We start from the raw sequence: 72089 nt of genomic DNA on the forward strand, positions 1-72089 counted from the left end.
CGTTCCTCAAACTCCTCTCGTGTCAATGAATCATAGACGACATTTTGTAAACTAAACTTAATATTTTCACATTCACAATAACCTTTCAACTTCTCAGGCAATTTCTTCATTATATGCCATAAACACCATCTGTGTCGTGTATCGGGGAACACAATCTTGATTGCATTTTGCATTGCTCTATCTTGATCGGTGATTATTGTCTTAAGAGCACAATTCCACATTCATGTAAGCCAAGACCGAAAAAGCCATACAAATGTATATGTGTCCTCATGAGAGATTAACCCACAACCTAGCAATGTTGAATGGCCATGATGATCAACATCAACAAAAGTAGTAAACGGCATAACATACTTGTTGGTCAAATATGTAGTGTCAAATGTCACAACATCACCAAATTCTTTAAATGCAGCCCTACTCCTTGCATCCACCCATAGAACATTCTACAATCGTCACTCTTCATCTAAATCCATTATGTAGAAGAAATTCGAATTCTCCTTTTGCATCTTCAAAAAATAATCTTGAATTGCAGAAGCATCTTCAACACCAAGTCGTAGCCTCCTAACTTTATCAATGTAGTTCCTACAATGTTTCTGTAGGAAAGACAAATTCTCAGCTCCGCCAACTTCAACTGCTAAGGAATTGAAATTTTTTCTTGCTCTAATCCCGGCTCTATCGTTCACTTCAAGCTTCCTTTTCACGAACGGTTGTATTATTTGATTCTTCTTGAAATATCTACTTTTGTCAGGAGTAGTGAGTTCATGGTTATGATCTACGATAGTTGAACATATTTGCCATTTTCCATCATAACGTAGAGATGTAGTAATACGAGCCTTACAATCAGTTTTTGTCATTGGATGCATGTTAAATGCATTTCTAGATTCATTACTCGACTTCCCACTACAACTACAAGCCATTTTCACGTATTTCAACTCTCCATCATCTCCTTTCTTTGAAGATCTTATCATAAATTTAAAACCCATTTTATTTCCATAGTTTTTGTAGTATTGGAAAACCTCATCAAAAGAATCAAAAACCATTCCAGGCTTAGGCTCCCATTCCGCTTCTGCAGTTCTTGTATCTTCTATTTCTTGATAATCATTATCCTGATTTGTTGATATTATAATAGACAGAATTAAAATATAATAACACTTATAAGAGGTAGACATGATATCATACAAAGATTAAAAATCATATTAATGAACGAAGAAGAGATTATGAAGAAAAATTTACCTCAATAACATTGGCTTCAAAAATAGAGTTCCCTGGTTTTTTTTCATTGTACTCTTCCATTTTTGGTTTACGATTGCAAACAATATTGGCTTCAGAAATAGATTCTATTAAAAAAATACTAATGTTGATTAAACAGTGCATCTAACATTGAGAATTCGATAGTAATATTAATCATTGGTACAAAGTAGGTGCAGAAGTCCATAGTTCCACCTCAAAATTCTATGTTCTTTGAATGTCCAACACTTAAATGGTTCTACGTATATATAAAGGCTATCAAAACCATAAAGAAATACACATCTTCAAATATACAAATGACACGTGAAATAAACAGTTTATATAATGCTTTTTTTTTTTTGGGTAAGTAGTTTATATAATGTTTTATGATATAATCTAATTAACAAGGGTAATTTCATAATATTTTAATGTTATCTAGTTCTACAATCTAGAAACTTTGAAACCTAATTAAAGACAACTAAATAAAACAATGTCAAACTTGTAATATATTAAGCAAGTTTCAAACATAAACAGGTTAATAAAAGCAACATAATTTATGCCCATGTCCATCCCATTAAATGGTTTAAGTATAGGTTGTCAATGACCAAAAATCTGCCATGTAATGTTAAACAGAACCAGCCACTTAATCAACATTAATAAAGCTCCAATTTTTTTTTTCCATAAATTCTTGGTTTCAATTCACTGAAGTTAACATCTGGACATTGGTCATGTCCATCCACATCCATTCCAGTTCCTTATTAATATTTGTGTATTAGATATAAGATACATCAATAAAATTTCCCATTCAACTCTAATCTAATTCTCATTTCTTGTAAATTATATTTGTGATTTCTAACTAAGTTCAATGTTGAATTATTGGAAGTGATGATTAATAATTCCGAACACTAGTTTCATATGGATTAATCTTCAGTGAAAGGGAGTGCTTGACTAAAAGGTGGCTGAGCTCGGCAGTGGTCGTCGTTGCAGATGGTTGGACATTACCACAAATAGTTAGTTTGTAATCAAAACCCATTACTAAAATACACAAACAAAACCTTTGATGAATTTTATGACATTAGCTACATCATAAAATTCATGCCACACTTAAAACCACCACCATGCAATCAACAAAGCTAAACATCATATGTTCAGAACAACTAATTACCTGAATTGTTATAAGTCTTCCTTAGTGAAAGGTTCATCAGTTAGAAGCTCTTTCAAATTCTTTGTCTTGATGTTTAATTCTTTGATTGCCTATAAGACAAGAGTACACAAATGAAGAATTTATCTACATACTATATACATGAACTTGAAGTAATATCACTAAAAGTGATGACAATCCAACAAACATACGTCATAATAGAACACGTTCCCTGTAGTCCTAATAGCAACAATGTCAGTAAATTCAGTGAAAACTTTATTTAGCACGGGGCAATGATACTCTCCTGCAAAGAAAGTGAAAAAAAAAGTTTTATATTGTTAAGATACAATAGTAGTAAACCAGAGGAATATAGAACTCAAAAACAAGATAAAGACACATGGCCTATAGGCTTGAATTTATGATATCATATAAGTATCATAAGTTCATAACCATGTATGTCATGGCTGTGTAGGACTGCACACAATTTTACCAACAAATTGAACATTAAGAATAACAATAATTGGAAAGCAGAAGTAGCAATCCCAAAATTTCCATTGCAAAATCTATGAGCTTATAGATATAGTGACATCAGAAATCTGCTATAGCTTCCATCATATTCCCGTCAACAAGCAAGTTGTTGAAGATCTCTTCTCTCTATTCATTCAATTAAAACTAAATTCAGATAATACCAATACATCTATTATTCATAAATTCACATACCAAACATAAGCTACACTTGGAAAGTTCACTTTATCTTCCTTCACTATACCATTTTGCCTTATAGTGGAATTTTTCCAACAACTACAGCTATTCCCTAGTGCCGATTCCTCTCATATATTCCTTTTACCTCCTGAAAAAAAAAATGTCACTTGAGAACTAAGACTTCATTGGCAGTCCTAGTAAACTGAAAGCCTCTCAGGGCTCATCCAAGAACAACAATAGTCTAGAGGCTCTAACTTCACCAACAACAGTCTAGAGTAGCTTGGTTTAATAGTCTTCCCTATAAATGGAGATGAAAAGAAATAGAAATAGGCATACATATTGAATATAAGTGTGTAAAGAGAGTTAACGAAACATGCTCTGTTGAATTAAAAAAGCTCCATTCCTTCGCAGGTACCTAGCGATTGGGCGGGGATGAAGGGACAGAAACTATGGGATGGGAAGAAGATGACTGGGGTACTATAGTTGGGTAATCTTCTGCTACTGGTAATGGCCGATGGGGACGAAGGAGGTACAGCCTTGAAGCATTTGTTCCCGGGCTTTAATGCGTGTCCTTCTCCTATCCTAGCAAAGAGCGGTAATGCCCTATCTATTCTAGCAAACCAAGAGAGACCCAAGCAGCAAGAACAAGAGGGGATGTTGCCGATTCTGAAACTTGAGAAAAACAGGGTGTTTACTCTCTGTTCGGGTTCCCTCCAAATTTCAGTTTAGGGTTTAAAATAAACTTTTTTTCTTTTTAAATTTGAAGGGGAGAAACGTGACTGCTGAGTGAGTGGGAATGATATGGCATCTGCCATGTCATCTGCCAGGTAAGTGAGTAAGAGAAAATGAGTAAAAAGATAAGTAAGAGTAGCATTTCTCTTTCTCAAATGGGTTTATGGGTTTTTCAATGTACAAATAGAATATTGACGGAATATTTGATTATAACATTTTCAATGTTTTATAACAAATGACAATGTTAAGTATTGCTTACTAAATAAAACATGATTCCACAAATCTAGTTGTTGTGCCCAGTTTTTTTTATAGTTAGATCTCTGTCACACGTCTTTTGGGTATATCAAAGCCTGAAGACCAGTGTTAGAACTCAACGACGTTGTTTCAGGCTTCTATTTTAACAGCCAGGATGCTCCCAAGTATCATCCCATCAACGCTTGTCCTCTATCACAAGGTGATTACTATCTCAAGCATGAGTTAGACTTCCATTAGCATGGCTGGATTAGTAACATGTGTGAAGATTATTGACTCAGATCCTGATTAAGGGGATTATGCGTGCAAGCAACCCCGTACCGTCCACTTTCAATCACTATCAGACGAACCAAGTATAAAAGGAGCCTACAACCTCTGTTTCAAGGAGGATTCTAGTATTAGTAAAATTCAATAGAAAAATATATTCATTCGTTTGAGAGAGTGTTTAGAGTGGATAGGTTGCGAGAACTAGGTGTCCTTCATTTAGCTCGCGAGCTTCCCTTTATAACCTCATTTTACCCTGTAACACCCCCTAATAATATCATAGTAATGGATGTCGGTTTGGTTTCTATACTGCCGAATCATTATAAAATCTATTTTGTTCTTTACTTTATTATATCGTGTTTTGTCGACCTTACTGGTTATTAGTAACCACGCGTACATCATACCAGGCCCCTCCTGAGGTTGACAGAGTATCTTTAATTTATATGAATTTTCGCATCAACACTAGTCATTACTCAACTTTTAGTTATCGACTTTATTGGTCTGTTAAAGGATGGAGAGATTGTATGTAAGCCAAAAAGATCAAGATTCAATCCTTTATATAAGCAAAAACAGATGAATTCAATGATCTTATCCTTGATGATGGAAAGGAAACCTCATATGCAATTACAATAAAACTTCTCTATAGTCATAACAGTGGTTGATGCGATCATACTAATTTATTACTATAAAGAAATTATAACTTACTAGAGACGTAGTTATAAAAATTACTATTTTGATTTCTTATTTTATAATTTATATTTTAGTAGTATATATTAGGATTTCAATTCATTGTTTTAACAGCATTAGGATTTTTTATTTACTTTTAATATTACTTGATTTCTTATTTTATAATTCATGTTTTTAAGATAAATATTTTAGTTCATCTTAAACATTTAATGTAAGGTAGCATATATTTTTTTTTACAATATACAGATGATTATTACTATGTGGAGACAACTTTTTAAAAACAGGAATTTAAAAAATCATGACTACTGTAATTCCAATATTAGCAATTACTTAATACAGTAAAACCTCTCTATAGTCATAATGGTAAGATCAAAATATTTTTATTACATGAGGAGGTTATAACTTAATAAATGTGTAGTTACAAAAATTATTATTTTAACTTAACTTTCCCTAGTGCAAGTGGTATAAAGGTAAAGTATGCATTAAATTTATAATTAATTAATTGAGCATGTCAAATCCTAAGTATAGACATTGATAAAAAAGATAGATAAATATTTTATTTAATCTTAAACATTTAATATAACATAGTATATATTTTTTGTAATATACAGATAATTATTACTATGCAGATAATTATTATTATGTGGAGGCAAGTTCCTTAAGGGTCTGCTTGAGAGTTTTTTTTTCACTGGTTTTGGGAGGTTTTTAATTAGACTGGTTTTGAGGTGTTTAAAAACCCTTACTTGCCAGATTTTTAATATGCTGGTTTTGACTGGTTTAAACACCCCCACAAAACCAGTGTAGTGTATTTTTAAGGAGTTTATAAAACACCCCAAATTGAGGTGTTTTGACTGGTTTAAAACTTTTATTCCAAAAAAACCCCTTTCCACTCCCTTTGCTGCACACAAATCTGTCGCTGCTGTTCACTTCTCTCTAGCACACAAATCTCTTGCAGCACACGAAGTGAGTGAATGGTTTTAATTTGCTGCACACAAATCCCTTTCTTGCACACAACTCGTTTGAGTTTAATTATATTTGGCATCAACCTTTCCTGTCTTTCTGTTCTCTATGAATACAAGAGATAACGAGCCAAGAATTTTGGCCGCCACTTCTGCAACTGCAAGACCAGTAGCCCTCTAATAACTGTAAAAGTGGGGAGAAGATGGAACAATTATCATTAATGGTGCACTCTTCTTCTTGTTAATAAACTGGGAAATTAAAAGATTAACTTGTTGAGAGGATCTTTACATGTGCTGAGTAACATTAAAACTGTCTTGTCTTTGTTTAGATTAACTATTGAAGTGGTGGAAGTGAAAGTTAATTTATGTGGCCTGAAAGATAAATAATTCAAATAATATTTTATAATACAAGTTTCACATTCTCTCATTCCCATTAAATACATTACCATTTACAAGTATTTGCGCATGCTAATTTGTCTGTGATAGGGAGTCTGGTTAAACATGGTGTACGAGATCTGATGCAGATTTTAAGGGAGAGATTAACTCGTTTTCAATGACGCAAAAAGAGAGAAGTCAATTATATATATTAATCCAGAAACTTGAGCATACAATTGAAAAGAGTCGCACCATTTTCAACGCCTCTCAAGCAAACCACAACTTTGTAATGACACATTTTTCAAAAGATTGAGTAGCTAAAAACATGCAAGTCAAATTTATAACTTCAAAGTTAATTAAGCAAAAGAGAGAGTGTTTTAATTTTATGGGCATTTATGTAAATTTATCATTTAAAAAAACTATCAAAACCGTTAGAAAATAAACTTCCAAGCACAGGTTGGGTGTTTTAAAAACCGCTACTAAAAACTCTTCAAAACCGCTACAGTGGTTTACCCTCAAAACCGTTACGATGGTTTACCCTTATAACCGCTACCCTAAAACTCCCAAACAGACCCTAAGAAACTATAACTTATTACAATGTGTGAAGTAAGTTGAGACTAGAACTACATATAGATTATTCTTATATAGAATATCAATATAGAAAGGTTTTATTGTATTTCATAAGGGATGTTGCAAATGGTATAGAAAAAAAGTCAAACTTTATTATTTAAAATGTAAGAAACTTCAAGATTATATCGGTACAAAGAAACATTTTTTTCTCAAAGGTAATTGTGATGCAAATCTTCCTAATCTTTAACACACAATCAAGATAAACAACCACAACAATACACACAGAATTACCGTGGTTCACCTATCCAAGATTGGGTAGGCTACGTCCACGTTGAGCTCCGGAATCAGAGGAGCTCGCTGCACTAATCAATTACAATCAAGAGTTTACACCACAGATCAAAGATCACTCACTCAAGAATACAACACAATCTTTACCGTAATCCTACCTAGAGAACACAATCAGATTCCCTATTTCCTTGAGAGTAAAACCCCTCTCACTTGAATGAAAACCAAACACTCACTCACCAAGATTACACAGATTGAATGTAACAAGAGAAAAAGAAACCCTTCAGCAATTGCTCTACAATTCACGAAGAAGAAAGAAAAACGCTACAGCTCTTTCCCAATTTGTTCCTTTATATAGTGTTGACCAGATTGTTGATTTTCAGCCATTGGATCTGCAGTTAATCAACAGCCAAGATTTAATTCAACAGCTCCCAAAACGACGTCACTCCACTTATGGCCAAAACAGCACCGTTTCATGTCTTCAACTCAACAGTAATGATAGATGTTTGATAGAACTCTTAAACAAGAAGGTTAGAGAAAACAATATAATGATCAAATACCTTATGATAACATTTGGACAATTGCATAATTTCGTCTAAAAAGAACTTAACAAAAAATTAGACACATTTTGTGAACAATTTGATTCAAGTTACAAAGCCCCACCCAAACCACAAAAATCAAAGCCATTGTGACTGACCTTGAGGACAAGGTCCATTTCGAAGGGGAGGGAAATGTTAGGCAGCGAGAAGAGGATGAGCTTGGGAAGAGAAGTCCAATATGGGGAAAGGACTATAGTTAGGATAAGTGTAAGAGAGTTGAGTAAGTTCATTATTTTGATAAGAGTTCCATTTTATTATGAAAGTACTTGGTTATCAGGCTTCAAATAATAAGCCTAAAACATTACTGAGATATGAATAAGCAAACTCTCTTCTTCCACAAATAATTTCACAAATCTAATATTATCGTATTAATAATAAAGAGTAAACGCCTTTTTCCCACCCAAGGTTTGCATTATGACACTTTTCCACCAAAAAAGTTTCAAAAATACTATTTTTCCACCCAAAATTAATATTCCATTACTACCTAAAACCAATTTTATTAATCTAGAAATTTCCCCAGTACTTGCTTTGCACGCCTGAGCTCTGTCGAATGGAGTAATTTTGGGAAAAGAAACAATCTACCATAAGTTGGTAGAGAAAACATAATCTGCAGAATTGGAAAAACACAAATCCTGCAGAACAATACACATTCATCTGCTCTCTTGTAGGACGTGGTTCCAATTCCTCCTCATCATACGTCACTTCCAGTTGATTTCCATTTGTGTCCTCCTCATCATGTTCCTAGTAATAATCATCTATAGCTGTTTCCACGGAATCTCGACTAGTGATTGCAGTTTTTTAATGGCAGTTTCCTTCATAAAAAGTCCCTGCAAATGCTTTAGATTCCCCACGTCGTATGACAATTCTTCATTTCGAGCAACCATCAAGATCAAATTACATCTAGAGACGTCAAATCACAAAACTGCTTGGAAAATCTCAAGCTTTTTGAGATCCATCAATTTCAGCTCACAAACCCCGTTTAAATTACCTCTTTCAGACTCTACACAATCCAGCTGTGATGATTTCGGTTAACACTATTGAAGTAAAGATGATCTCTCATTAACTTAACATCTGATAATCAAGATCAACATTTTACAAATGTATAATGTATATATAGACAACTGGTTTGAGTAAACCAAGCATTAAAAACCTACTTTTTGTTATTCTTCTAATCTTCATCAAAACATCTTCAAGATTCATCCCTCTTGAACCAGTTCAACAATCCAAACGATCAAAACCGTTCAACTTCAGAATTTTGATGATTTTGAGGGAAATAATGGAGCTTTTGCTCAATAACTATATGTGAAATAAAGAGAATAATTATTTACTGCATTGAATCCATATCAGGAGAGAGCAAATAATCCTAAATCTTATGTCAAAGAGAACTTCTTTTGTTTTTCTCCGAGTTCAATACTTACAGACATATCAGCTCCAGCTCCCTTCTAACCGGACCCCTTAAAGTTATCAGTCTTCTCCCAAATATTCTGCTGATTCAGACTCCACCGTCAGTTTGTATTTGTTACAGCAAACAAAACTCACTGAAAATATCTCCATTCGTATAGTTCAAAAATTACTTGNGAGCTTTTGCTCAATAACTATATGTGAAATAAAGAGAATAATTATTTACTGCATTGAATCCATATCAGGAGAGAGCAAATAATCCTAAATCTTATGTCAAAGAGAACTTCTTTTGTTTTTCTCCGAGTTCAATACTTACAGACATATCAGCTCCAGCTCCCTTCTAACCGGACCCCTTAAAGTTATCAGTCTTCTCCCAAATATTCTGCTGATTCAGACTCCACCATCAGTTTGTATTTGTTACAGCAAACAAAACTCACTGAAAATATCTCCATTCGTATAGTTCAAAAATTACTTGGTTAGAGCCCATTAATTTTTGAACTATAATACTAAATCTTATATCAAAGAGAACTTCTTTTGTTTTTCTCTGAGTTCAATACTTAACAGACATATCAGCTCCAGCTCCCTTCTAACCCCCTTAAAGTTATCAATCTCATTCTGCTCATTCAAACTCCTCCATCAGTTTGCCCTTGTTACAAAACTCACTGAAAATATCTCAATTCGTATACTTCAAAAGTTACTTGGCTAGAAACCAGTAAGGAGTTAAAGAATGTGAAACTTTTCAATACAAAAAATAAAAGGCTCCACAAAAATAAAATTATGCCTAAATTCTGTAAAAGCAATATGTTTTAGGCCTGAATCCTGTCAAAGCAATGTGTATTACTGGCAACATCATTCAAAACATTACCTCAAGATTCCATTCAAAATCAAATACCATTGATTTCACCATGATCTACAGTGCTTTATGAACTTGCCACCAGTACTTTGGTTGAGTAATTCCAGTTTATTACCAATAATCATTGCACGAGCATTTTCTATCTTTAAAATGGTGAAAACGGTTTGAATCTCTCACAACAATCTCCTTTTGAAGAAGATCTGATGCTAACTTCATGAAGTTATGGCAGTCAACACAAATTCTGATATTCTTCATAATTTTTATTACACTAGCTTCACAGTGCATACTTTCTTGATTCATTACAGCGAACACCAAAGCCAACTTCTCGCTATGATGGTATAGTTGCACCTCTTTGTGCTCCTCTTCAATGTCATGCAAGGCCAAGCTCGTCTCTGGCACATAACCTATCTCCTTCAACCGCGCAATCAGTTCACTAAGCTTTGTACATATAGCCTTTCTTTGTGGATGACGTTTGCCTCCAGAGGCAAATTCATGGAATTGATTCTTAATTTCAATCCAACTTAAACCAGGTTCCTTACGCACTTTACACCCCTCCATTTCTTTCCTAATTAGTCCTGCTTTACTGAAACTGCCACTTGAGCAATATGCATTTGACAATTGTACATAACCTAATGAATCTCCAGGCACTAATTCCTTCAGTTTAGATGCTGCTAACTCAGCTAAATGTGTCACACCATGCTTTCTACATGAACCCAGCAATGCACTCCAAACAACTGAATCAGGCTCCATTGGCATTTCATTTATAAGCTTCTCAGCCTCAAGAATTCGCCCACCTCGCCCAAGAATATCAACCATGCAGGCATAATGATCTAGTTGAGGAGTGATTCCATAATTATCGCACATGGAGTGAAAGATTTTATTTCCTTCTTCCACCAATCCAGCATGGCTGCAAGCTGAAAGTAAAGCAACAAAAGTTGCAGAATCTGGTTGGACATTCATTGTCGAAAAGAGTTGCAAGGCTTCTTTAGCTTGCCCATGCAAGGCATAAGCCTTGAGCATAGAATTCCAAGAAACCAAATCTCGAAACCCCATTTCCTTGAAAACTTGCTTGGATAAGACAATGGATCCACACCTTGCATAGGCATGGATTAAAGCATTTGCAAGTACAATATGTCCCTCAAAGCCAGCCTTTACTACTTGTGAATGAACTGTCGAGGCATGTCGTTCTGTCATAAGACCTGCACAAGCCTTTAGTGCAATTGAGAAAGTACACCAGTCTGGAGTCAAGCCCTCTCGACGCAGCTGACGAAAGAGGAATAGAGCTTCTTCCGGTTCACATTCTGCTAACGCTGTTATAATTCCTGTCCATGAAACAATATCCCAACAACATCTCCTCTCCAAGAAAAGCCTGTAACATTCAGAAACATCTCCACCAAGATCTGAGTAAGCTTTCACTAGAGCCGTTGCCACTTCAATTTCTGAGATAAACCCAGTTTTGACACTCAAGCAGTGCAATTGAAAACAAAACTTTAGACCCGAGTGAACATCCATATCATAACTTCCACACAAGGACGTCAAAACACTAAGAATCGTGGCACGATCAAATCCAATACCCTCACGCCGCATATTAAAAAAAAGATTGATAGCTTGCGCTCCAGATTTACAGTACTGAAACCCTGCAATCATCGAATTCCAAGATATCACATTCCTAAACTCCATATTCTCAAACACCTTCCAAGCCTCCTTTATACTACCACCACAACCACAATTCTTACTATACATATTTACAAGAGCATTCGCCACGAACACATAAGCATCAAAACACATCTTCAACACAAGCGCATGTACTTGCTTGCCACACACGTAATCACATGAACTAAGCACACTCGCGAACGTGAAGTCATTTGGACGGAAGTGTAATAACATGCCAGAAAACATACTGAAAGACTTAGTGTGATGCCCATGTTGAGCATAGCCCGAAATTAGTGCAGTCCAAGAAACAAGGTTTCTTTTAAGCATTTCATCGAACAGTTGCTGCGCATTGTCTAAGAGCCCAAATTTACAGTACATGTTGATTAAATGATTGGTGACGAAGAGGTCAAATGGGTGGCTACCGTAATGGGAAAGCATGTGTTGGTGTAAATGCTGGCCTTGTTTGAGGCTGCCGTGAAGAGCACACGCGTGGAAGAGAGTGGCGTAAGTTTGCTGAGAGTGAAGAGACGGCGGCGCATTGTAGAAAAGTGAGAGAGCTTCCGTGAGGTGGCCAGGCGTGGAGAGTACGCGAACCTTATCGAGAATGTTGTTGGCTTCTGGTGTTAGAGTGAAGACAGGGAGAAAATTGGTGTGACTAAAGTTTCTGATGGAGATGAAGCACGCGCGGATAGGTAGACGTGACATCACGTAATGGTTGAGGAAAAGCTGTTATATTTATGTTAAGGAACATGCAGAGTTCCTTAAAGGAAATGAGAGGGTCAACAAATCCGTATGATGAAAACTATGCAAGTTAGCCATTTCATCGATAACATTTTGTCATACATAAGTCGAAATCAAAGTACAAAGGTTATTGTCACATTTTTAATTTTCTTTACTTTAATTAATTAGATTTATGGTTTTTGATTTGTTTAGGGTTAATATTGTCATGTGTGTTTCTCAAGTCGCTAGAGTCATGTCCAATAACTTGGGAGCTGTACATTGATTTTATCAGGCTTTGGATGTCAAGATCCAAATCAAGGTAGCTTCTTGTTACATAACCAATTTGCCATCCAAGGAAATCTCTATTTTCAACGACAAACATCTTGTCGCTTATGTACTCCATTTTGTGTGACGTTAAATCCCAATCTTGTTAGCGGTGCCACCATTTAAGTTGAGAAGTGATAGTAACCAAATTAGTTGTCTCCTCCATGTGACGAGACAAAAATCAAGTTCAAAATTCTGGTTCTCAATAAGATATCAATATTGAGGCAGAATGTATCAATTTAAAATTCTTTGTGATTTTAGATTTTTCTAATGCAATTGGTGAATATGGAAAATGCTATAGCAATCAATTAATCACAAACAAGCAAATATAGAATAAAGTAACAAGTTTGAAGGATAAGAAAAGCAAATACGGTTCGGCCCAAATCACCCTCTAAGCTCTCTTTCCTCTGACTCTTGCTTGTCAAACCACAACCAACCCTTCTTTCACTTTACAAATAGCTCCTAAGGTACTATTAAACCTTTACCCTCTCCATGAATCACTTTCTCTCACTAGAAAAGCCTAGAAAATCAAGAGTGAAACTCACTCTTTTACAATTCAAAAAATTGATTAATGGAATAGTAAAATGACTCTCTCATAGAGTAGATACACAAGTGTTTTCACTGAATACAACCCAATCTATAAGAAATCAAAATGAGTGTGTAGCAAGGGCTAAAGTTAAAATAAGACAATGCAAGTGATAGCTCAAGAAACTTTGATTGAATGTTTTTGCTTTGGTTAATATGAAAACTCAGAGTGTGCAAAAGTGCTTCAGAATTGACTAAGCTAGGTTTATATATGGTAGTGCAAAGATATAGCTTTTATGCCCAAAACAAGAGTTTGAAAAACAAAGAAATCGATTAACCACCTCGAATTCAATCAATTGGATTTGAGGTGGCGCCTACGTAGCGTCTACATGGCACGAACCTATCCATTGAATTGAATTTGATTGATTGGATTAGTTGAGCCCCCAAAACGTATCTTCTACCCAATCAGAATACCAATCGGTCAAGCGAATGGGGTGAAAATGTAAGTTTTTAAAGTTTACAAAATAGTTTACCCCCTAAAGCTTTAGAATATGATAGTTTAGCCCAATATTTAAAACCCTGAATTCGGATGCCAATCTGGTTGACCGGATGGGTTAAACTGTGAAGTGTGAAATGTTGGTAAATTTATAACCCCATAAGTTTGGAAATGACATTTGGGCCCAAAAACAAGTTTTTGAAAGCTTTCACATGCACAATACTTTTCTAACCAAGATTCACGCTTAATAAAATAAAAGTTGATTACAAGGAAAACTATCTAGACTTAGCTTTCTTGAATTCTTTAAATCTCTTCAGCCAAGCTTTATTTTTTCTCGGTTTAATATTACTTTAAATGTATGAGGAGATTCCATCCTGTCTTGATCTACACTTAAGCACGTCATTAGCATTAATACTTATAGACATATTAATTTGTTATCATCAAAATAAGAGCACAATGACTCATTGTGTAACACCCCGGCCCACTGCTAGCCTAATACAGTCAAGATATTGTTCGCTTTGGTAACCTGAATGGTCCGACTCCGAAGTCCAACCCCTCACGGTTTTTGTTTTTAGGCCCAAAAATCCTTACTCAAGCCCAAAACGCATCTTGACTATTGGGGGGTTCCCTTGATATTTAACTAGCTCAAGCCCCTCCTTCCCAAGCGATGTGGGATGTCTCAATCTCCCCCCCTCAGGATCCAGCGTCCTCGCTGCGATCCCTCTTAGGCCAGCTGAAATCTGTTGACTATCCACACACATTCGAGTGAGATTGGCTCTAATACCAATTGTAACACCCCGACCCACTGCCGACCCAACATAGTTAAGATATTGTCCGCTTTGACAGTTTGGATGGTCCAACTCCGAAGCCCAGCCCCTCACGGTTTTTGGTTTCAGGCCCAAAAATCCTTACTCAAGCCCAAAACGCGTCTTGACTATTGGGGGGTTCCCTTGATATTTAACTAGCTCAAGCCCCTCCTTCCCAAGCGATGTGGGATGTCTCAATCTCCCCCCCTCAGGATCCAGCGTCCTCGCTACAATCCCTCTTAGGCCAGCCGAAATCTGTTGACTATCCACACACATTCGAGTGGGATTGGCTCTAATACCAATTGTAACACCCCGACCCACTGCCGACCCAACATAGTCAAGATATTGTCCGCTTTGGCAGCTTGGGTGGTCCGACTCCGAAGCCCAACCCCTCACGGTTTTGTTTTCAGGCCCAAAAACTCTTGTTCAAACCCAAAACACGTCTTGATTATTGGGGGGTTCCCCTGGTATTTAACTAACTCAGGCCCCTCTTTCCCAAGCGATGTGGGATGTCTCACATTGAGTCAACAGATGATATACCTAATGAATATGTTGTGGCTTATCATGATGATAATGACGGTTGTGTTTTGTTATGTCATGGGTTTGATTATTGGGATGACGAGTTATGGTCAAATGATATTAGAAGCATTCCAAAACGATATAAAAATGTTCGAGTCTCCACAAAATGAAACATCCAAAAAGATTCATATATACTTTTGCAATATAAACTTTAGATTTCTACCCAGAAATACATGATGCAAATTCAAAGTTGATTCTTCCAACTAAGGTATCATTTCCAAAGGTCAAATATATATACAAAGGAAAAGTGCAAGATATATTGAAGCTCCATGCAATCAATAACAAGTATCAGTTTAAGACCTTTAAAGCCACCAGGAGTGAGAGACATGTAAATGGCAGCTCCGTGCAATTAAATTGTCGGAGTCTAATTGTTTGAGGTGAGAAGTATTGACATTAGCTAATGCAAAACGTAGAGGCTAGAGAATTTGCTTATACTGAGGTTAGGGGTTCATTTGAAAAGTCTTGCGTTTCTACCTATGTTTTGTCAACAATTAGAAGTCCAAGACATATGTTGCAAAACATTTCAAGTGCTTTTTCATAGCATTGGGTGCTTCCATTTCAAGTTCATTCACTACATCATGCAGCTCAAGCTCTAGAGAGGCCATATCATGATCGGATACATGTGAAACAATACTTCTAGGTTTAGGTGGAGCACAAAGGTGTTGTTCTTCATAAAAATTGTCACCTTACCTAGACAGCCTTGTAACAATGAATTCCAACCGAGGAACACAAAGGCTTTGCCCTGACAACATGTAATTATCTCATATATCCAAGTCTACATGAATAAATTAGATGATAGACTGTAGTGTAGTGATTAAAAATGAATGACAAAGTAAGTTAATAAAAGAACAAAGGACATTTGCCTAAATTATACTTCTCCTTGTTTTTTATTATTTGCTTTTTTCTTAGGCTCATCCAAAATACTAGTAAAACACCAATGCAACTATAAATAAAATGGGCAAATATAACGGCATAAGACATTCTCCAACACCAATATCAAAGATAGCTTAACTGCATCATCTGTAGGAAATAATCCATCCTTGTCTCTAAATAACTCAATCTGTATTAAAATATATATCTCCTAGTTTATGTATCCCTTCCTTTTCTGTCTTCTAATCACCTTGCTCTGGCTTGTTCTCTTTTGTATAGTCATAGCACTTTTCTTCTCGATAGTTTCAAAACATAGTCCACAGACTAACCCAAACTCATAATTTCCAAATCCAAGTTTCTCACCATCAACCTCCATTGGCCAAGTATCATGAACATTTAGTTCTGTTGAAACTTCATATCTAAAAGTTTCCTAAAACACGTGTTTCTATATTTTTCATAATGTACAGTGTATAGCCTTATAACATATAGAAATGCATTCTTATAACATATTTGGATGTAAAATTCTACGAGCAAGAGCCAACAATCTAAGCCTTTTATATTTTCATAATGTACAGTGTATAGCCTCGATACTTCATTACTACTGCACAATTACAGAGTAGTTAAGGAAAATACCTTTGCAAGTAAGAAACCTTACAAGTTGCAATATAAACTGATTAAGATTTTATGATAACATCGTAATTGAAAAGTACATGCCCTGAGGCAGAAAGCTTAAGCACTCACAGTCACAGGTACTATGAATTTTAAAGCTCTCAACACATCCATTCCCATGCTCCAACTTTTTTGGTATTACTTCTTTGACTTTGATCTAAATATGTTCTCCTTGTAGTATTTGAGTTCTGTGATGCTTTCTCTTATATCATCCAAAGCTCTATGTTTATTCTCTTTTGATGGAGCTTTCCTGTTTTCTGTACAAGTAATGAACTTTGTTTAGTATGTATATGAATTAGTATGCTCCAGAATTAAAGCACTTCAGTATCTCATGTGTTGCATTAAAGAATAAGTAAGCAAGCATAAAAACAATACAAAACGAGCATGATAGATTTTACACACAGATCCAATATTATCAGAAATTATGGACAAAAACCTCAGCCACTAGGGATCCATCAGTGATCCATGTAATTAAAATTTTAGGATGCATTTGTTTCCCTATCTTATTCTTATTCCAAATCAAAATGCATATTTGTTTCTCTATTCTCAAAATCCTATCCTAAATTATTCAACTATTTTTAATTTTCAAATCCAACCTCGTAATAACCACTCAACTCTACCTAACAATAATATTTCAAAAATACTATGCCAAATAAGTAAACAAACAAACATATTTTTTCAAAATTATGTATACAACTATTAAAAATTGTTTTATTCTCTTTCTTTAGTTTTCCCTTTCATTTTCTCGGAAAAGTTCTCTCTCAATTTTCATAGCTTCATCTCTCCTATTTCTTCCATGATCATAAAAAGAGCACAGTTCGCTTCAAGTGTTAATTCCAACAGATTTGATACTACTGTGAAGGTGTTTCCATGATTTCTCATAACATTTGGTTTCTGTATTATTATCTAATCTTTTAAAGACTTAGATCGTCCACCAAACAATTGACAATTATTTTCAATCATTCTTTCATTGCACTAGCTCCTTTTCCCTCTATACATGACTACACTAAGTTTATTTTAATTGACTGAAGAAATCACTTTTTCATAAGCTTAAACTACCCTTCAAAATGGGTATATCATCTTTGTTAAATGATTTGACAAACGAAGGAAAAATTCCAGTCATCAGGCAAGGGTGTAATAACAGATACACCAGGAAGAAACAGAGGTGTATATAAAGTTTAGCAAATAGATACATAGCACCAGCAACTGCAAATTTTTTAATGATTAACAGAAAACAATGACTACTACAAAGACAATTTAGCCCTCAAAAATACAAAATTCCTTTTTGGATTACACAACTTGATCATTAAGTCAATTAATCCAAAATTAAATCTCTACACTTCCCAATTCTCTCAATTCCATTTTAAATTAATCAAACACTTATGTTAAATTTCCTATTAAATAAAGATCCCCAACTTATAAGAATAGACAGTGTTTCTCCTTTGATAGCTTCATCTGCTTCTTTTTTCTTAATCTTTCTCTTCAATGGACACTCAAAATTCCAGAAAATAAGGCTTTAGATAGATAAGTTATTTGGAGCTCCATTCTGAGCTAATGGAAAATCATTGAGATGGGATTTTAGACTTTGTGTTTGAGATGAAAGTTTAATGTATTCTATTTACACATTATTGAGTGGTATAAATCAGTTGTCTCTATTATTAGTGAAACAATCTTAACTTGCCGGTTATAATTTGTTGACATTATTGAGTGCAATTGGATGGCTAATCCAGAGGGGTTAATTTCCAACACAATTATAGTGAATTCAAACCTGGTGTAGCTCTTACAACATCTATATAGTGATTAAACTCAACAACTAGGCAATGCAGGGGCTACGTANTATTCTTATTCCAAATCAAAATGCATATTTGTTTCTCTATTCTCAAAATCCTATCCTAAATTATTCAACTATTTTTAATTTTCAAATCCAACCTCGTAATAACCACTTAACTCTACCTAACAATAATATTTCAAAAATACTATGTCAAATAACTAAACAAACAAACATATTTTTTCAAAATTATGTATACGACTATTAAAAATTGTTTTATTCTCTTTCTTTAGTTTTCCCTTTCATTTTCTCGGAAAAGTTCTCTCTCAATTTTCATCGCTTCATCTCTCCTATTTCTTCCATGATCATAAAAAGAGCACAGTTCCCTTCAAGTGTTAATTCCAACAGATTTGATACTACTGTGAAGGTGTTTCCATGATTTCTCATAACATTTGGTTTCTGTATTATTATCTAATCTTTTAAAGACTTAGATCGTCCACCAAACAATTGACAATTATTTTCAATCATTCTTTCATTGCACTAGCTCCTTTTCCCTCTATACATGACTACACTAAGTTTATTTTAATTGACTGAAGAAATCACTTTTTCATAAGCTTAAACTACCCTTCAAAATGGGTATATCATCTTTGTTAAATGATTTGACAAACGAAGGAAAAATTCCAGTCATCAGGCAAGGGTGTAATAACAGATACACCAGGAAGAAACAGAGGTGTATATAAAGTTTAGCAAATAGATACATAGCACCAGCAACTGCAAATTTTTTAATGATTAACAGAAAACAATGACTACTACAAAGACAATTTAGCCCTCAAAAATACAAAATTCCTTTTTGGATTACACAACTTGATCATTAAGTCAATTAATCCAAAATTAAATCTCTACACTTCCCAATTCTCTCAATTCCATTTTAAATTAATCAAACACTTATGTTAAATTTCCTATTAAATAAAGATCCCCAACTTATAAGAATAGACAGTGTTTCTCCTTTGATAGCTTCATCTGCTTCTTTTTTCTTAATCTTTCTCTTCAATGGACACTCAAAATTCCAGAAAATAAGGCTTTAGATAGATAAGTTATTTGGAGCTCCATTCTGAGCTAATGGAAAATCATTGAGATGGGATTTTAGACTTTGTGTTTGAGATGAAAGTTTAATGTATTCTATTTACACATTATTGAGTGGTATAAATCAGTTGTCTCTATTATTAGTGAAACAATCTTAACTTGTCGGTTATAATTTGTTGCTGGATGGCTAATCCAGAGGGGTTAATTTCCAACACAATTATAGTGAATTCAAACCTGGTGTAGCTCTTACAACATCTATATAGTGATTAAACTCAACAACTAGGCAATGCAGGGGCTACCTAAGCATAAATAGCAGAATAACAACTTGACTTATCTAGTAGACTTTTACTCTCTTCAATAAGCACAGGAATATTGACTGAGAATTTAAGAAGGTAAGAGAAACATCAATTTTTTTTTTTAACCCACTCATGGGTAGCCCAGCGGTAAGGGCAAACCAAGAGGATTGTAAATGGGTAAAACCCACAATCCTAAGTTCGATTCCCAGCTGGACGGAAAGGTAGTACCTTTGCCCATAATTTAAGGGCCATGGTGGTGGTTTGTGATGGGATAGCTCCTCCTAAGGATTAGTCAAGGTGCGCGTAAGCAGACCCGAACATCTCAATTATTAAAAAATAAATAAATAAATAAACATCAATTTTTAGTGAAACAATCTTAACTTGCCGGTTATAATTTGTTGACATTATTGAGTGCAATTGGATGGCTAATCCAGAGGGGTTAATTTCCAACACAATTATAGTGACTTCAAACCTGGTGTAGCTCTTTCAACATCTTATAATGATTAAACTCAACAACTAGGCAATGTAGGGGCTACCTAAGCATAAATAGCAGAATAGCAACTTGACTTATCTAGTAGACTTCTACTTTCTTCAGTAAGCACAGGAATATTGACTGAGAATTTAAAAAGGTAAGAGAAAAACATTAATTTTTAATTCATCACACTTAACAAAATCACAGAATTTCAGAATCAATATGGTATTTTTAGATAATTACCTTTAGGATACCAGCGAACACATAGAGCCTTGACACTGCTAACATCGACGAGTACATGAGAGAAGAGATTAGCCAAATCAGGCATGTATTTCTGCAAAGCTGAAGCTGGTTAGGAGGATAAACAATGCGGCTCAAATGATGGAAGGTCATTAAGACAACAGAAAACTACCAAGGGATAATCAATAAGAGGTAGTGAGCCAAATTTAGGTAGGATCTTAATTCCATAAGGCTTAACACACCTTGTTCAACTTTTAAGATTATAAATTAATTACAATAAGAAAACCATTATACTCCATTTATCCTGCCCCCCTATTATCTAATTATCAACTTCCCTTTTCTCCTTTTTTGTATTACTTCAGCTCTATCTTTTGTACATACTCTACCTATCTTCTATACATAGGCATATTTACAAACTGTACTCTTAGCATAAGATGACAAGGATTCTCAAAGCCATGAGAATGAGAGGCCATAATCACTAACCGTAAACTAAATCAACCAAAAGACCTAATAACTCAACAAAATTACAAAATAGACTCTTCAAGTGTGGGAAACACAAAAAATATAGTTTTGGCTTTCTCTATATAGGGATGGCAAATGGGTGGGCCCAGGTGGATTGAGTTCCAACCCAATTCAGCCCATAAAAAAGTGACCCCAACCCATTTAGGAAGTCAGATTATATGGGTTTGCTGGGGTAACATGATATTCATTACATTTTAAAAAGAAAAAAAAATTAAAATTTGTGGGTACTTGAGTCAAATTGGACATAGCTATTTTTCTTATCATCTATAAAAGATATTAAATAAAATTATAAACAGATTAACATTATTTAAATTAATTAACAACAATTTTTAAATAAAAGAGACAATCACCGGATCACTATCATCCACCTTTGACAAAACACATTTGTTGATACCATCCACACTGAAATGATCAATAGTTGGCTAATACACACAACCATATACACACCATCAGAAAAGATACGGTTTTTCACAACGGGAAGCAGTCCAAGCTTTGGGCGACCAAAAGTTTGACCGCTTTCGACAGCCAAATGTTGTGTTGTTTTCTGACAATAGACATACAGTTGCGTAAATCAGGAGCCATTGAACATTTCTATGTAAGCACTATTACCGGGAACACTTTTGCGATAGTGGCCAAATGTGGTTCAATGAAGGCCTATCACTTTTTTAATAAATAATTATCAGATCTTTTATAGAAGAAAAAAATTGAATATAAGTTACCGCAGAAATGAATTACCCAAACCCACCATGAAACCAATATCATTCTTTATAGCTTGGGAAATCACCCAACAAATTTGACTTCGGTTGGGCAAGAAACCTACCCAATAGATTATTCTACAATCTCCATTCTGTACATATAAAGGTCCATTACTCCTAAATTAACACTCTGAACTTGTACTGGTTTAACCGTAAGCTCACAATGACTAAATCTTCAAAAACATGTAAATGCTAAATAAACTGAGAGACATATGAGAAGCCCACAAAATTAAATACAGAAAAAAAAATTACTTACGTAAAAAATGCAACAAAATTGCTTTGGTTTCCCATGGCTGAGTCAACAATGCATACAAAAAATAGTATACAACACAACTGATTCTAGTAAAAAACAATTACAGCTCTACTTGATTAAATGATTCATAAAAGTCTGATAACGTCAATAATTCTTTAAAAAATAAAAAGGATATGTAGGAGTTTTGTTGCATTACCTTTAAAAATAGAAAGTCCACATAAACTGAATTCCCTGCAAGAAGAGGTGTGTATGTACCAACATTTCTCGTAACAAATTCTATTACCTGCAGTATTGAAGCTTGTATCAAATGTATCTTAAACTAACACAGAAATGAAGAATCAACAAGGACATCTGATTGAAATAGCATAATGCCTAAATAAATATAGAAATGCAAACTCATAATATTCCACCAGTAATGCCTCTCACATTCCATCTAATGAACTTATTGATGGAACATCATTAACCTTATCAAGCTTTATCAGCTCCTTTTTTATTGTAATTTAGATCTGAAATTAAATTATTATACTCTCAGACTCCTTTTGTAACTTTTTTATTATTCTTATAACTCTTTTTTAGCAAAGGGTGCAAAGATAAATTCATCCTCTTTAAATGATTCTCAAATTGCCTCCAAAACTCCCCGCCAAAAGAAACATTTTGCAACCCATGACAATTGCATCCTTTCTCCAAATCCAAATTTCTCTGTACTTGTGGAATTATGAAGCTTTTTTTTTTTTTTTAATACTGAATAATTTGTTGAGCATCTCTATTTGTGATTAATGTTAGATTATTTATTAAATCGAAATGAAAAGCACTTATTACTAATTACAGTCTACCAATTCAAACAATCAATCATATTGTGGCTCAACTAAACAATCATATAAGGTTCATCACCAACTGTCAAAGTGTGTTGTTACTAAAAGAAGAAAGGAATCAACACGAAATTTGCCACATGCCACTCAGTTTAAGTTAAAAGAAAAATATAGTAGACAAAACAGAAAAACGTTCCCAGGAAAAACTTTCCATCTAGGATATTCAACTTTCAAAGTACCCTCTAATGATTTTCAACTATAATCCATTGACACAGCGAGCTTCTTATCTCTTCCTGTGCTGCTCCTTTGTTTTGCTTCTTTGGTTCAACTTAAATTTGACAGTTGGTTCTCAAATAAAGCTCTTCCATAAGACATCTGGCTTTGGAGATAAAAGACCGGCCTCCAAGTGGTGGGATGGGGGTAATACATTGCATTGTTTCCGGATAATATATTCAGTTATTTGGAGCAAAAGATATATATGGGCCACCTCAGTAATATAACAAAAAAATGAATCCAAAAATGACAATGGTAAAGTTAATTTTGTATTTATAAGATTAACAGTGGGTTCGGTATCATTTCCTAAAAACAACACTTTTAAAATGATACTGACAAAACACATTCAGTGGATGTTTTTAAAATAACAAACAAAAATGAGCTTTTTAAATCTAATTATTAAAAATATATTTTTTATATAATCATGAAATACTTTAATAAAAATCTTAATTGTTTTAGAAATTAAATTAAAATTATTTACCAAAAACTTAGTTAAAGAAAACAACTCAAAAGTGCTTTTGGTTTTGACAAATGAATCTTGAAATTAAAAACAACAATAAAAAATTATTTTTCTTGTTTGGCTCCCTTTTAGTTACGTTGGTGAAAACAAGATTTTTTATTCATTTGAAAAGAGTGTAAACAATAAATAAAAAGTATTTCAAATTTTACAAGGCAAAAGACAAAATTACAGTAAACAAAAACATAAAGAAACAGATCCAAGGCTAAGAAAAAATTTTAAGCTTCTAACAAACTAAAAATAATGGCTCCGTTTGGTACACTTTTTTTAATAATATTTTATTCTAAAAAGGATATGATGGGATTTAATCAAATAAGATAGGATTCTGAAAATGTGTATAGTACAATTTTTTAAAACATTTTTTAAAAATATTTAGTTCATTTTTTAACCCCTTACATTTGTTAATTTAGCTAAACACCCCCTACAATAAAAGTTTATAAATTAACAAAAATACCCTCACCCACCCAACTAATTGTCGGCAGCCATTGATAGGAATCCACTCCAATAACTCAACAATTGGGTTGGGTCATGGGTCTTTCATAGGCTTGGGTAGAACTCTCCTTAGAAAACCAGCTTGCCAAGGGAGGGTGCCCAAGCCTTTATAACCTGCATGCCCACCTTTTTCCTTCCAATATGGGATCCTAACATTCCACCACGCTTCCGCAACCGATGTCCACAGCAGCCTCTTTACCCCTGTCGGTCTCTTTACCTCTTGGGTGACTACGCGGATCCCCTTTCCCTCGAGCCTCCATGCCCTTTCTAGGGGTAGCAGCCCGAGCCCAAGGTCAACTTGCCACAGGTCAACCTACCACGTCGGCGAAATCCTGTGGGCGCAGGATCATGCTCTGATACCAATTAATAAGAACCCATCCCAATAACTTAAACAATTGGGCAGAGCCATGGGCTTGGGTAAAACTCTTCTTGGAGAACCAGCTTGCCAAGGGAGGGTGCTCAAGCCCTTATAACCCACATGCCCATCCCTTTTCCTTCCAATGTGGGATCCTAACAGCCAGCCACCACCGCCGAACGGAAGTTACTAGAATGGCATGCAACCGATTGGATTTGGCCGATCGTGCGCCGATTTGACCGTTTCCGACCAGATCCACCATAGATCTGACCCGAAACGACCAGATCGACACATGAGCATGACCGACCAAATCCAACAGATTGTGCGTTGTTCTGGCGAGCAACTATTGCTCGGTTGGGTGGGGGAGTCTTTGTTAGTTTATAAACTTTTATTGAAAAAGATAATTGTTAAATGTTTTGGGTTGAATAGAATAGGATTGAATTTTGAACAACATAAAAACAAACATGTTTTTCATTTTTTAGGATAAAATAATAGAATAGAATAGGGTTGAAAAAATTAAACAAACTAGGGGAATGTACTTTGAAGTAAGAAATAAGATATGATAAGGAAATAGTGTAAAAACTCATTCCCCCCTTTGTTTAACTTTTCAAACTCTATTCTATTCTACTATCCTATCCTAAAAAATGAAAAATGGGTTTGTTTTATTATTGACTATTCAATTCAAAATCCAATCATATTTTATTCAACTCAAAACATTTAACAATTATCTTTCTCAATAAAGTTTATAAATTAACAAGAACACCCCCACTCACCCAAGCAACAGTCGCTTGCCAACAACCACCACCAGTCGCCGCCGCCGCCGCTGGAACGACTCACGATCGGTTGAATTTAATCGATCGCGCGCCGATCTGTCTGTTTTCAGCCAAAAATTTGGCCATCAACAACGGTCATATCTTCACTATCGTTCGGTCATAGATCTGGCCGTTTTCGACCAGATCCATGGTGGATCAGGTTGAAATGGCTAATTCGGTACACAACCAGCCAGATCCAACTAGTCGTGCACCATTCCAACGACTTTTAGCCACTGTTCGACGATGGTGGCTGCCTGCCGACAATTAGTTGAATGGGTGAGAGTGTTTTTGTTAATTTATAAACTTTTATTGTTTAGGGGGAATGTTTAGCTAAATTAACAAATTTAAAGGGTTAAAAAATAATCTAAATATTTTCAAAAAATGTTTTCCAAAAATTTACTAAACAAATTCTCAAAATCTTATCATATCTTATTCATAATAGAATATTATTCAAAAAAAAGTGTACCAAACGAGCCCCATGATAATGTGTATTCTATTTCATACAAAAAAAAAAAAATTAAATATAAATATTTAAAAAAAAAATTAGAACAGAAATTTTTTTTTCATGTTTTGCTCAGCATGGCACAAACAGTGTTCGTGCTTGGGCCACCCCAGGCAAAATAGCTCAGTTAGGCCTAACTTTTTACTACAGGGCTACACTACATGTCTGGAAGCTATTCAAGTGTAATAATCATTCTTTTAAATATGTCCTTTTTGCACATATTACACAATTCATGACAGTCTAGACCACCATGATAGAGAGATGGCTTATTTTTATAACAAATACTTAGTTCATTGTTAAAAATCTTTACAATGTTAATACATAAATTTCCATTGCCTATCAAGAAAATACAACGTTATCAGAAGATATTAATGAGTAAAAATCAGAAAAAACATCTTCGTGGTTATAACTAGAATTCAAAAAACAAAGTTGGCTAATTTGTCTTTATGTTGATCATTATTGGCTTCAAATGGGGAGAGTAAATGGACATATAGCCCTAGTCAAGGAAAGGACTTAACTGCCATTTATTCTCTTTAAATCGTCATGGCTAGTAGTTCAAAATTGAAAAACAAGCTTCTTTCTTTCCCCCGACATTTGTTCGTTCATCTAAAGTCAAATTATGTTTAAATTTTTTATTTAGTACCATTAGTCAAGCTAAGGACAAGAGTAAACATTATATTTAAGCTAGTTCAAATTCATGGTTTCATCAATAAAGTTTATTTTCTTCTGGATAAGTGAAAACCTTTAAAATGTCCATATTAGTTTATGGAAAGCAAATTTGATATGGAACACAAAAATCCTACCTTTTAGGTCTTTAAAGAGACAGCAATTTTCTCTTAAATACAGCAAACTTTCATTTTGAATAATAAAGCTCCAATAACACAAAACTTTACAAATTAACTTCTGAAATAAAAAAATAAAAAAATAAAAAATTTAAATTCTGTTATTATAGTCATTCATGTCGGTTCATGGAAAATTAAGTTGAAGAACTAGCCAGTTAATATTTGAAAATTTCTAATTCTAGTCACACATCTTTGTAATGTCTGATAAAATTGAAACCACACTAACAACTAACAACAAAGGTGTCAAATAGATTAACTGCAACATATAAGTGATACATGCCAAGGTTTTTCCAAAGTAATACTAGTTGAACTTGGAATTCCTACTATCAAATTGCCATGTAGTCAGAAGAGATCTAAGCAATTATTCTTTTTCTCCATAATGCAAATGGTAACATTCAAAATAAAATCTTCAACACGAAAAAATTTCAAATGACATGATTTTCCATCTTAAGTGTCCTTTTAAAGTTAAGGTGTGACCAAAAACAAGGTGTAAATAAGTTTCACAAAATGTCTAAAATCTTATAAACGACAAAAGCACAGAATTATGAAACTGTCTTACAGCTTACCACTTGACAAAGTTATCACACACCTGCTTTTCAGCTTCTCTTTCACTCAGGGTGCTTTGGAGCACTTTGTTTGTCAACCCTGCAGTAATTTTGAAGTGTTTGAGATGCTTTCTTACATAAGATACTACAATATGTAGAGATATCTAGACTGCATATGATATCCTGTCAAACCATTTGTGTCAAGCTGCTTACCACTAGCTTTGTGGTGATTCTGACACCATTCCCCCATGCTATCCAAACACTCTTTACTTTGATGGATAACCAAATCAGGGCCCTAAAATAATAAAGAGTTACATTACAAGTTTGGAATTTCACATGAAATTATGCTTATTAGTCAAATATAATCCAAACGTACACCTTTGTGCAATTAAAAATAGCACAAAAAGAAACTTTGCTATCTCATCTATACATACTAAGCTAAAGAAACTTATTTTTCTCTTTATGAGATGCAGTCTACACATGGAATCATTTATGAGATTAAAGTGAAGAATATGAACAGCAGGTTTATAAAATCTATAGCAAAATCAATTTTCCATATTAAACTTATCCACAAGTTCCATAAAAAGAGGGAAAAAGAAGCATCATAAAAATTAAGAAGGTTTGATGTCATCTACATGCAAATCATTCATAAGAAGATGCCATATATCTGCTTATCTCTTTTGTTGTATGCAATGTTCAAGAAAGCATAGTAAATATTAATTATTAATCTCCTTTGTCCTATAGCAGAAGTCTTGGAACAAACCCTCAAAAACTTTTAGAAAGCTATTTTCATTGCTAATTGAAAAATCTGTTCTTTCACCAAAGGAAGGAAAGCATTTATGTTACAGAACTACAAGGTTTCAGCTACTTTTAGGGTTGGTTTGAAAGACACAGATGACATAATTTTCGTGGAATAAAACTCAATTTTTGACATCCCTTTCAGCATCAGCTTCAAGCGAATTCATTGACAATCCACTCTTTCATTCTAAAAAATTTAAAGGCAATAATAAGATGACTTCTACATTAAACATCTTTTTTTTTTTTTTTTTTTTTTGGATTTTGTAAAAATCATCTTTTTGTTTTCTAATAATGAAAATCTAGTTTTCTTTTCTTGTAGTGTTTCAATGGCAATGAAAAGTTTAGTTTTCCATCAAAAAGAAGGTTCCATACATGCAAACTTTGTTTCATAAGATAGAACATCAACTGTCTTACTTTATAGAAAATGGGTATAAGAAGCTACAAAGTTTTAAAACTGAAATCCTTCAGGATTTTTTTTTTCCCAGTTTCTCCACAACATGTGCGAAGAAAATTATCACAGTTACCAAATCCAGATTTCTCACTCGAATGCAGTAACTCATATGGCAATTAAAATGTTAAAGCGGGCTCTTGTCTCTCTTTGTTTTTTTGAATAATGTTTACATTACTTGATTATTCCATCTTAAAGTTCTAATTTCATGAACTCAATTCATGCTATTTTAAATACATTCACAAACATCAAATATAAATTTCTTATCATTCATATCACTGTAATGTCCACAGAAACTCCAGACATATAGAGGAAGATGCAAAAGAATTAATGGAAGTAGTAGTACTCAATCTTATGCTCTCAAAAGTGTACTAAAGAATACAATACAGTCACAATGAAAGAAGAAATCTATCCTAAAACTCTTCAAACCCCTAAAATAGTTCTTTTACAGATGTTCGCAGTACGATAGCCAATTGACTTTTGAGTATTGAATAAACCAATCAAATTCAATAGTTTTCTACATGATGTAGTTTCTTCCTTACAAGGTACTAAATGGGATACAATGAAAAATATTAAGGAGGAGCAAGGAGTATGATCTTTCTAAAATGTTATATAGCAATATCAAACTATGGAAACATCTATATACATTTAAAATGACTAAAGAAATTGAAAAAAAAAAAAAATTAAATGAAATAGGAAAAAAGAAAAGAAAAGAAAAGAGGCCTGCAAATAGGCCCAAAATGCACTTCAAAATAGGATATGTACCTCCACCGATTTTGTCAAATTTCCATCTGTAATTATACAAGCAATCTCCAGTATTCGATCAGCTTCAACGTTCAAACCTGTATAGCAAGAAAAAGAATTATAAAAGGATTGCCTATCTTCTTTATCTTCTCACATCCAGTCAATATAGATTGTTTTAATGCTTCTACTAACAGACAATGTACAGGTACGCTTAGGAAAGAAATTTTACGTTTAAAGGAATGCAGTCAAGAAAACCATCTTATGGACAAAAGAATAGTGTAGCCACAACTTTTTCAAGAATATCAAATGTTTTCAATTTATGCTACAGGCAGCAACAATTCTTACAAAGGGATAAACAGAATGTAGGCTCGTATATTTGTTGGGGGTGACCAGAAAGAGGTTTGATTGTGGTTGTGGCTCGGCCACTGAAATATTCAGACTATTCTTTGGGAGGTAATCCTGGGGCCTAGGAATTTTGAGATTCATCGGTGGAGATGGTAGAAAAGAGACTTGGTGAGGTGAAAACATACTTTTAATTCCACTGTTATAATGATGTATAAAATACAGAAGATAATCAAAGACTCACCACAGGAAGAGTAGGCTAAGGGAAAACAAATCATCTAACTAGAAAAGGGTAATTTCTCCATATAAAGTTACTTCTCAGGAAAATAATTCATTTTCATTGCTTGTGCCACTTAGGTGGTTGATTGGAAGGCAATAAGATTTCAGGGTTGATTGTGGATAAGTGACTTTTTTATGTTTGTTATTTTGTAGCTTAAACTGACAGTCTTCATCTTAAAATTCCACAATTAGAAGTTCATAGGTCCAGCTTATATATAGAGAAGGAATGCAAATTTATTTTTGTACCTTTAATGTAGGCAGAAGACTTCCCATGTTTTCTGATATTTAAAAAGTTCACTTTGTTTACAAAAATCTCCAAGCATGCAAAGAGCTACAAAGAATAAAGTTATGCCAATATGTGAATCTCACCAACTTTGCAAACAAACTTCCATACAAGCCAAATTAACCAAGAAGCATCCTACAAAATTCAAGTTCATGGCAAATATTCTCACCACCAGCCTAACAACATCATCACGTAATTACGATACACAACAAAGACTAAGAGTTTTATTTATATTTTAAGCCCTCATTTGAAGGATTTAGGCATACTGAGAAACTTCCAAATAATCAACTCTTTTTTTCTTTTTGTGAGACTTTAAATTTACCCATAATTCAAAATACATCCAACTCCGGTAATTTGTTAGGAAAGCTTAATTGAGCTTGTTAAATTGCACCTGATCATAAAGAATGAAGCTATTCATGGTATCAAACGAAGAAAAAAGGAACTAAAATGACAATATAATAACCTAATTGCTAAGGAAAACCACAAAAATAACAATTTAACAACATAAAATTACCAGTCATTTCCAAGTCAATCCACACAAGGGGCATTTTGTACTTTAAACGATTCTCAGAATTTTCTGGATTTTTTTTCTCATTTTTTACCAGCTTGGCATCACTAGAACTTTTTGCTTTATTTTTGGCTTGACCTGCAATTTTCATGATGAAATTATAGAAGAATTAAACCCTAAAAATAAAAAATTTGAAAATAGATTCACAAGAAAACCGCAAAATATAAGATGTTGAAATGAAAATGATAGTACCTGAATTGCTAGAAGAGGAAGAAGCAGAGGAGGATTGAAGTTGATCATCTTCAGCGTCGAGCTCTAATACAGAGAATATATTTGAGAGGGTATCCATTCTTCTTCAGTCTTAAGTTTGGCCCGGGGCTCATGGGTAAAGATGATGACACCTCACCCGCTCCTATATACCTAAACCCTAAATCACCCAAACTCCCCAACTTTACGTAGAAGAAGTATCCTGCAATTTCAATTTTCTTTCTTTAGTCCAGGGGAATATATTCGTTAAATGCTATTTCCCCGGGATAATGACTGAAAACCCCCGAGGTTTCTCTTCCCAAAATCCCCTGGAGTATCAGGAATAACCCTAAAACCCCTGCCGTTGTACAGACATTTAAAATCTGCGTCAGAAGTGTTAAATATTGCCCTTGGACCTTCACTTTGTTATTTAATACTAAAATTTTTTATTTAATAAATACAAAATAATAACAATAACAATAATAATAATATAAAAAACATAAACCATCCCCCTTTTTCTTTTAACCCACGACCTTCATTCCTCTCATTCCACATTATTTTTATTGAATAGAGATTGGGTAGGGATATGATTTTATCTTAATCTATTATTTTTATTTAATTATATGTTTTTATCCTGAATAATGTATTTGTTATAAATACAAGTATTTGGAATAATAAAGAAGTCAGTTCATACCAATTAAAAAGGATAAATGCCCCTAACCAATTGTACTAACCCCTATACTAATTAAAGTGGCAAATGTCTCCTCATCTACCACGTCACTTAATTGCCACATCAGTTCCCCCCAAAAACTTAAAAAAAAAATTCAAAATTTTAATTGCCTCCCCCAAATATATCAAAAGTCTCTCTCAAATTAAAGACCTAAAATCAAAAATTGAGAACCNTAATAAAGAAGTCAGTTCATACCAATTAAAAAGGAGAAATGCCCCTAACCAATTGTACTAACCCTTATACTAATTAGGGCTGTTCAAAAAAATCCGATATCCGATCATGATCCGCTCTGCTTCGATCCGAAAAAATTGGATATCTGAAAATTCGGATCGGATACGGATCGTAATTTTAAAAAATCTAAATATTCGAATCAGATACCGGATCGGGATTGTTAAAAAAGCGGATATCCGTATCCGATCCAGATTTTACTAAAAGTCTAAAACTACGTCGTTTTGATTTTTAAAATAACCCTAAACTAAAACTACGTCTCTCTCGCTCGAACACGCACAGACACAGACACAGACACACAGTCACTCAAACTCTCTCAGACTCATATCTTAGTCTCTCTCGGCCTCTCGCTCAACTCTCTCACTCGAACACTCACAATCACAGACACAGTCACTCAAACTCAACTCTCTTAGATCTCAGTCTCTCTCGCTCGAACACTCACAGACACAGTCACTCAAACCAAACTCTTTCAGATCTCAATCTCTCTCGCTCAACTCTCTCAGTCTCTCTCGCTCGACACTTGACAGACACTCAAACTCAACTCTCTCAGTCTCTCGTCAACAACCCCAAATCATTAGTTCCTCTCCTAAATCCCTAATTGAAGCCCCAAATCAATCGTAAGTAAATTTCTTTAGATTTACTGAATTTTCTTTTTCCCTTTCGAAATTGTAGTGTTTTCCATTATAAATTGCTGAATTTTCTACCTTGTTTTGTGATGGATGCTTTGACTATGGATTGTTTGTTGGATCTTCATTCATGGTTTGTTTACTGAATTATCTTTGATAATAAAGGGATTAAGTTAAAGCTTGTACTTTTTCGTAGGAAATTTGATGAATTTTATGATTAAGTTTCTGGTTCAAATTCTGAATTGGTCACATGAACTGCCCAAATAACCTTATGCAATTAATTTTGTTGTTAATCTTAAAAGTTGTTTATTGAAATAGTTTATTTGTTTTATTTTGTTTTGTGCAGGAGGATGATGACGAGTAGGAATTGGCAATGAAGATAGCATAGTCAATATTTAGACTATGACAGTATTTGGACAACATATGTTAAATGTTTTGTGCTTCATGTTAATTTTTTTAGATACTTTTATCATGTAAGAGAATTATAATTTCAATTTTATTGCTAGAATTATTTGATTTTAATAAGAAAATTTTAAAATTTGGATCAATTTCGGATATCCAATTATCTGATCCGAATAATCAGATATCCGTAAAACCGGATATCCCCATAATTCGGATCAGGATATAGCCTAATCTGAAAATTCGGATCGGATCAAAAAAACCCTATTCAGATCGGATATCCGGATTTGAACAGCCCTAAATTACTAATTGAAGTGGCAAATGTCTCCTTATCTACCATGTCTCACTTAATTGCCACATTAGTTCCCCCAAAAGCTTAAAAAAAATATTCAAAATTTTAATTGCCTCCCCAAAATATGTCAAAACTCTCTCTCAAATTAAAAGCCTAAAATCAGAAATTGATAACCCTTCCTCTAAAATTGAAAAATCTCTCCCACCGTCGACCCACCTCTACCACCTCCACTGCCGTCGATCGTCGTCTCCCACCACCTACGCTGGCTCTCGTCTCCCACAACCACCACCTTCTGTTGTCATTCCCAGATGCACCAATCTCAGAAATTGAGAACTCTTTCCCTAAAATTGAAAAATCTCTCCCACCATCGAGCCACCTCCACCACCGCCGATTGTCATCTACCACCACCTACGTCGACTATCATCTCCCATGACCACCACCTTCTATCGTNGCTCTCGTCTCCCACAACCACCACCTTCTGTCGTCATTCCCAGATGCACCAATCTCAGAAATTGAGAACTATTTCCCTAAAATTGAAAAATCTCTCCCACCATCAAGCCACCTCCACCACCGCTGATTGTCATCTACCACCACCTACGTCGACTATCATCTCCCACGACCACCACCTTCTATCGTCATTCCCATATGTGCCAATTTCCCCAATTTCTGTTCAATTTTTACCGCTCATCTAAAAGTCAAATTCTCAACAATTTCTTAGCAGATCTCATCTCAATTTTATTACACACCTCGAACGCTGGTTTCCATAACTCGCCAAACGCCGCCACGCCTCGCCAATTTCCCCCACTTTCGTTTAAGTTTTTATTTATTTTTTTATATAAATTAATTCATCGAAGCAATGCGTGTTTATTTGGATGATTCAAAGTCCCCACGATTCCCTAATCGCTATCCAAAGTCCAAACCAAACACAATTGTCACAAACCATCCACCATCAATATCATAACCCACAAACATAAAATAAAAGCTACAAATCATCCACCTTCACAACCCACGAACAAAAACCAAAATCAATAGTATCCAGATAATTACCAAATCAAGATCAGAACATGCTTCTTCATAACAAAATCAAGACCAAAACTTACTTGATCGTTTGTGATGAATCTAGAGAGAGACAAAGCTAAAGAAGATGAGGGACTAAGCTGAAGACGGGGATGAAGCTAAAAAAGGAACGAAGGAGAAGGAACAATGAAGCTGCTCGCCTCTGGCTGTCTATGCTACTAGAGAAGGAAGAATGGAAGAAGAATGAATGAAATAGAATTGGGGATTTAGCCTTTACTTTAGGGTTTATTGTTTTTATTTTATATTTTATTATTTTTGTAATAAACCGGTTTATAAAACCAATTTCAGTTAATCGATTCCCATAATCCCGTAAATCGATAACCAAACTGGAAAACCAATTTTTGTATTTCTTTGAATCAAAACCAAACCGGTTCTCTGGATAATCGGAAAACATGTTTGGTTACTAGTTCGATCACCAATTCAATTCGGTTTCTGCATTTTTTTAACACCCCTAAGGGGTGAGGGGATAGGTTATTGAACTTTTTAGCTTGTCTATACATAAAAAGTGGAAACTTATGTTTTCATACTAATATGAGAAATTTGTTAGAGTAGATGCCTTTGAGCCAATCAATTATTGTAGAATTGACTCTCTGAAATAATGTTTATTAATCAATAAAAGGCAATCTTCTTCTATATCATGTAAATCATAATTGTGTGTATTGATATATGTCCTTAGGATGGTAGAACCATGACGAGGATATCAAGTGTTTCAAATCTTGATAATGAGAACCCTATGATCACATATGGTGGCCATTTTAGAAATGTTCGTAACCCTAGTATTATTCTGACCAAGGACACAGATAATAAGGTAAGACTATCACAGTGTTGAACAACCCTATCGAAAGACAGTGACTGATCTCACTTGTCAAGGTTGTTTGCCGACAACCTGTTACAACACATGGGTGTTTGTTGTTGGCAAGTTTACTAGGCAGACCTACCAGAGGATTCCATATAGATGTAACCCCAATGTCTATGGAATAAATCATCTGACGAATAGTGGTGCATGTGATCCTTAGACTTGAGATCACCAGAGCTTCTTGTGCACTGATTGGTGTATTTTGACACCAGCCTAACGTAGTTCTATTCAGAGCTATCAATATGGTAGTGATAGGCTAGATTGAGAAGTGTATCAAGACTATGGTGGATCAACAAAGGATTTATCACTCCCGGGTACGAGAAAAGTTATCTCATGGCGCAATTCAGTGAATGACAATGACACTAAAGTTGTGGCCACAGTGGGATCGAGTTGTTGCTCAATCCAATTTATTATTCTGGTCATTGGTCCAGTAACTGAATACAAAGATATCGAAGATAATTGAGGTTGACACTATTTCTATACCCCATCCTCGATGAGATAACAGATGATGAAATGATCAGTTTGCACGATAACCATATCGTTGATAGGCAAACTGTTTTGCTGAATCCAAATCTATCGGGTGGCCATGATGTCTTGCTAGAGGCCAATCTTGGTCTGTGTTTAGTGAGACGATTGATTGGTGTCAATCGCAAGACTACTCATTGCCGATATGATGAGGACCCTTCGGGTCACACACATAGAAGACAGATTAAGGATGAATTGGTGAGAAAGGGCATTTTCATCATTTATGATGGAAATGATATTTTCGTCTTTTGAGATGAAATGTCATTTTGATAATCTCACAGTGCAATTAAATTTGCTGAGGTCGTTACCTATATTTAATTTCATATTGAAATTAAAATTAGTGAGATTATGTATTTAAATATATTCATATATTATATATATATATTATTTAATATTAATATTAGTGAAGATAATATATGAATATGAATCATTTTTGAATTTGAATAAGATGCCATGTGGATTATTACCTTGTTTGGTAACAAGGATTTACTATTCTAGTCATGGAATAAATTTATTCCTAACTAGATTAGGGTTTAATTTTTGTTGCATATAAAAGGCAACTTAAAATTAAAATAAAATTGGAGAACACATGAATTAAATCCAAGCCACTCACCTCACTCTCTCTCATGTTTTTTCACTTGGTGGAGAAGAGATTTTTTCAAGATTTTGCATCCTTTTTGCTTGTGTGTCTTGCTAGCACTTGAGACCGCAAGTCGATCGTCGTCCTGTCTTCGTGTGGATACCGAGAGTTCACTCTTATCTTAGAATGGGAGCGATTCGTATCGATTGAAGGAGCCTCCAAACACTGCTATGAAATCTGGAAAATTTATATTCAATATCATTTCATATGTAAATAACGTAAATCAGGTATAAGGTTATTGGGTTCAATGTTGTTTTTGGGGATTTTATTTTTAATTTCTGCTATGCAAGCCTTATCAGCCACTAATAGTGGTATCAGAGCCTTCCATATACCTTTTACGTTGTTATTCAATGTTTGGTTGAATTGATTTCAATATGTATCGATTATGTTATTGCATGATGCGTAAAAACTGATTTTTTTTTGTGTTAAAAATCTGATGCGGTTGATGTGATGCTAATCTAATTCTTTGCATCTGTTTTTGGGGGATCGAAATCAAATAAAACTTGATTCCGATCAGAGGAGGATGCTGCCTTGTAGGGTGGCATGTTGCTACTATGTGCTACCGCGCATGGCAGTAACAAGAAACAACATATGATGCTGCTTCATAGATTGCGTGCAATAGAGCGTAACAATAGTGTTGTTGCCCGCTGCTGCTCACAGAGGAGTGCTGCCCACATGCTCACATGCTCCAGCATGTGGCCTTGGGCTGTGCCGCTGCAAACAGCACAACAGTAGCCTTGTGCAACTACACCAAGGCTACTGTCACACGCAGTAGTGGCGCATGCGAATGCGCCGTTGTTGTCCTCTTGATTGGCTGTTGTTTTGGGGCTGCCCCATGGTGGCCAAGTGCTCCTAGCACTTGGCCTCGATTGGCACTTGGTTTTTCAGCCAAGGGCCTGATCTGGTGCGCGTTAAAACGTGCATCAAATTTGGATTTTTTTGGGTAGCCCACGTAAAGATGCAATGGGTTGAATTTTGGGTCGTGATCGCATTGTTGTGTGATATTTTTTAATCCATAATTTTCTAAAAAATGTTGCTACATGTTAGAAACATTTTGGAGGCCCAATTTAGTGAGGCCCGTTAACAAGGGACTAAAATAAAAATTTTAATACTCGTTGGACTTAAATGCAACACTATCAAAATTCAAGGGGTAACTAGTAATTTACCAACCTAATCAAAATTAAATTTTGATTATTTATGCATGATTCTTGTTTGCGAATATGCATGGTGCTTGTTGCATAAGCCTATGAACCTAGTTTAATTGTTTTGGGTTATGTAATTTAAAATAGAGCCCGCGTGCCCTGCCTTTCTCTAAACCTCCAATGTAACTTCTTTCTCTCATTTCACTCTCGTCGAATGTAACTTGAGGTTTCTTTTCAATAATGTAAAATGCAATTTTATTTTTGAAAGTTGTGTAATGTTCAAGAAGAAGAAGCGATGGAAGGGAAGGAGGCAAAATTACTTGAAGAATCCATTTCCTTTTAAACCGAGGTTGACCTACCAATTCCTCTTGACTTAAGGAAATCGGTTTTAGTTAAGGCTATGCACCAACACGTTTATTTTATGCTTAGTATGCATGCTAAAAGTTTATGTTATGACTATAACATACTAAGAAAGATAAAATTGATGAGACATAAAATAATAATAAAAAAGCATCCCTCAACTAAAGTATATTAAGTCAAAATTGAAATGCCTTCCATCACCATGTCTTTAATCAAACCACTATTCGTTGGAACCTTGTTCGCCAAAGCAAAGGGTACACTTCTACCAGTGGGACATCAAAGTTCAATGGAGTTTTCCTTAATGGTGATGGGTCGACTTAAAATGACGTGTTTTGCTTGTTCGCCAAAGCGAATGTTGATAAACATGTCATAGGCATAGTAGAGAAGTACACTTGTTATGTGTACGTGGCGGCATGTAGTGTCCACCCTACTGATACTGAGAATAACACTTGAGGGCAATGGCTTTGATCATCATATTGTGTGATTGGCTTGTTTCACATTTGAGGTTGGTAGTGAGAGCTATCAACTGATGTGGATTAAGTTTGTTGGCCTACATAATCAACCCATTTTGGCTTGTTTGCCAAAGCAAATGTTGAAATGGGCTAGATGGGATCTCAGTCCACTAGGAAAGCCAACGGCCTTTCTCAAGTTAATAGTGAGGGCTATTGTCTTAAGGAAAATAGTGGGAGCGTTTTTAATAAAAGGCCTTATTAAATAATAATAATAAACATTGTAATAACATTTACTTGTTCTGCACTTGTAGATTCACTTAAAAATTTCAGTAATATGATCCCATCATTACTGTGACAAATTATCGAACTGGGAGACAAATGGAATGGTGAGAATTTCATTGACTGGTATAGAAGTATAAACAATATACGTCAGTCAAGCGATAGATTATACACCATTGAGCAGGCTTTGTCACCAAAGCCTACTGATAGTTCTATCCATCAAACAGGGTATATATATATGAAGCATACACATGATGCAAAAGCAGAAATGACAAGATCCATTGTGCTTGCATCAATGACACCATTATTGCGATAGCAGTGCCAAAATATGGACTTAGCTTCTATTATTTATTTTCTCCATAGAAATGAGAAGCGTATGGGGTCTCAGTCACTGTTCAGATGCAAGATGGAAGAGGGTACCAAAATTGGCGATCATATACTCAAGTTGACTGAGTATGAACAAGCTTGAGATTTTAGGATGCCGACTTAATGAGGGTTTAGCGATAAACTTAATATTATAGTCTTTGCCAGATTCTTACTCTCAATTTGTTTATGACTTCATTGAGGATGGTAAGAAGAATACCCTTTCCGAGCTTCTGGATATCTTAAAGGCTAAACATTGACATTGGTTGAAGTCAACTCAAGTGAGAAGGAAAAGGCTCAAAATTCGTTGGAAGGAACTGTTGTAGATAGGAAGGGCGTTTGTCCTCAATGTGGGAATCCCAACCACTAGAGGAAATATTGTAAGGCCTTCATAGCAAAAAGGAAGAAGAATGCTACTTCTTCGTCAGATACGTTCATGATTGGGATTAACTTCTCCCGTTAACCCCATGGGTCATTGAAACAGGATGTGGTACTCACATTTGTTCTAATGTGCAGGAACTACGGTAAAGTAGATTGCTCACCGAGGGAAAGGCGGACCTATCAGTTGGAAATGGAGAGCGTGTTGTTGCATTAGCTGTAGGATCTTATCGCCTGATTTTCCGTACGGGCTTGTTACTTGGAACGTGTGGATTATTATGATTTTTCCTAAATTTCTAGAAATAATATTTATGTGTCCATTTAGGACAAGTGAGAATATTACTTTACTAATGGATTGTTGTCCTTGAGTATAAATAATATTCTTTATGGAACTGTTTCATAATAATATGTTCTTAAATAGACAATAAGTATATTCTCAAAATAACAATTATGCCAAGTATGGCAAGTTGAGTTAGACATACTTGAAGGAATGTGGAACAATATCAAAACTCACCCGTCCATATACACCCCAACACAATGGAATGTCTGAAAAGAGGAATAAGACCTTACTTGAAATGGTTAGGTCCATGATGAGTTTTAGTGATTTGCCCACATCATTTTGGAGCTATGCCCTAAAGACTGCGACTCACGTACTGAACCGTGTGTCATCAAAGTCTGTAGATAAGACTCCATATGAGCAATGGAGTGAGTGGGATTGCGAAGCTTATGTCAAGAAATTGACTTCGAACAAGTTGGGCTCAAAATCTAACAAATGTATATTTGTGAGGTATCTTAAGGAGACCAAAAGATACTATTTCTACCAACTAGAAAAGCGCAAAATTTTCGTCGCTCGTACTGGTGCCTTCTTAAAAGGATTTTTTCCTAAGAAGTACTAATGGGAGAAAAGTAGAACACAATGAAGTTCTAGAACCATAAAATGCATTAGACAAAGGACGGGAGGATGTGCCATAGGAAGTGGTTAAACATCATGAGGAGGTCATTCCATAATCTATGGATCAAAGTGAACCACCTCAAGTAGCACAGGAGCTACGTAGGTCTGGAAGATTACATCATGAGCCCGAGAGATGTAGTTTTCTCGTGACTCAACATGGCGACGCACTAGTCTACCAAGACAATAAATCCAGGACCTACGAAGACGCTATATCGGATCCGAATTCTATTAAATAGCTTGAAGTTATGAAATCTAAGATGGAAGACTCCATGTACCAAAACTAGTTATGGTTTCTAGTGGATCCACCTTAACGGGTAAAACCTATAGGGTGTAAATGGGTCTTCAAGAAGAAGACTGACATGGATGGCAAGGTGCATACCTATAAGGCACGACTGGTTGCCAAAAGTTTCAAACAAATTCATGGTATTAACTATGAAGAAACCTTTTCACCGGTTGCCATGATTAAATCCATCCGAATTATGATTGCGATTGCTGCATATCATGACTATGAAATTTGGCAAATGGATGTCAAAACAGCTTTTCTGAACGGATACCTTGAAAAGGATGTGTATATGACACAACCCGATGGTTTCGTTCTTGATAGACAAGCTGATAAAGTATGCAAGTTGTAGAGGTCCATTTATGGACTCAAGCAAGCTTCAAAGAGCTGGAACATTCATTTTGATGAAGCCATAAAAGAATTCAGTTTTATCAAGAATGAAGATGAGCCCTGTGTTTACAAGAAAGTAAGTGGGAGCGTATGACATTCTTGGTTTTGTATGTCGATGACATACTTCTCATCGGGAATGATATACCGAACTTGAAGTCGGTAAAGACTTGGTTATCCAAGTGCTTCTTCATGAAGGACATAGAAAAAACAACCTACATCCTTGGAATAAAGATCTATAGTGATAGATCAAGTAGGTTGTTTGGCCTAAGTCAGAGTACATACATATACAAGGTACTGAAGAGATTCAGTATGGAAGAATCCAAGAAGGGATTTCTTCCGATGCCACATGGTATCTATCTCTCCAAGTATACGTGTCCTAAAATACATGATGAGAGAGATAAAATGAAGAGGATATCATATGCGTCAACAATTGGATCCATCATGCATGTCATGTTGTATGCTCGGATTGATGTCTCATGTGCATTAAGCACTTGCAGAAGATATTAATTGGATCCAAGTGAGCGATGTGATGGTGTGTACTCAAATTGATGTCTTATGTGCATTAAGCACTTGTAGAAGATATCAGTCAGATCCTAGTGACCGACACTGGATGGGTGTCAAGAACATCCTTAAGTACTTGAAAAAGGACTAAGGATATGTTCTTGGTCTATGGAGGGGAAGATGATTTCACTGTCAGAGGTACAATTATTCTAGTTTCCAAATGGATAAAGATGATTTTTGCTTGCAATCTGGGTTTATATTTTGTCTCAAAAGAGCTGTAGTGAGCTAGAAGAGCTCGAAGCAAAGTACTGCAACAGATTCTACAACTGATGCTAAGTATATCACATTACCTAATGCAGTCGTGTAGACGGTTTGGATCAAGAAGTTCATTACTGAACTTGATGTGGTTTCAAGCATTGCTCATCCAATAAAGTTCTACTGAGACAACAATGGAGCCATTGTTATGGCTAAGGAACCACGGTCTCACCAATGATCCAAAGACTTACTTAGTTGATTCAATCTGATCTAAGAAATCGATTAGAAAAGGGGATGTGTGAATTTGTAGAATACCTACTAATCCACAGTTAAAGTTTCTGTTGCAACAGAAGCTCGATGGGCACTTAGGGTCATTCGGTGTTGAGTACATGAATGATTGACTATAATGCAAGTGGGAGATTGTTAGAGTAGGTCCTTAGAGCCAATCAATTATTGTAGAATTGACTCTCTAAAATAATGTTTTTTAATCAATAAAAGGCAATTTTCTTCTATATCATGTAAATCATAATTGTGTGTATTGATATATGTCCTTAGGATGGTAGAACCGTGACGAGGATATCAAATGTTTCAAATCTTGATAGTGTCTCCCTATGATCACATATGGTGGCCATTTTAGAAATGTTCGTAGGCCTAGTATTTCTCTGACCAAAGGCACAGATAATACGGTAAGGCTATCATAGTGTTGAACGACCCTGTCGAAAGACAATGACTGATCTCACTTGTCAAGGTTGTTTGCCGACAACCTGGTGCAACACATGGGTGCTTGTTGTTGGCAAGTTTACTAGACAAACCTACCAGAGGATTCCATATAGATGTAACCCCAATGTCTATGGAATAAATCATCTAACGAATGGTGGTGCATGTGATCCTTAGACTTGAGATCATCGGAGCGCTTTGTGCACCGATTGGTGTAGTTTGACACCAGCCTAACGTAGTTCTATTCAAAGCTATCAATACGGTAGTGATTGGCTGCATTGAAAAGTGTATCAAGACTATGGTGGATCAACAAAGGATTCATCACTCCTGGGTACGGGAAAAGTTATCCCACGGCGCAGTTCAGTGAATGACAATGACACTAAAGTTGTGACCACAGTGGGATCGAGTTGTTGCTCAATCCAATTTATTATTCTGGTCATTGGTCCAGTAACTGAATACAAAGATATCGAAGATAACTGAGGTTGACACTATTTCTGTACCCCAGTCTCGATGAGATAACAGATAATGAAAGGATCAATTTGCACGATAACCATATCGTTGATAGGCAAACTGTTTTGCTAAATCCGAATCTATCGAGTGACTATGATGTTTTGCTAAAGGTCAATCTTGGTCTGTGTTTAGTTAGACGATTGATTGGTGTCAATCGCGAGACTACTCACTGTCGATATGATGAGGAGCGTTTGGGTCACACACATAGAAGACATAATAAGGATGAATTGGTGAGAAAGGATATTTTCATCATTTATGATGGAAATGATATTTTCGTCTTTTGAGATGAAATGTCATTTTGATAATCTCACAGTGCAATTAAATTTGCTGAGGTCGTTGCCTATATTTAATTTCATACTGAAATTAAAATTAGTGAGATTATGTATTTAAATATATTCATATATTATATATATATATTATTTAATATTAATATTAGTGAAGATAATATATATGAAATATGAAATTCATATTTGAATTTAAATATATATTCAATATTAATATTTGATGATATTAATAAAGATAATATATGAATATGAAAATCATATTTGAATTTGAATAAAATGTCATGTGGATTATTACCTTGTTTGGTAACAAGGATTTACTATTCTAGTCATGGAATAAATTTATTCCTAACTAGATTAGGGTTTTAATTTTTGTTGCATATAAAAGGCAACTTAAAATTAAAATAAACAAGGAGAACACATTAATTAAATCCAACCTTACGCCACCAAAAGACTCATTGTCATCCCTTCTTCAAAAGCTCTAACAGTCTAAACCGAGTTTGCTTTCTGTTCGCCTCTGGAATATAAATTTAAGTAGTAAAATGATATTTTTAAAGTTTATGAGTAGAAAAATGTCATTAAACCATTATTTGGATGGAAAGATATCGTTAACTCTGTATAAATATAATAATTAAATCAATATATGATTTGCCATTTGGATTGGTAAATGTCTATATATTTATACCAATTTCTGGCTGAATTTCATTCCTGTAACATGAAGAAAAATTATGCATCCTTTTGCTTGTGTGTCTTGCTAGCACTTAAGACCGCAAGTCGATCATCATGCTGTCTTCGTGTGGATACCGAGAGTTCACTCTTATCTTAGAGTGGGAGCGATTTATATCGATTGAAGGAGCCTCCAAACGCTGGTATGAAATTTGGAAATTTTATATTCAATATCATTTCATATGTAAATAACGTAAATCGGGTATAAGGATCTTGGGTTCAATGTTGTTGTTAGGGATTTTATTTTTAATTTCCGTTGTGCAGACCCTATCAACAACTAACAAAATCTTAATTAAATCCATCCCATCTCTCCAGATGCCTTGAGGTTTTTTTTTTATTTTTATTTTTTTTTTTCTGTTAAATGTCTTAAATTTCCTGTTTCTTAGGAATAAACGACTTCATTATAAAATTATGTGAGAAGCCTTTAGTTTAAGCAGCACAAGATCATTGTTGTTAGTATAAAAGTAAATATTTTATTTTTTGATAAATATTTCTTATATCCATATATACCTTCTTATATTAGATTTATTTATAGTTAATATTAATTTTTCCAGTGAAATGAATTTGTTTTTTCCCTTAATAAAAAATTGCACGTCCCATTTTATCTTGTAAACTTTTTGTTATTGATTCAAACTCTTATTTAACTTAAATTACTCATTAAAAAATTATATTATTGAAACTATATCTAATTAAAATTGTTAAACAATAAACAACAATATATGATTAGATTAAAATAGAAAAAATAAATAAATAAATTTAAAGTTTATGTGTAAATACCGAAACTAATGCTTAAAATTTCACACCTTGGCAATTAAATTAGGTATATGGATCTTAATCTTGAGTGAATAAAAAAAATTTCTTGATAATTTCATCTTCTCTTTGATTGAGATCACAATTGATGTTATTCGACACACTCAACTATTTGGGAGAATATGTTTATGATCAAGGAGAACTTTGATTCATAGATATGATATTCTTAAATAGAGAATATCACCATGTAGTAGTTTTCGGGTTCTTGGATAATAGTCTTGACCCATCAAACCTTGATCGTACAAATAGATTTATGTAAAACAGTAATAAATATATCATAAATAGACAACTTGTATATTTATTCAAAATTATTATTCTATTAAAATTAAAAAAATTAAATTAATAGACATGATTTAGGCAACAATATGACAATAAGTATATTAATATAATCAAAAGTTATATGTATTTTTAACATGCATCTCTTGGTGAAGAAATCCGTTTGTTCTAGAACTAAAAAAAAAATCAATCATGAAAGAGAAGAATCAATTATAGTCATAGGTGTATCATGCATCCAAATCAATACGTACCTAACAAAAAAGTGCATTGTATACTTAGCTAATAATATTTTATATATTTTAAAATTATATTATTAAAGTACTTTAATTAATTTTGTATACTTAGTTTAATCTCTATATTTAAAATTATTTAATATTATATTGAATAATAATAAATACTTTTATTCAAATTATTTATATATATATAAATTAAAATAGTAATTAAAATATTATTTTATTATCTTAATTTGCTAGCATTATTATTGAATGATAATAAATGTTTTTGTTCCAGTATTGAATGATAATATTTTTGTACTATTTTCAATTTAATTATTGAATGATTTGTTTTTTCCTAAATTGATTACTTTTAACTAATGCTGTACCAAGATATACAATTAGGAAAAAGGGAAATGACATACACCTCCCTAGAGTTTGCTGTAATGATAAATTGGTACCCAAAATGTTTTGAAACGAACAAATACCCATCTTCTATCAGAGTCTGTTAGTAAAAACCTTTTGAAAAGGGACAAGATGGTAATTTTCTATACAACCAGAAAATCTAACATTACATCAATACCTCCACCAAATCATCCACCGTCCACACATCCATCAAAACCTCCACCATGGCCAGAACCATGGTGGCCTGGAAAAAAATAATTTATGTATTAAGTAATCACCTCTCAACTTAAAAATTCTCAAATCATTCCTCAACTCAAATTCGTAAATGCTCAACTCAAATTAAAATACAAATTCAGATTTTTTGTTTAGTAATCTAGTAATTTTATAGAAAAAGAAAAAAAAATAAATACAGCCTAAATGAGGCGACTCCTGCCAAGCAAAACACCTTGAGGTAGGCCAAGGCAGCAACAAAACAAGAAGCAAAAAGGAAAGATCCTTTACAATCAAAGCTGAATCAAGAAAGAAAGTCCACAGTCCAGCTATCCCCCTTTATGCCACCTGCAATCATCATAATACGCAGTGGTTCTCCTAAAAAAACGCAACACGAATTGCAAGCAAAAGAATCAGCCATTTCCTTCACCATTCTGCCTAACCAAACAAAGTAAAAGCAAAACATAGGCATTCCTGTAAAGAGCTTCCACAATAGACAAGCACATAATTTGGTTTATTCAATGATTTACTTCTCATTTAAACAATAGAAGGGAGAGGGAGAGAAGAAATGGTGGGGAGTAGGAGCTCGAGGCAGGGGTGGAGGAGGAAATGGTGGCGGGTTTGTTGGAAGTGCAAATAGTCCGATTTCAGCCTAATCGCACGCTGTCAGATGCGATCGGAATCGCACTTGACCTAGGCAGAATCACCCCCAATCTGATATATGATTCTGGCCGAAATCGCACTGGTTAGGTGCGATTTGGTTGGATGGGAAGAGGAAGACGAGAAGAGGGGGAGATGAAGAAGAAGAAGATGGGAGGAGAAGGAGGAGGGAGAGTGAAGAAAGGAAATAAAAATAAGAGGAGAGATGAGGCGGAGAAGATGACGCGATGAGATGGAAAGAAACAGAAAATGGATAAAAGATAATAAAGAAACAGAAAAAAAATTGGGATTTTATAAAATATAAAAAGCCAAAATTATCCCTTAGAGATGAAAGAATGTTAATAATACTATATCAGTTAACGGTTTTTACTAACTGACTCTAACGGAATGTGAGTATTTGTCGTTTTAAAATTTTTTGGATACCAACTGTCATAATGGCAAATTCTGGGTAGTGTAAGTTGTTTCCCTAAGAAAAATAATAAAAACCATAAAAAGCAGGCAAGGAACGTTGCGTATGCTTTGTAGGCACTTTTTCTGATCTCTTTCTTTTCCGTCCTTCATAAGTAGTGCTTTTATTTTTTATTTTTTTATTTTTCTTTGGCAGCTAGACAATTAATGAAAACCCCTTTGGTAAGCACGTTTAAAGCTTCACATTTAAGTGAAAACCCCTTTTTGAGTTTCTTTTTTTTTTTTATTATTATTATATATAATTGGAATTATTGGGCTTTATTTTATTTTTCTTTAAATATCACAAAAACCCACCATTAATGAAAAATGCAATATTTATTTTATTTGGCTTCAATTTCAAAGCGTTTTATTAAGTTTAATTTAATTTATAATTTCCCTTTGGTTAAGAGGGCTTGCATGTAAAACAGTTTTAAAGCAAGTTATTGATTCTTTATTCCTCCAAGTTTTCTAATATGTTTTCAGTTGATTGTTTTTTTATGCCCACTTTTGTCAATAAAGTCGAAATGGGTTTAATCGATGAAGTAGCTTAAAGACAAAGGCATTAAACATTTCATCAAAGTCTATTAGGCCCAAATAAGAGGTTTGCTTGCTTAAAACCCTTTACCCTTTTTGGAGACTGGTGGCCCCAAACCACGTTAGTGGAGGCATTTCCCATTTCTTGTGGGTTATGGTGTGCACGTATTAGAGCATACAATTAAATTGAAATATTGCGTTGAATTAGGCATGTTTGGAAGTACCTAATGGAATGTTTTGGTTTAATACGTGTGAAAGTCTATTTTCACAAAAACCCAAGATGAAAAATTATTTAAAAATTTTTCCCTAAATTATTTTTGTCATAAAATGTCTTTTCTCACTAATTTGAGCTTACTCCCTTGGCTTTACAATTTATAAGTTCACCGAAACTCAGTCCAAAGACCAATTACAATATGAGAAGGGGGCAATTTATTTCGGCAGAGAAAGGAAAACTCTTTGATGGACTCTGTCGATGGAACCATAAATGAGAATATATGAGTAACCAAGCAAAACGAAGAATAACTTCCAAATACATCTCCCCAAAATTAGAGTTAAAGTTGAAGCCAAAAGCCAAGAGAATGTCCTTTAACTTCCCCCTCCCCCCAACCAAAGTATAAAAATCTTTTTGATACACCCTATTTGAAGCAAACATTTCCGCCTCTACTTTTCATTTCAACTAGATGGAAAGTCCGCACGCTGCGCGGGTATATTTATTATATTTTGTTTACATTTTTTTTTTGTGTGTTTTAAATATGTATTTTCTGCATTAAAGTTCATTTTATATTGAATCGATAATTAAATAAATCAATAAATAAAATATTATATATGAAATAAATATTAGATATTTATTGTTGATATAAGGAAATATTATGTACAAAAGAATTAATATTAATTTTATCATATTGTATAAATAAAAGTAGTTATGTTTTCAACATTTATGATAATTTATTTATTTATTAAGATTAATGACTTTGTTAATGGTGAAAAAAGTAAGTCACGGAATGGAAAACTTAGTTTACTGTAATATGCTATTACTGTACCAGACAGGTTTGAAGTTGATGGTTTTGATCTGGAGATTCTTGCAATAAGAAGGTACTCAAGATTTGTGAAAAAAAATATTGATCGGCAATTTCATTGCATCAATTATCAAAAAAAAAAAAAAAAAAAAAAAAAAAAAAAAAAAAAAAAAAAACTTTTAATATAGTATTAATTAAAATGGGTATTACAATATTACATTTGGTAACGGGAAATGTACGACAGATAATCTATTCTAATTGTACTATACAAACTAATGACTTTGCATCTTGACTGTTAACATTAAACAGGATTGTTAAGCAATGGTTAAAATTATAGGATTAAACATGATTGTACAACAATGGCTACAATTATAGGGAATGGTGTGACCAATTTTTAGTAATAATAGCAGCATGTTTTAGTAATTCGGTAAATTATTTGTAAGTGAGAACTAGCATGTTTGAACCAGTTTATTTATAAGTGTTAAACCAGTTTTTTTTATCGGGTATTTAACCGGTTTATTAGTTTGTTTAGATTTTTAATTTTTACGTTTCCCTTTTTCATTTTGCATTCGTTCACTGACATTGTTAATTTCTTTCTCTCTTTGAAGATTGAAGATTGTGTTAGTGGCGTCTGGTGCTACTGTTGCGATTTACTTCGAAGATGATTACAATGTTTGTCATGTTTCTTTGTTATGTTCTGTTTCATTTTTTTTTTGTTACTGTTGTTTACTGTTAAGATTATAGAGAGAAGGTTTATTGTGAATTATAAGTTTTTAATTTGTTAAATAGTCTATTTCGACAGAATGCCAGATAATGGAACCATTATTTTGTTTTTTCAAGTTGAATTTGTTGCTATTATTAATAAAATAGTGAGTTAGGGTTTTCTATTAGGAGTAAATTAAGCAAAAACATCAGTTTAAGGGAGATTTTATTACCAATTTTTCAAAGTTGTCTTTGATGTCGGTCCTTAGAAGTCAACTGTTTAGATCTAGTATTTAGGCATTTTAGTAGTGTTGCAGAGTATGAGTTTCAGTTTATTTTTCGTTGATGTGTTGCCTATTTAAAAGGTTTTTAGTTAATTGAATAATGATTAATAGTAAAAGTTCTATTCTAACCAAATGAAGGAAAGTTTGGTTGTTGTAGGAGGTTTATTTTTTAATTTTTTTTTGTAAATCTTTATTTTGTTATAATTAGTTGTTAATATATTGTAGTTATTTTTTTTTCTTTTGTGTTTCTAATAAAGTCTTAATCTTGATAGCATTGAAAAAGGAAAACAGTGTGTGAATGACATAGATGTTTCTTCAAAAAGGAAATGGAAGAGAGACATTAATGCTAATGTTAGACGTTATGTAAAGCTTAAGGGTATGGTTTCAGATAGTTGGCAACAGGAAATTGATCGTTTGATTGATTCAGTTGTGTTTACTGAAAGTGAGAGAGATGATGAAGCTGCTATATTTGAGGAAGTAGCAAATGATGTACCAGTTTCTGAAAAGAAGAAGTTGGAAGACAAACTTGATTACTTAACAAAACTTTTACAAAGTCAAGAAACAAAACATTCTCCTCATGAGAATGTGTGTCTTTGTCATGCAAAATACAAAAGCTTGTATTTTGACTCGAGAAAGAAGGTATCCGAATTGTTTTAAAATATGTTTGTTTTTTTTAATTATTTTAAATGTTATATTTTATCAAGTATTATTTATCATTTTTGTGTTTTTTTTTTTTTTTTTGGAACACTGATAGAAAGCTTAACAAATGAAAAACATCAGTTGGCTTTAAATGTAGAAATTTTGCAGGGTAGACTTGAATAAATATGTGTTTCTAAATGTAATGTATTCCTATTTAACTTTTAATTAGTTGATATATAATTTTAAAATTATTCTTTTTATTGTAGGCTGAAAAGTGTTATTCAGAGGTGTTGCAGCAAATGAAGGCTATGTCTTTCTACTCATATCAAAGAATGCCTGATAAAAATGCAATACAATTATCATTGGCAATAAAAGATGTGGAGAAAGAAAAAAGAGGCAGAGGTAGACCATCAACAAGAGGAAGAATGAAAAAATAGAGTTTAGCAAAATAATGCTATAAAAATGCAGTAATTGTTTAACTTTTTTATCAATGGGCATGCTGCTGTTAATTGATATATTAATTTAGTATATTAAAATGAATGGTTCGGCAGTGGGTCTATAGTTATCCAAATTCAACGTATAATATATTATATTAAAGCTCTGTCTGTTTAGTTTCCAAATATTCAAACTGTTCGTCAATTGGATTTTTATTGAGTATGTTATGGCCAATTTACTACTGACTGTGCAGTGGAAACCGAGAAACAAGAGAAATTGAAATGTGTGTGATGATAAAATGAGTTATACAACAATGAGTCTATAGTTATCCAAATTTAGTTTATAATATATCAAATTAAAGCTTTGTCTGTCTAGTTTCCAAATATTTAAACCATTTGTCAATTGGATTTTTACTGAGCAATTATGGCCAATTTACTACTAACTGTTTAGTGGAAACCGAGAAACAGGGGAAATTAAAATGTGTGTAATGATAAAATGAATGGTTCGAAAATGGGTATATAGTTATCCAAATTCATAGTATAATACATCAAATGCTCTATCTGTCTAGTTTCTAAATATTCAAACCGTTCATCAACTGAAATTTTATTAGGCAAGTTATGGTCAATTTACTACTGACTATTCAGTGGAAACCGAGAAACGGCGGAAACCAAAATATGTGTGATGATAAAATGAATGGTCTAGAAGTGGGTCTATAGTTATCCAAATTGAGCGTATAATATATAAAAGTAAATCTATGTTTTTCTAGTTTCCAAATATTAACCGTTTGTTAATTGAATTTTTATTGACAATGTTATCGCCAATTTACTACTAACTGTTCAGTGAAAACCGAGAAATTGGGGAAACCAAAATGTGTGTGATGATAAAATAAATTATTTGGAAGTGAGTCTATAGTTATTGAAATTGATCATATAATATATCAAATTAAAGCTATATCTGTCTAGTTTCCAAATATTCAAACTGTTTGTCAAATAGATTTTTATTGATCAAGTTATGGTCAATTTACTATTGACTATTCAGTGGAAACTGAGAAACGGGAGAAATTGAAATGTGTGTGATGATAAAATGAATTGTTTGGAAATGGTTCTAAAGTTATTCAAATTTAGTGTATAATATATCAAATTAAATCCCTGTCTGTCTAGTTTCCAAATATTCAAACTATTTGTCAATTGGAGTTTTATTGAGCAATTTATGGTCAATTTACTACTGACTATTTAGTGGAAACCAAGAAACAGGAGAAACCAAAATTTGTGTAATGATACAATAAATTTTTTAGCAATGAGTATAGTTATCCAAATTTAATGTATAATATATCAAATTAAAGCTCTATCTGTCTAGTTTTCAAATATTTAAACCATTCATCAATTAGATTTTTATTAAGCAAGTTATGGCTAATTTACTACTGACTATTTAGTGGAAACTGAGAAATAGGGGAAACCGAAATGTGTGTCAAGATAAAATGAATTGTTCGGCAATGGGTTTACAGTTATCCAAATTTAGGTTTTAATATATCAAATTAAAGCCCTGTCAATGTAGTTTTCAAAGATTCAAACCCTCGTCAATTGAATTTTTATTGAGTAAGTTATGGTCAATTTCTGTTTAACGAAAATCGAAATGTGTGTGGTAATAAAATAAATGGTTCAAAAGTAGGGCTACAGTTATTCAAATTAAGCGTATAATATATCAAATTAAAGCCCTATATGTCTAGTTTCTAAATATTCAAACCTCTTATCAATTAGAGTTTTATTGAGCAAGTTATGGTCAATTTACGACTGATTGTTTAGTGGAAATAAAAATGTGTGTGATGATAAAAGGAATGGTTCAGCAGTGGGGCTACAGTTATTCAAATTAAGCATATAATATATCAAATTAAAGCCTTGTTTGTCTAGTTTCTAAGGGTTTAAACCTCTTATCAATTGGATTTTATTGAGCAAGTTATGTTTAATTTACTACTGATTAATAAATGGAAACTAAAATGTGTGTGATGATAAAATGAATGGTTTACTAAAGCTACATGGTTCAGCATCAAACATCAGTTGATATTGGTTAAATAAATAAAATTAGTTATATTTAGCAACAACCTCTTTTCATGATATATGTATATAGCATAAAAAAAATATCAATAAAAAGAGATAGAACAATTACAATTAAAACTACATATCAATATTTGTTTTCCTTTAAGGATAATAATAATGGTTTGACATATTACAAATGGTTTACTAAACCCATATGGTTCGGCATCAAATATAAGTTGATATTTGTTAAACAAATAAAATTAGTTATATTCAGAAACAACCTCTTTTCATGATTTATGTATGTAACATAAAAAAATATCAACAAAAAGAGATATAATAATTACAATTAAAACTACATATCGATATTTGTTTTCCCTTCTCATCACTAAAATTGAATTCGTTTTTATGGCACAAATCCTCGCTTGTTCATCCTGAAATTGTCAAATGATACCAATCCTCGTAGGTCATCATCACTTGATTTTCCTAAAACTGATGAAAATGAAGATGGAAATGATGCATAGAGAAATCAAACAGGACTATAACAATACAATAGCGAATAAATTCCAACCAATTAAAGATGCGTAGAGAAATGGATACATTATTAGCATCAAAAGTTTAATAATAAACTGGAGAAACCAAAAGAAAACAATGACAAATAAGAATTAGGAATTACACACCTATCTTTCTTCAAATAAATTGTAAAACAAACTATTACATAATGGACATATATATAAAGGATTCAAAGTAATTAATACTGCAACTGATACAATGCATCTTTCTACATTCACAAAAATCAATAATACACGTTATCAATCCATTAGTATTCACGTCTATCCATGCATGTATACCCTTTTCACAAAAAAAAAAAAAAAAAAAAAAATGCGAAACAAAGTTTTCTTGAGACCTTTGAGATGCCACTATTTAATTGTTATTAATATTTAGGTGAATGTGAAGCGACTAACATCAATCTATATATCTTTTAATTAGACCTTGGGATGCCCAATATGTGCTCTCTCTCTCTCTCTCTCTCTCTCTCTCTCTCTCTCTCTCTCTCTCTCTCTATATATATATATATATATATATATATATATATATATATATAGATATATATATTATATATATGGCCGAATACCCATGCGGGTTGATCGCCATGTGGCACATTTTGGAAGCTCTAGAATTGCTTCATTTTGACACATTGGATTGACAAGCTAATCAAATTGCTCTATCTTGACATGTTGGGTTGGTATTTATTGCTCCATTTATAATTATTAATTAATTAAAAAAAAGGGATCTGTGTTAATAATAATAATAATACAGGTGTATTGCACTGGTATTCCAAAGATTGCATTAATAACATGTATACAGGTGTTTTGGATTGCTATTACTAATTATGGTTTAATGACATTTGTCTAGGATTGCTATCTATAATTATATAGGTGTATTGTATTGACATTGGAAAACTTTCTTCGTATTGAATTCATATTTAATTGCGTTGGTATTCGGAAGGTCTAAATAAGGGGTTATAAAAGGGGCACATGTTCAGTTGTGTATCATCGCAATTTGTTAGTTAGTGTTAACAATACGTCTGGTCTTTTGTTAATTGTTTATAGGTCATTTTAGTTTGTGAAAATAATATGTTTGGTCTTCATGTTTTTTTTTATCGATGATTTTTTATTTATTTATGTGTTTGTTGTTGTTTACAGGTCAAAGATTCATGAATTGGCATGGAATAAAGGCAGGATTCCGATTGACACTGTCAAATGAGTTGTTATTTTGATTTGTTCTTCTGAACTGTAATTATATCTTCTAACTATTTTAATGCGAGACTATAAGTATGTCTCCCAACTATTTTAACGGTTATTGTTAGATTGAATGATTGTTTTTGTTCAGTCAATTTATTTGAATGGTTAAGTGTGTTCCTTGATAATTTTAATATGAAGATTAATTAACTTTTGTTGTTTCCGTTTTTATGTACCAGTTTTTATGCAAATGGATAATTGTTTCTTTACAATGTTAACATGAAGATCGATTACATTTTGTTATGTTTGTTTTCAAGGAAATGAGGATTTGTGTTTATTATTTCTTTGGTAGAGTCATTGATTCAGTGCATCTCTTTTGCCGATCGATCAACATAAAATGTGCATTTGTTGATTTCGTTTTCAGGTTATAGGGAAAAAAGTTGACGTGTTCATACAATGGTTAGCGTGTTCCGTACCAGGTTGTGTTTATTAAGTCTTCGGTAAGGTCATTGATTTGGTATGTCTATGGTTGCAATCGATCAGCATGAATTATATGTTCATTGATGTTTGTTGATTTTATTTTTAGCTTACAGTTTCAGTTGAACAGTGAGTATTTGTTGTCGGTATGTTCATATGAAGGGCAATTAGTTTATCCTTGTATTGTGGACACTAAGTAACATTAAGCGTTCATGGTTTGTATTTTGTCTAAAGATTAAGCATTGTTTTTTTCGGCCATGCTATCTATTTGTTCCAATTGATATGTAAGTATTTGTTTTGGGACTGAGCTACATGAAACATTTATGGATTGTTTTATGTTAACAAGGCTCATGTGAGTATTGTTTTGCTAACTCTGTTTTCAGGTGTAGCAAAATCCGATAGTAGTTGAGGTTCAATTTTGTGATTTATGAATGGAATGTTATTGTATCAGATTTGGTCACTGTGGATGTCAACGATTCATGCTGTGAGAGTGTCATGGTTAGTATCCAGGCATGATGGTGATGGTGATGGTGATGGTGATGGTGATTCAGAGATTTGGTTATTTCGGGTTCTGTGTTGCTGGATTATGATAGTGGTTATTGTGCAAGTTATTTTGCCTGCATGAACATCTGCGGTTTGACGTTTGATGATGTAAAGATTTGTTGGTGACAGGCTATTCGCAAGTGTACGAAATCGCGCAAGTATAAAGCTCGAGTAAACGAGTGTCGAATCCTAAGAGAACTACCTACCAAGTACCAAACTAGTCTATTTTGTTGCTATTTGATGAAACATAATTTTAAGAATGAATTTAATGAAAAAGAAAACAAACTAAAAACTAAACAAAGGCAGAATTTTATTAATACTTTGGTAAACAGATCAATATAACTAAACCTAGGGCACAAATTTCACACCAATTTAATCCTACGCATTGACAATTATTGCTAAACTAATTAAGCTTATTCTAAAGGCCAAATTCCCTGATATTCCACTAACTTTCTCTCGAACAATTAGCGAATTAACCCTTAAGCAACAACCCAAAATATCTCTAAGTTGGATTTAGGAGTTAAGAGATCATTAAGTTCTATAGAATTTACCAGAGCCTCATAGATCACGGTAACCTATCTCTAGTGTTCGCTCAATCTATAGTTTTATTACCTTAGATAAATCAGGTTTCATCTCTCAATCTCAACTCAACCCATGATATCATTCAACTCTCGGATCCTTAAGAATTGAAAGCATTATACACAATAATAAAACTTAGAATTAATGCTCAATAAGAATTAACAACAATAAAGTCAACACATATTAATAAATTGGGCTACATCTTTAGCCCTAGAAAAGAGGTTTAGTTCATAATTGCAGTAATAAAAACAACCATTGTATTCAATAACATGAGTTCAAGAAAGAAAACTAGAAAAACTTCTCTAATTGGGGAACAAGAACTGCGAGAATTCCGATCTCCAAAATAGTAGATATCCTTTCTCCTTCTCTCCTCCCTTAAAAACTAATTAAAGACCCTTATTTATAGTTCTAGGGTTTGGAGGTTACTTAGGAAAGAATTAAATTCCTTAACCCATTCAGATTCAAACTAGGAGAATGCAATAACCCAAACAGGCCCGTGACCCATCACTGCGACGATCGTTCTTTCTGTCCCACGAGTCTGTGATCTTTAGAATTTGGTAAATTAATCAACACAAACTTTGTATCTCTCTGAATAAGCTTTCCAACACCACAAGAATCGTCAAATTACGATTTCTACAGCTTAAGTTATGATCGAAACATAGAAGCATGCTCATCTTGACTTTACGTTGTATCTTCAACGCGTCACAACTTTCTCATTTCAACTCCGACTTGCACTGTTTGTTCCTACTTGTCATGAATTCCATCGACATCATTCTTTTTCCTTCAAATATTAGTTTGAACCTAAAAATACTCAAAATACACCCGTGATCCCGTAAAAGGTATTTATGAAATAATTAATTCAAATTCCACAAATTAAACACATTTTTCCACAAATAATCCAATTAAATCACTAACAAGATATATACTTTCAAGCTCTTATCAGTTGGTTGTAGTCAATATACGGTGATTTTGATATATTCAATTGTATGTGTCCCAATCATCTATGTATTTATTAATACTTAGGCAATATATCAAAGGTGTGCTTTTTGGATCATGATATCTTATGCCAATGAATTATAACAAACAAATTGCCAAGCAAATCATGCCGCCTAATTATGGATGACAATTTTTTACTTCTTTTGTCAGTATGTGTGTATTGCATTGGCATCCCGAAGGTCTAACCATTTGGACATCCTTATAGTGTTCTCTAAGTTGTAGGTTGAACAAAATATTTACTATCATTTCCTTTGGACTTGCGCCAATGAAATATTCCTAAATCTCACTGCCTAATACTTCATTTGACTATAAAAAAACAACTTAGAGTGACCAATATAGGAACATATGGAATTGTATCAAGGTATCCAAATTCCAATCAAATTCATGGTTTAGCAGTGTTCCTAGAAAAGTTATAACAAATTATAAACGCAACCAATCATATCGTGATAATGGTTCAGCAATGGAATGTAGACCTCAATGATACCTTATGGATAAATTGTGGATCGATACCTGCTCTATTACCATTCTATAGCCAAATTGATGGTTTGACAGTAAAGTTTTCAACCATAGCAGACTTTGAACAATCATAATTATGAACAATGGTTAGGCAACGGATTCCATACTATTTGTTAGAAATTTGTTTAAAGATGCCGAACTACAATATCAATAAAAAATTAAGTGGCTTAACGTCTCTCTAAGTTGGTATCAGGCAAGCTGCCTAATACTTGGTCTGACTATAAAAAATAACCTAGGACTGACTAATATAGGAATAGATGGAATTGTTTATCTTTTTGATATATCAAGCTATCCAAATTTCGGCCATCCTTAAATCATAGATAAGTATTCAAATTCATGGTTTAGCAGTGTTCCTAGAAAAGTTATAACAAATTATAAATGCAACTAATTACATCCTGGTTATGGTTCGGCAATGGCATGTAGACCTCAATGATACCTTGATCTGTCAAAATTCGAAGCATTCTTAAATCATGATATCACAATCAGTATTTGCCCTATTACCATTCTATAGCCAAATTGATGGTTTGATAGTGAAGTTATCGACCACTGCAGGCTTTGAACAATCATAATTATGGACAATGGTTAGGCAACGGATTCCATACAATTTGTCAGACAATTTTTTAAAGATGCCGAACTATAATATTAATAAAAAATGAAGTGGCTTAATTTCTCTTTGAGTTTATATCAGCAAAGTTGCCAAACTATAGTATTAATAAAAAAATTGAAGCAGCTCAATGTCTCCCTCAGTTAAAAATTTCAGTATCAATCTATAAACGATAAAGTTTATGATTTGCATTGTTATAAACCATTTGTTGTGCTATAATTTATTCAATATATCAAAGGTGTGGTTTCTATATCATGGTATTTTATGCGGATAAATTGTAATAAACAAACTGCCAAACTAATCATGCAGCCCGATGGGTTAATACACTTACTTTTGCATTGATATGTTCGGTATTTTGATGATGTTTGGTATTCTCATATTTAATGTTGTTCTTAATGGTGTTAGTCTCTTAATATCATGTTTTGTAGCTTTACAATTGCTCCTTTTTGATGCGTTGGATTTGTAGTATTAATAATTTTATAGGTGCATTGTGTTGACGCTGCAAATATTTATAGATATATATTTATCCAAAATTGATTGGTGCATTGTACTGTTATGTGATATTACTATTAATGGTCAGGATATCATAATTTTGGTTTAATTATGGGTTAATGTACTTCCTTTTTTATTGATGTGTTTGGTATTATGATGTTTGGTATTCTGATGTTTAATATCGTTCTTAATGTAGTGTTTTTGTTAATGAAATAAATGGTATTGTTTATGTCATTTAATAGTATAAGTTTGTATCAAATGCAACTTAAATAAGAATTACAGTTGTCCACATAAAAAAAATAAAAACATCGCATTGTTGTCGTACACGATTAAGAGAACTAAGTAAAGGTATTTGAAAGAAAATAATAAAATAATTGTCCAAAAAAAAAAAAAAAAAAAAAAAAAAAAAAAAAAACAAATTGCTAGCATAGTTGAGATATAGTTCCTATTACAGGTAATGTGATACCTTCAATTGTTTTTATCTTTCTATTGTGATGTTGTATATGTTGGATTATGAATTTGTCTATAAAAGCTATTAATTTGCGTATAATAATATTATAGAATTGTAATAAAGAAATTGACGAACAATATTATAGTGACAATTGTAAATCAGTAAGTTCTTCTTGGAGTTTAAAATTTCAGTACTGAACAAAAAATTCTGCATACTATTAATTTATGATAAGAAATATTTAAGAAATATTTATAGTATGAATTATATTATAAAATTGAAACATTATTTTATTTATTTATAATTGTGATACAACAACATTTGCTTTAGTTGTAAAATCTCAGTTGGAAATCATTATTGCTTTTATTGAATTGTATTAAGGATGAATTTCTTGCAGGCAAGTCATAACTATGTCTAGTAATTTTCTTAAATATATTGATGAATCAAGAGATGATTGGATAGTCACTGTCAGAGTATTTAGATTGCGGGAATGTAGGAATTTCAGAATGGGTGACAAACTTCTGAGCCTTGATATGATTTTGATTGATCAACAGGTATAAAATATAGTCTGAAAATAATGTTAAGACTTTTATTTCTGATTTATACATGTTTGTTTAAATTTGTGATTTTCATTGGTTTTTTTAGAATCAAGTTATTCATGCCTCGATACCAAAGAATGGGATTGCAAAGTTTAAAAATCAGCTTCATGAAGGGTCGATATATTTGATCAGACATATAAAAGTCATACCATCTGCTCCCTCTTACAGAGCTGTTGATGGTATATACTGTATACAATTTCTCATGATCACAACTTTACAATAAATAAAATAATTGAGAATTGTTATTTTGAGATATAAATTTGAATTTGCTAGTCTTCATGATCTTCATAATAGAACAAATGATACAAGGTTATTATCAGGTATAGTTAATTTGAATATTTGTATTTTAAATGAGTGAGAAATATTTTTGTACATCAAATATGATAAATTATATGCAGATATCATTGGAGTTTTGAATGCAATAGGAGAAATTTAAGAGATCAAATCAACAAAGACTAAAAAAAAGAGACATCAAATTGCAGATGGCAAAGTAATTTATTTTGTTAATATTTTACGTTCTTCTTCCACTTTAAATAATTTACACTAATATTAATTTCAGAGAAGCAGTTGACATTACGTTATGGGGAAAATTTTCTGAAGAAATAGGTGAAGATTTGCAATCAGCAAGTACCAACCCAATTGTCATAATAGTTACTTCAACGAATGTTAAAGATTTCCAAGGTAATAAAAATATATTACATGAAATTAATATATTTTTGATTACTAACTTGTGTTTTTTTCCATACAGGAAGATTATATCTCAATACAACTTTGGCATCTAGAGTTTATATAAATTTAGATATTGGGGAGGTGCATTCTCTACAGAAAGAGTATGTGTTTGAGAAACAGTTTTTTAAAGTAATTTCATGGATTGAATCATATTTAACATTTTTTCTACTATTTGTTATCTCAAAATGGGAATTCTGCTAATAATTCAATTATAGAAAAAGATTCTGAATCAAATTCCGATTGAGAAGGAAATGTTTGAGAATAGAACATCACTAAAACATGTTACCAACCTCTTGTGACATGATGTGATGAGGTATAGTATTCACTAAAACTTTAAACTGATTATTATAACATAGTTTGTGAACAGAAATTACAATTGTATAGGTGATGGAGTATACAATTAAGGCCAAGATAACCGAAGTTGATGATAGATATGATTGGTGTTACAATTCTTGCACCTATTGCAAGAAGAAAATTCTTGGTATTAATACCTATTTATGTTGTGACAAATGCAACAAGGAATCGAAATCTCCTCAGATGAGGTATATCATTGTTTATTTTTTACTGTTGATAATTATGTATTGTCAATGCAATATGAAGTATATTCAATTTCAGAAATTTATTTGTAACAATGTTTAGTTAATGTTATAACAGGTACAAGGTAGAAATGAGAGTGTCAGATGGAATTGCCGAAGCAACTTTTATATTGTTTGATATAGTAACCTAGGGATTGGTTGGGTTATCATGCTCTCAACTATTGAACAAACAAGGTAATGATCAGAAGAATATCCCAAAAGTTTTAAGTGAGCTGTTTGGATAGATTTTCGTTTTCAAAATCAAGTTGAGAATTATGGATCTGAAGGAAGGATACGAATCTTATACTGTCACAAAACTTTTTCCAATTGATGAGAATCTTGAGGATGAATATAAGTTGTGAGAATTGCAAAAGGTCAGTATAATTTTTATTCTTAGATAGTTAATTTTCATAATATTGAAGTGATATCAATGTTTTGTAAAAAAAAAAAAGGCAAATAATGAAAAATATGGATCACAATCCTCGATGCCAGACGCGACTGAATACGAAATACTGACACCAAAAATCAAAGATGTGTCTGGAAAAATGGTGGCAAGAGTAGAAATTGATGATGCTAAAAACAGGATAGACAATTCTTGTACAGACATGTTAGACATATTCAAAAGAGAGGGAACGAGGAAATGAGCAGAAAGAAAGTGACGATGAGAATGTTAAAAGCAACAATAGGGGTTACAAAAGCAACCCAAAAAAGGAAGTTGAGGTCTTGATAAAGTGATCATTTCACATTTGATAGATTAAGTATATAATGTAATTGGGACTTCGTTTGTGCAAATGCTTTATCTTGATTGATGGATGCCAACATAAATAAATATAACATTAAACCACAATTAGTATAAAATAGTGAACAAACTATTTCGTGTAAAAAAAAAATATCGCACCGTTCACTCAGGAATAACAAAAAACCTTTGACTCTACAAACAGTCAAGTTGTATGGTTGAAATATGAAATATGATCAAATTATATAATGCGTACCAACAAAAGAAATGCAAAAATGTCATTAGTAATGAGGTATAATTCTGGATTCGACATATTGTTTACTACAATTAGTATAAAACGTTATGGTTTAGTTTTGATATTTTGAGCCGAAGTAGATAGTGAATTACTTCATAGATGTTACAGTGAAAGAATTAAATGCATGTTGTCCCCTAAAATTCATGTGATTTTATGTCATTATTTATTTATGGGATCAGATTTGTTTGAATTATAGTTTATTGATTACATTATTGAGGAAATACCATTTTTTAAGATAAATTATCACAACATTAATAGTTTGATATACTTTTGTATTTGAAAATCTTTATTTAAAAAAAATAATAACAATGAAACTATGAAATTTCTAATCAATTATAGTTTTCAAATTATTAAATTTTTTGTTACCGTTTTAAATAAATAAATAAGTATAACATATGTTTATGGCTGGTCCGACAATAGGACCATTCTCCATTTAATTTTAGTAAATTTTTCATTAATGTTATAACATGAAAAATGTAGATGTGAGTATGTCTGATGGAATTGCCGAAGCAACTTTTATGTTGTTTGATATAGTAATCCAGAAATTAATTGGATTATCATGTCCTTAATTATTAAACAAACAAAGTTTTTGAATGAACTGTGTGAACATATGTTTGTTTTGAGAAATGGACTGGAGGTTACTGATTTTAAAGAAATATATGAATCCTAAATTGTGAGAAAAGTTTTAGTAGACAATGTCAAGCTTGAAAATTATTATAAGTTACAAAAATTACGGAAGGTCGATATAAATTTTAAGTTTAAATAGTTGATCTCGATAATATTTAGGTAATATTAAATATCATGTATAATTCACTATGAAATACTAACATCGAATGTCAAAAACATGTCTACAAATATAGTATCAATTGTACAAGCGGATGATGCTGAAAATATAGTTAGACAATTTTTATAAAACATATTAGTGGCATCACAAAAGAGGAAAAGAACTATAAAAGCGATCCAAAAGAAACAACATAACATTGCAATATTCATGTAAAAAAGCTAGCCAAACTTTTTTTAAGTTCACATAAAAACTATAAAAGCAATCCAAAAGAAACAACATAGAATTTTTCATAAAGTATTCATTTCATATTGAATAGATTAAATACATAAGCGAATTAGGTCTTCATTTGTGAATATTCTCTCTTGCTCAATGGGGGTCTACCGCGACGAGGTTGATGCTCATGTGCTGGTTGAGAGGATACATCGATTGTATCTTGAACTTCTATTGAATTTGCTGGCAAGACCATGTTCTTATGTTTGTTCATCAATTCCAGACATAATCAAGTGTACTTCTCTGTCTGCAGGCAAACAAAATAAACACAATTTTTCTAATCTTCTTAAGTGTTCAAATTCATTTCACCAATTTCATATATAAAATATAGTTTGTCGAAAGACATATTATTTTGCTATAAAAATATCATGAGTTTATTAAAGTGATGCAATTGCGTCGTATCTGATTAATAATCTATAGAAGTCATACTACTTCAAGTTTTCGATATGAATTTTGTAGCTTCAAAGCCAACTGATGATTTTCTTCTGTTAAGGTTTCAACCTAAATTTGAGTGATAACAAAATCATTATAATCATTAACAGTATTTAAATAGATATAGCATTTGAAATCATCTAGAAAAGCGAATGATATTCTACCAGAATCTCTATACCTTCTTTTGGGATTCGAAGTACAAATCTCTATATCTGGTTTGCTGATTTTTTATTAGGTGTATTAAATGGTCAACCTTTCCTTTCAAATTTTCAATTGTATAACTTGGTTCAGCCTGTTTCATCTATTGAGGTGATTGCAGTTCAACTTCTTGGTTGCTGTCAGTGAAAACCACCGATTCTATCACACGCTGAACATCGTCATTGTAAGTATCCACAATTGTTCCTTGAAGTCTTGCAGAGCTCCTACCAAGACCTCTACCAACTTTCTTCCGTTTAGTTTTCGGAGATAAATTCTTTGCATTTTCTTTCCCCTCAGTTTGTGATTCTACCATCTTTGATGATTGATTCGTCTTTTCCATTCTGCAAAGATTACATAATAAAGCAGATCAAATATGAAACTGAAATATATTAACAAGAAAAACAAATGGCAGAAAAAAAAAACATCGTTATCTCTAACATGTAAATTTTGATACAAGAAATTTCTCTGTAAAAGTAGTTATAACAAACTTTTTTTTTTTTTTTTTTGTTTCTTCTCTTTTTGTGACCCTTCAAGTATTAATTTCTTATGAATGGTAAACCTAGGTTTTCATTTTTAATAACGCTTGATCCAAATTTTTGTACAGGTGTTATAATTGCATAGAAATAACTTCAATTCGTAGGAATGCCCATCAAATACAACTGTATACTATAACATTAAACAAATTTTAACGATAGATTACACAAACAAACAGATGAAACTACTATAAAAAACAAAGAACAATATTGAAAAAAGGGATGAGATATACAATAACTGAATCGGCAATGTAGAAGATGTCGACACGAAAGCTTCAAACCCTTCGAAAGAAAATTGGCATTGATAGAAGAGAAAGCCGAAACGATTACACTGACAGCATGTTGGACAGACAATGGGCGTGAGCATAGCTTAAAGAAATAGAAAATGCGTTAAATAAAGAAACACCAAATAAATGAATATATTAATGAAACATAAATCACTGTTAATCCGCCGATTGTAGAAAACTGGTTGGACCAATGTTTTTGAAATAGCAGGTGTACTTTTTAATAAAATAATATTTAATTTTTTAGGAATACCTTGAAAAACATTATTGTTAGATATTGCAAAAATTAGGTGAAATATATTTAATTCAAATAAGCCAACTGGTGAAACATAAATGGAATGAAAAACTAAAATGTCATTACTAATTTAATAAACTATTTACCCGATGAATAGAAAGTCATCAACCAAATTAAAATAACAAATTACTTTAATATATGTTTTCATATTAATTCAGTTTGGTAATGTTTATAAACATTATATCATTCATTGAACTATAACATTCTTACCATTGGTCTACTGAACAAATTGCTATGCTAATATCAAGTTGTAACTGCTGTATGAAACAATGGACTTTAACTAAATATATATGATTGTTTCCTTTGAAACTATCCAAACAATTTTTTTTTTATTTTTTTTATTTTTTTTATTTTTATTTTTTTATCATTATACTTATTTATTACTATTTCTTTGTTGGTTTTCTAGATGTAATCATTTATTAAATGAATGAAACATTTCAAGGCAATGCATATTACCTCGGTTGGGTTTTTGATATTTTGGGGTTCTTCAATCATTGCATTCATTTAATAGAACATGTCTGTTTGTTTTCTCTTCTTATTTAAGCTCTTCTCGAAACTGTATGAATATATAAGTATCAATCTCAACTTCTATTCATATAACTTTTATACTTTTGTAGTCTCTCTTTATACTTTTACCTTTCATTGGTTCGATAATGGCTAGAGAAAAAGGAGACCTAAAACAGATTTTGAGCGACATCGACCACAATATTACCAATATAAATACTGTGAAAACAAAAATCAAAGAAGGCATGCATTTGCTGGTTATAAATTCTATAGTTGCTATTGTTTCGGATTTGAAAGCAAAGGACACTTTGCTTTCTACAAATGAGGAGCGACTTGGAATGGGAAGGCGTCAAGAGAGAAGGTAATACAAATTTTGTGTAATATAAAACTAAACAAAATATATTATAAATTCTCTGTTATTTGTTGACTTATTTATTTGGGATTCAACTTTATATTATCCTATTATATATGTATAGTTATAATGCAATTTGCATCTCTAGCATGTTTAAATATTTATTGAAATTCATTGTTTTTTTTAAACCTATTGTGCGACAATGGGTGACAGACAAAAGGAATTCAAACAGATACTACCTAATGTTCACAGCAACATAGAAAATCTAAATGGTACAAGAGAAAAATGCAACGATATGATTGATGCTTTATTTGAAATTATGGACGATGTTAAACTTATTGTTTCTGATCTTAATACACGGGAGTATTCAATTGATCTCAAAAAAGAAGAATAGGAATGTTCTGATCAGATGACTACAGAATCTAGACCTACACCATTTGCTGAATCTTGATAAATATATAAAGCAATGCAGACATGTATTTTGATATTAAAATATATTAAACAAATCTTTGTTCCCATATAAATTGTTTTTTTTTTTTTTTGTTTACTCTTTAAAATTATTTTGTATTGGTTAAACGATAGGTTTGCAATATTGTAATACCAGTATTTCAATATTTGTTGATACAATCCAAATTAATGTTCTTAAGAGTGTACCAGTCATTAACCAAGTATAGCAGTTACAATAGCTCCACACACAGTTTAGTAATAATATATCAGGGAATATTTTTACAAATACAAACATAAACCACTATGAAACGTAACCCAGTGAACACCATCATTCAACACGATCCCTGATGACATCAAAAGCTCACCAAATCGATTCACATCAATACCCTTCTCATTATTCTTCTTAAGGTCAATCCTGCATTGGCTCAACAACTCCACCGAATCACTTGCAAACCACAAGTAGGTAAATTTCCATTCTCATCCGAAAACGTTAGCCTCAATTGAATCAATTTCAACATATTGACATTACCTTTCAACATCTGGTAGTTATAATTGTTTAAATTCTTGAAAGTCCCAACCAGACACAAAACAATGCCAGGAAACTCAGTATCCATGGCTACGTAATTATACTTATCAACAATTTCATAAATTAAAGCAAATTCCTCTTCAAGATTATCATTCCACACCTCTCGAATGGGAATTGAATCGCCCTTAGGCAAAATTGACATTTCCAAAACCAAAAATCCAAATCTAAACCAAAAAATTCGACGGAAGTACTATAAGAACCAGATCCGTAAACAAAGCATAAGTAACAGGAAACCTCAAGGTCTGAACTGAGTTACTGCTATTACCACAAACGTCGGCGTTTCAATCCTCTTTTACCAGATCCCTTTCTTCTTCTTGAAGAATCAAACTCTCTAAGAAACTGAAATCTTCACCAGGAAATCTGGACTTAAATGCATCACAACAGACTTCTCAAGTGTTCAAGAACATGCGTGAGACAACATCAAAAGCTCTATCTCTTTCATTTTCAATTGCAACAAGGGTAGATTTCAGCTTGCTGTTGCAGTCCAATAATTCTTTCTCCTTTCTTTCAAGAAAATCATTTTCTAACTTTGCATTTGAACATGATTGTTCAATAACTGATAATTTCTTCTTATGAAATTCCAATTCATTCATAGCTTCTGCCATCTGTTTCTCTAAATCCATTATTTCCTCTGTAATTTTGGCCCTATGAACAACAAATCTTTTTTTATTTGTTTCCAAATTTGCAATGACCTTATCAGAGGCCAACCATCGCATCTTAATTTCCAAATAAGCCATAACTCTCTGTTCCACAAACATGTCAACAACAACAACAATAATATAAAAAAAAAATTTAATAAACTAAAAGTAAACCAAATTCATCAATTTTAAATCATAGATTTCACCTCTTCTGATGTAAGTTCTTCAAGATCTTTTTTAGACATTGTCTTTAAACTGTTGGGAGGAATTGAAACTTGAGCTTCCTCACCACACACCTTTTTACGCTTGCTTCACCTGATCAGTGGTAGCTCTTTTATATCTTCATCTTTATCTTCAATTTCAAATGTAGATGGTCCTGCAGAAATAAGGCCCATCAATTTGGGTGTAGAAGTTGATATTGAAGCCGTTGAAGTTGGGGAAGCTTTTTCGATATCCACTATAACTAGGGGAAAGAAAAACCACATGAGAAATAGTTAATAAATAAATGAAAACTGATCATATAAAAAATTGCAATACCTCTTTTGAATTGAAGAATTGAGTATTTCTCCAACATATCGAAAACATCAAATGTTTGTTGATTGCGAATAAAATTCTCCAATGTCTGGATGCCATATTCGTTCATACCTATTTTACCGAGATTGTGGTAGGGTATCGTAGCTTTTGTCCAAATCCACCCCAACCTTTTTTGCAACCCAACAGAAAATATCTATCATTACATCCTCGCACTTTATTTGATAATCCAGTCAACAATCCTCGGCCTTTTCTACCCTCGATAAAATTGAACGGATTAGTCAGCTTCTTTTTCAATGCATAGAAGTCATGCATCAAACATAGAGCTTCAAAACCCAAAACTATTTTCCAGGCATTGGGATGGAGCTGACTAGGTGTAACATTATAAGAAATCATGACTTCTTCGACAAATGAAGAGAAAGGAGGAGCAAGAACACACTGGAGAAAAATTTCAAAAAATGTGAAAAACCTAGGTGAAGGCTGCGAATTTATAAAAAATTTAAAACCATCACATGGTAATAAATCAAAATCGTTGGTGATATTGTAATGTTTTCGGAATTGCAAAAGATCAGCACCTGTAACTGTGCTAGGAATTTCTATAACCGACATTGTCAGACAAAAAAATGAGATGCAAATAAAACCCAATAAGAAAAACTGAAATTACCCACAAATTGTTTGTTAATGCAAGTAAAAATAGAGTTGAATAGTGATGTGAGTCGATAAAAACAATCAATTTAGTCAATAAAGTAATGTAATTCAGTTTGTTGATACATATGAAAGCTTTTGAAGCGCAACTATGATTACAAAGTCAACGGAAAAAATGCCCTTAATTCCTAATTTGCTTTTAGAAATGATGAACATATTAAACGACAACATTTTAACCAAGCGGAAGATGTCCAACTTCGAATATAATTACACTTGATAAAAAACTTATTGTAGCCATTTAAAACAGAAACAAAATATTTAATAATTTAACAACTATAATTATTATGAACTTTCATGGTTTCATTATTGTTTAAAAACATGTAAAGATTTCAAATATAAAGATATATCGAACTATTAATTTCCTAATGATTTATTTTGTAAAATTTAATTTTCTCATTATGTATTGCTCTTAATAACTGCAGTGAATGAATTAATCCTAAAATAATGGTGAGGTATAATACATGGCATTTATATATATATATTTCAACAGACTCATACATTGTATATGTTTAGAATATTGGTGTTTGACTAGTTAACATTGCTATATATATATATAATATATATATATATTATATATAATATATATATATAGAGAGAGAGAGAGAGAGAGAGAGATAGAGAGAGGAGAGAGAGATTTATCTGAATGTTAGACTGATGTTATCTTATGTATGGTGTGTTTGATCTACTTTAAGGTTTAGATTTTCTTTTTTCTTTATATCGTACTACTTTTGTTTCTTAAATAATTTATGCATAATAATATTTATATGCTTCTTATTGATGTATTTCTCTTACATCTTTATTTTATTGTTCGTTAATGTAGATATATATAGTTGGATGAACGATTGCTCCTTATAGTTACAGTGTAGTTCCTATCAAAGGTAATGAATATATTATTTCTGTGAACTATTTTTGTGCAATTGTTAAATTGAATATTGATTGTGATATCAAATTCAAATTGCTCAAGTTTTTTAATACAAGTGAATTTAACGATTTTAATTTTTGAAAATATTTATACAAATTCTTGGAAAACCAATAAAGTACAAGTTGAAAACTTTGTGGTTCATCATAATTTTTCATTAGAATTGTAATCAATTAAGATTTCCATAAGATCAAAATTTAACTGATGAACCATTTATTTATATATAATGGGCTTGTAGAATTGTGACGAGTTAATTAGAACACCATAATATGAGTATAATTGTAATAGATGCTGGTATCTTTTTGGTTATAATGTCAGAGTTGAACTTATTCTCAGTTGTCAAACCAAATGGATGATATACTTTTGATAGACCATTGCCGAACCAACAATTTATTCATAGTTATAATAATAAATGTCTCATTTATTTGGAAATCTCTTTGTTGCCGAACCATTTTAATGCGTGGCTGTAACAAATGAAGCTCTGTTTTAGTTCAAATCTTGCTACAAAACCATAATATTCTATGCTATAAAGTTTTAATAAAACATATGTCGATCCATAAATTTACATAAAAAATTATAGTAAATCATTTGTTATCAATTTTTGCATACAATTATAATAATTTGGACTCGACAAAGCTGAAAAAAAGAATGCACTTAACAGAATATATTTTTTGTTTTGGTTAGGTACAAGATTGTAAGATGGTTCTTATGGATCAAGAAGCAGTAGCCATACAGCCATATATTCAGGAATTATATTTGCAAGTGATTGAAAACTATAGATTGGAATATGATTCTAGAAAAATAAGTATCGTTGATTTTAGAACAAAAGTATGCAAGGAGAATAGAAAATTGAGAATGTTTATATGGAACAAAAAAAGGCCTAAATTTCCAAAGCCAATCAGAAAGTCAATCTCCAAAAAGAAAAAAAAGGTATTTAATATTAGAACTTCATATAATTATTATCTAGAGAGTAAACGAGTTCAGTCTATATCTTTGTTGTTTTAGTTATTTATCAACTATAAATTGGTGTTTTATAGTATGAACTTCACAGCAAAATGATCCACAATAAACTTCCGAACAAAATAACTAGCTTATTTATTTTAGTATAGTCATACAATTATTTTGTATATTACATGGTTGTTAATACTTTTTTGATAGCTATGAAATAATTGTTGAGCGAAATAATTGTTGAGCGAATTAATTTCTCTTTTCTTTAATGATATAATTTATTGTGTAATATAGTTTCAATCATATTATTATTATTTTGAATTACAGGTGACACATCTGAAAAGCAAAAACAACGTGTATCGTAGACAAAGAAAGATTCTATAATTTCTTTAAATACTTCTATAAATATAAATGAGATATTTAAATACTATTCTTGCCTTTTGGTTAGGCTTTTCTATTATATAATTTGTTGCATGGTATAGTATTAATTCTACTATTATTATTTTGAAATCCAGATGAGAGATCTAAAAAACAGAAACAACGTGTATCAAACACAAAGAAGGGTTCAACAAGTTCTTCAAATGCTTCTGTAAATGTAAATGAGATACACGAGTAAAATAGAACAAAGAGAATGTATAAATTAAAAAGGAAGAGAGGTAAAAATTATCATATTAGTGGTTACCTATGTTTTTTAGATTATGATAAGTTAAATTGGCTGACTAAACCTATGTTTTTCAGTTGCTTCTCCATGTGTAGATCCTGATTCTAATATTCCAATTACTAATGCAGAACAATACAATCATGAGTTTTGAATATGACAACATACATTTAAACATTCAATTTGTTATATTTTAAAAACATAATGTTATTTCATTGCATTGTAAAAATAAAGGTGTGGAACTTTGCCAAACCATTTTTAACATAACAAGTGTTGTTGAATATTGTGATGATCTTTTTTTATTATTTTCATTCGTAGATCAGACATTGAAAAAACAAAAGAAATCTTTATCAAAGACAAATAGAGGTCCCAAATCTCGCTCAACAAAAAGAGGAACAAATGTCATATTGTTAGTTAGACATATTTGAATGTTAACTCAAATATTAAAGTTACTTGGAAAAAAAAAATGTCATTGTGAGTTTTCAAATTAACAAAACATATCTAAGTATTAACTTTATTACTTTCTAAAAATATCGCGTTATTTCTTTGCACAATGGAAAAAGAGTCCTGGAACTTTGGTGAACCATCCTACAAATGTATTCATTGTGGATCAGTCATGTGGTACGGAGAGCGAACTGTTAAGAACCAAGAGCTAGCCATCCCTTTGTTTTCATTATGTTGTATGGATGGCAAAGTTCAGTTACCATTATTGAAAGAATCGCTAGAACCATTAAAAGGTTTATTGGATGTAAGCAGTGGTAACAAGGGGATTAGTTTCAGAACCAAAATAAGAATATACAATTCATTGTTCTCATTTACATTGATGGGAGGGAATGTTGACCATGAGATTAACCAAGGGGGTGGTCTATACATTTTCAAACTTTGCGGACATAATTACCATAGAATAAGACTGTTACTTCCACATGAAGGAAGTAAACCTCAATTTGCGCAGTTTTTTTTTTTATCACACAAAGTATGAAACCAGTCATAGATTAAATTCTATACAAGATAATACAGCCGATGGTACTGTTGATAGGGAATTAGTACAGGAATTGCAATTGATGTTTGATGCGAACAATGAATTGGTTAAAAAATTTCCTTTTGTCAGCAACCATATGCACTGGAATGATATTAGAAATATGCATTTGCGGTTAAAAATGAAAAGGGAAAAAGATGGAAGACAAT

The 72089-nt window shown here is 32.7% G+C and overlaps 3 protein-coding genes and 1 pseudogene across 4 annotated transcripts in view; all 4 read right to left on the reverse strand.

Moving 5' to 3' along the window:
- LOC116128678 (protein FAR-RED IMPAIRED RESPONSE 1-like) overlaps nt 1-1290 on the reverse strand; it is a 3825-nt gene extending 2535 nt beyond the window's left edge. Inside the window, 2 exon segments of the mRNA XM_031414436.1 lie at nt 1-1103; nt 1231-1290. The exon segment at nt 1-1103 is cut by the window's left edge and continues 958 nt beyond it. Of these exon segments, the coding sequence (XP_031270296.1) occupies nt 1-1103; nt 1231-1290 (1163 nt within the window).
- Nucleotides 1291-9374: 8084 nt separating this feature from the next.
- On the reverse strand, nt 9375-12402 carry LOC116128679 (pentatricopeptide repeat-containing protein At1g71420). The gene is made up of 2 exons (XM_031414437.1): nt 10057-12402; nt 9375-9853 (listed from the first exon to the last, which is right to left on the reverse strand). The coding sequence occupies exon 1, from the start codon at nt 12400-12402 to the stop codon at nt 10156-10158; it is 2247 nt and encodes a 748-aa protein (XP_031270297.1). The 3' UTR covers nt 9375-9853; nt 10057-10155.
- Nucleotides 12403-16611: 4209 nt separating this feature from the next.
- Nucleotides 16612-34409, reverse strand: LOC116128694 (oligoribonuclease). Of its 2 annotated transcripts, XM_031414449.1 has the most exons (10): nt 34246-34409; nt 30877-31093; nt 30631-30762; nt 29234-29310; nt 27436-27517; nt 27267-27322; nt 22272-22358; nt 21418-21611; nt 20549-20639; nt 16612-16943 (listed from the first exon to the last, which is right to left on the reverse strand). In XM_031414449.1, exons 2-10 carry the CDS (start codon nt 30971-30973, stop codon nt 16890-16892), a joined length of 870 nt encoding a protein of 289 aa, XP_031270309.1. In that variant the 5' UTR covers nt 30974-31093; nt 34246-34409; the 3' UTR covers nt 16612-16889. The 2 variants fall into 2 exon arrangements, with proteins under 2 accessions (XP_031270309.1, XP_031270310.1); XM_031414450.1 differs by lacking the exons at nt 21418-21611; nt 34246-34409 and having other exon boundaries at nt 30877-31267.
- A 29198-nt stretch (nt 34410-63607) lies between these two features.
- On the reverse strand, nt 63608-66647 carry LOC116128682 (annotated as a pseudogene).
- Nucleotides 66648-72089: the final 5442 nt, after the last annotated feature.

This window comes from Pistacia vera, unplaced genomic scaffold, assembly GCF_008641045.1.
Source record: "Pistacia vera cultivar Batoury unplaced genomic scaffold, PisVer_v2 Contig201, whole genome shotgun sequence".
NCBI lineage: Eukaryota > Viridiplantae > Streptophyta > Magnoliopsida > Sapindales > Anacardiaceae > Pistacia > Pistacia vera.

Excerpts from the sequence above, each read along its gene's own strand:
- LOC116128679 (XM_031414437.1), bottom strand. The coding sequence starts at position 12,402 with ATGTCACGTCTACCTATCCGCGCGTGCTTCATCTCCATCAGAAACTTT.
- LOC116128694 (XM_031414449.1), bottom strand. The coding sequence starts at position 30,973 with ATGGATACCCTCTCAAATATATTCTCTGTATTAGAGCTCGACGCTGAA. Across the intron at positions 30,763-30,876 it reads TTCCTCTTCTAGCAATTCAG|GTCAAGCCAAAAATAAAGCA; the intron begins GTACTATCATTT and ends TGAAAATTGCAG. Across the intron at positions 20,640-21,417 it reads AGGTGGATGATAGTGATCCG|AAATACATGCCTGATTTGGC; the intron begins GTGATTGTCTCT and ends TCAGCTTTGCAG.